The 67,024-nt window shown below is 44.4% G+C and overlaps 2 protein-coding genes across 3 annotated transcripts; one reads left to right on the forward strand and one right to left on the reverse strand.

Annotated features, from left to right (window-relative positions):
- Positions 1-36,519: 36,519 nt before the first annotated feature.
- LOC128345960 (exocyst complex component 8) lies at positions 36,520-48,011 on the reverse strand. 2 transcript variants are annotated; one of them, XR_008316721.1, is made up of 3 exons: positions 46,215-48,011; positions 37,163-39,542; positions 36,520-37,051 (listed from the first exon to the last, which is right to left on the reverse strand). XR_008316721.1 is itself a non-coding variant. In XM_053298705.1 (2 exons), exons 1-2 carry the CDS (start codon positions 47,841-47,843, stop codon positions 38,934-38,936), a joined length of 2,238 nt encoding a protein of 745 aa, XP_053154680.1. In that variant the 5' UTR covers positions 47,844-48,011; the 3' UTR covers positions 36,520-38,933. The 2 variants fall into 2 exon arrangements, 1 of the variants encoding a protein (XP_053154680.1); XM_053298705.1 differs by having other exon boundaries at positions 36,520-39,542.
- On the forward strand, positions 48,010-59,681 carry SPRTN (SprT-like N-terminal domain). The gene is made up of 6 exons (XM_053298719.1): positions 48,010-48,148; positions 48,427-48,676; positions 52,110-52,209; positions 52,363-52,491; positions 56,309-56,567; positions 57,578-59,681. Exons 1-6 carry the CDS (start codon positions 48,115-48,117, stop codon positions 58,318-58,320), a joined length of 1,515 nt encoding a protein of 504 aa, XP_053154694.1. The 5' UTR covers positions 48,010-48,114; the 3' UTR covers positions 58,321-59,681.
- Positions 59,682-67,024: the final 7,343 nt, after the last annotated feature.

A 67,024-nucleotide genomic window follows, 5' to 3' on the forward strand; every position in this document is an offset into this window, starting at 1 on the left:
ACCTTGTATCCCTGGGTCACTGTTTGAACAACCCAGTGGTCTGTTGTGCTCTTTCTCCACACAGGAGCAAACCCTTGTAGTCTGCCCCCCACCGGGACCGAGTCACTGCTTACAGTTTCGGCCATCCGGTGGTCCTGTAAATGTTTCAGATCTGTTTCTGAGGTTCCCCTTGTTCTTGTTACCCCACGATTGACGCCAAGGCTGTCTGAAGGAGGTTCCGCGCTGGTCTCTATCCCGGAAGGTATCTCTGATTCTGACACTGGGGAACCGGTTGAAGCTCCTAAAGGGACAAAAGGAGCTCTGGTTAAAGCTGTTCCCTCGAAATGGTCATCTCAGCTCCCCACAGCCCCCTGGCATGGCCTTCTTTTTATCTCGGGTGTCTATCAGGATTTGTTCCAAAGACTCCCCAAATAGCTTCCCCCCTCTGAAAGGGGTTGCTGCCAGTGCTGATTTTGACTTGGAATCCACCCTCCAATGTTTCAGCCACAATCCCTTCAAACTGCTACCCCGGCAGCCATGGCTCTTGACACGTGTTATATACAATCAACACTCGAATCAGCCATTAGAGCACAGGCTCTGGCAATTTTGTTTAATCCTTGGTGCAACTTGACTTGCTCCGGTGGTACTAACTTAGCTAATTCCTTAGTCCATAATATGGACACTCTAGCAAATACCGAATTAGTTGTTGCTGCCCTAATGACAGTAGTGGAGGCCTCGTGTGCCTTTCGCAGGAGGTGATCAGCCTTTTTCTCCTCTGGAGCCTTCAGGAATTCATCACCTTCTTTGCTCTTCAGGGCACCCGTTACCAATTGAGCCACGGGTGCATCGACCATGGGCACAGCTAGCAGAGACATCATATCAGGCGGCAGTGAGTAAAGCTTTCTAAGGAAGGACAGTGCAGGTTTGGTTGCAACTGGAACGCCCCACTCCGCTAACATAACCTCTTTGAACAGGGAGGGGAAAGGGACAGTAGCCACTGATACTGGTGTAGATGGAAAAACCTCCTGGTCCAGCCCCGAAACCTGAGTTGAATCGACAGTGGGTGTCACATCCTTAATAGCTCTCTTAACCTTAGTTAAGAGAAGTTCAAACTCAGAGTTAGAAAATAACCTAACTGTACTGGGCTTCTCAGGTAACTCCTGTTCATCTAAAAGTTCACCTTCTTTTTTTTCCTCGTCTGAGGAGGAAGATTGAATAGAGGCATGCCTAGGACCAGCATGTCTGAGACCAGACGGTTGGGGTTCTGATATTGGTGCTGTTACAGGGGCAGTCCCTACTGGAATGTCCAAAACCAAACGGGGTGGACGCTTTCGGGGTTGCACAGCCTCATCTGAGGAATAATGGGCTAAATTCCCCCTTTTTAGTGATCACCTTGTATACCTTCTTTTAAATAAAGCCCTTTTCCCCTAGGGAATGGCCCGCCTAACCGGGCTGGAATCCGGGGACGATGAGAAGGAGGGGCATCTGTGTTTATGCTCCGGCTACTATTACATTAATAGGCGACTATTACATTAATACCAAAACCTGGTCAAGATCCAACTCTGATTAAAAATTAAAATTAAAAATTATAGACCAATTAAAAATTATAGACCAATCTCCTTGCTTAATAATGATTATAAATTATTTGCTTCTATACTTGCTAAAAGAATGGAGGGGGTCTTGGTAGAGTTAATTCATGAAGACCAGGCTGGATTCTTACCAAAAAGGCAAATAAGGGATAATGTGCGAACTGTCCTAAATGTATTAGAATACTATGAAAAACATAATGATAAACAACTGGCTATGTTATTTTTAGATGCAGAGAAAGCTTTCGATAACATTTAGATGCAGAGAAAGCTTTCGATAACATCTCCTGGCAATTTATGTTGAAAACCCTGGAAATTGTAGAGTCCATATATTGGGTCCATATATTCTCAACAAAAAGCAAATATTAAGGTTAATGGAGAACTTACAGACTGTTTTAGTATTCAAAAAGGTACTAGACAAGGTTGCCCCCTGTCTCCATTACTATTTATATTGGTCTTGGAAATTATGTGTAGGATGATAAGGGAAGAGACCAAAATACAAGGACTGTCAATAGGGACACAAAGATATAAATCAAGAGCCTTTGAAGATGATATAGTGTTGTTTTTACAAGATTCTTTAGAGTCAATTGAGACATTATTGGAAATATTAGATTCATATGGGAATTTGGCAGGGTTCTATATAAATAAGGATAAGACAAAGGTACTAACTAAAAATATGAACACAGAAGATACTGAAAGATTTGTTCTGAGATCTAGTTTTAATGTGGAAAAAAAGGTAAAATACCTAGGAGTGACACTTACAACAAACAATGCCTTTTTGTTTCAAAATAACTACATTAAAACTTGGAAGGAAATAAAGATGGACTTATGTAGATGGAATAGATTGAATTTATCGTTAAGTGGAAGAATGTCTGTTATCAAAATGAATGTTCTTCCTAAAATGTTATATCTCTTCCAGACAATACCAATAATAAACACAATGTCAATTTTTGTTCAATGGCATAAAGATGTAAAAAACTTTGTCTGGCAAGGTAAAAAGCCAAGAATAAACTTTAAAAATCTAACAGACGACAGGAAGAGAGGAGGGTTTGCGTTACCAAATTTTAAGTTATATTTTGAAGCAATATGTTTAAGCTGGATGAAAGAATGGATTACATTAAAAAATCCAAGACTGTTGGATTTGGAAGGATTTGATTTAAGATATGGCTGGCATGCGTATCTATTTTATGATAAGGTAAAAGTAAATAAAGACTTCTTAAATCATTATGTTAGAAAAAGTCTGTGTATGGTATGGATGAAAAACAAACTTATATTAGAACCAAAAATTCCACTTTGGGTATCTCCATTGGAAGTTATATCTAGAAAACAGAAAAATATGCAACATACATGGCCCACGTATCAACAACTGCTCGTCCCTCAAGGTACAAAATATGAACTCAAAAAGCTAGATCTTATGCGGGACTGGAATATTTCTTGGTTTCAGTACCATCAGATCAACGCCTTATTTAAGCAAGATCATAAAAAGGGTTTTAACCAATCAAAGTCAGAATTTGAACAACAGTTGTGTGATAAGGAAGGAAAATTAGTTTCTAGGATGTACGGTCTGTTATTATTGGAAAATACAAGAATGGAAGTAGTGAAAACTTCAATGGTAAAATGGGCCTAGGACTTCGGTTATAATATAGACTTGGAGAAATGGGAAAAGCTATGGATAAAAGACATGAAATATACTGCCTGTTCCAGTTTAAAGGGAAATAATCTCAAAATGATGTACAGATGGCATTTAACTCCCAAGAAGCTGGCCTTAATCTACAATAATATGTCAAATAAATGTTGGAAGTGTAAAAAAGAGGAGGGTTCCTATATACATTTATGGTGGACTTGTAAAAAGTCTAAAGGCTATTGGGATTTAATTTATAATGAACTTTTAAAAGTGTCTAAAATGACTTTCCTCAAGAGCCCAGAAACAATATTATTAGGTATAGACAACAATGCCTTGCCAAGGAAATACTGGATCCTCTTTATGTATCTGACAGCAGCAGCAAGACTGACATTTGCACGCAAATGGAAAGACAGTCACTGTGCGAGTAAAGAGGATTGGATATTTAAAGTATTAGAATTGGCAGAAATGGCAAAATTAACAGCATTATTAAGAAATAAACTTGAAGTATTCAAAAGGGATTGGGACCCTCTTCATCTAAAAACATGCTATACTATAAAATGGATTTTTGTCAGGCCTTCGAGGGGTAACGGCAAATGCTTTAAACATGTTCCAGAGTTGATTTCTGTATGGTTTATCGGGGGGGGGAGGGGGGAGGATCAAACTACAGGCAAGACCTGGGTATTGTTACTGACACTTGTTCCAATGATGAGATGGAAGTCCTCATGTGTTTTTTCTTACTTTTTTTCTTTCCTGTCTGTCTGTCTGTTTGTTTGTTTTGTTTGTGCTTTTCTTTTTGTGTTGTGGAAAAATTGAATAAAAATATTTTTTAAAAAACAAACTGCCAACCCAATACAGATATGTAGGGGAGCAATTTGGCTGCTATTTGCTGAGTAAAAAAGCAGCACACCAGCCTCGAATATGTGCTTCAAGTGGCACCCACTTTGACTCTTGAGTCTCCTTCATCTCAGGCGATGATGCTAACTTTTTTGTCTGGCATCTGGTTCCAGCAGGCAATAGCTGATACTGTGCTCTTTATAGACACAGGGCACTTCCAAAGATAAAGATTAGTCTGGGATTGCCACACTTTGTTCCCTCACTCTTTACAGGGGGGCTCATCATCCACCCAGTGCCCACTAATATTTCCCCCACACTTAAATCATTGCATGCATTAACAAAGAAAAACTAGCGTTTAAAAATAGGAAATAGCACTACAGCAATCAATCAATCAATCTTTACTGATATGGTCACAGACCAGCAAACATTACAGACGGAACAAAAGAAAACAGGCGAGTAAACATAATACAGTAGCACAGTTGGAACAATACCTGTACTATACAGAGTAAATTCATACAGCACTACCGCAGCGCAAGAACCACATGTGTGGGCTGTTGCTAGTGCTACTGTTCCATCTTTTTTGAGAGATGTGTGCACAGACACAGCAGCAGGCCACAACTGAAACAGGTGGGGTAAAAAGTGGGGAGAGTAAGCGTTCTGTGTTCCCCAAACATGTTGTATCTACTGCAGCGTAGAAGCAACACTGCAATTCCACGTGACTACTGCAAGTGGAAAGGCAGCACCTGGATGACACTACAAGGAACACTTCTGGAAATACCCAGACATTATTCTCTCTAAGGCGTGTGTATGTGTGCACGCTCACAAGTTTTTGGATGTCCGCTCAGTTAATTTTAGATCCCGCTCAGGCTGAATCAGGAATGCCCTATTCTGGATGCATGTGTGCACACACTGTCTTGATACTGCTGCCCAGAACTAAACTCATTCTGCACACAGATGAAAAAAAAATTAGAGTGAACACTGTGCCCAGATGCTAGAATGACCCCTAATGCTGATGCTGGGAAAGTGATGGGACATTCACATACCCAGTAATGTTCAGCAGCACATGACAATTATGTCCCTCATTAATACCATTATGAGATATTATCATCAAGGGAAAATAGCAAACCAAAACAGAGAAACATCATTAATATAGAAAAGAAGATATGATACCCATCCTGGGGGCAAAGAGATGATGACAGCAGTACTTTTGTATGGAATGGAACAATAATTGGAGGTAACATAACTTGATGAAAATTGTGCAGGCTCTAGACAAAATGCCTTATGTACAGCGGGGGGAAGCACCTGCAGTACTGTATTCTGCTTGGCTTCAGCTGAAGAAGCAGAAATGCTTGATTTGTTCCTGCATTTCAGAGCTCGAGATGTGCATTCACCCCCTCCATGGCTGTATTATATTGTGATGTATCCTACGGAACACACTAGCCTTTTGTTGAACAGGCCAGTTGTTGTGCAGCAACAGTGGTCGGGTTAAACAATGTGTACTATGATGGCAAAATCAAAGGGAGTTGGTTGGTGACAAGTCTTTCTGTACCGCTCAAGGCCTATTTGTGTGGCGGATCTGTAGCATTTATTTGTGAGGTCCTGAATACTTAAGCTTCTGGTTGAGCTGACCGAGTGACAAATGTCTCATGAAGAGATAAGACTGATTCAAAGGCACAGGCTAGGATCCAAAGAATCAGTCAACTAGTTTTTTACACTCAAGGCAGCTTTGGATGTGAGTTTCTTGAACAGCAACTTCCAAAGCAGTTAGTGATGTGGCATGGAATTCTACAGTTCTAATAATAATAAAATAATAATAATAAATACATATACTGTACATACATACTAAACAAAACAGGCCTCGGATACCAAACATCTAAAACATCAAGTAAAATAAACCATCAGCTCTACATGGATGATTTGAAGTTGTATGGAAAGTCCCAGTCAGAAATCGAATCACTGCTAAACACTGTCCGTATATTCAGTAGCGATATAGCAATGGAGTTTGGACTAGACAAGTGTGCTGCATTAATAATGAACAGAGGGAAAATAACAAAAACAGAAGGAATAGAATTGCCCAATGGAAGCAACATCAAGAACCTGGAAGAGAAAGAACCTTACAAATACTTGGGCATTCTCCAGGCTGATAACATCACACACGCTGAAGTTAAAAGAAAAATTGGAAGTGAATACATCAGGAGACTTAGAAAAATTCTAAAGTCCAAACTCAATGCCGGGGACACCATACAAGCCATAAAGACATGAGCTATACCTATTATTAGATACACTGCAGGAATAATGGACTGGACCCAGGCAGAGCTAGAGACACTAGATCATAAGACCAGGAAAATCATGACCATCAATCATGCTCTGCACCCCTGCAGTGATGTAGATAGGCTATACCTCCCTCGCAGCTCAGGTGGAAGAGGAATGCTGCAAGTCCATCAAACAGTAGAGGAGGAGAAAAGAGGCCTTGAAGAATATACCAAGGACAGTGAAGAAGATGCACTTCAAATGGTCAATAATGCGAAACTATTCAACACCAATGAAACAAAGCAGGCCTACACGAAAGAACAAGTCAAGAACCGAGCAGAAAAATGGAAAAATAAGACACTGCATGGTCAATATTTGCACAATATAAGTGGAAAATCAAACATCACCAAGACCTGGCAATGGCTTAAGAATAGCAACTTGAAGAAAGAAACAGAGGGTTTAATACTGGCTGCACAAGAACAGGCATTAAGAACAAATGCAATAAGAGCAAAAGTAGAAAAATCAACAACAAACAGCAAGTACCACATTTGTAAAGAAGCAGATGAAACAGTGGACCACCTAATCAGCTGTTGTAAAAAGATCACACAGACTGACTACAAACAAAGGCATGACAAGGTAGCAGGGATGATACACTGGAACATCTGCAAAAATTACAAGCTACCTGTAGCCAAACATTGGTGGGACCATAAAATGGAAAAGGTTGTAGGAAATGAAGATGCAAAAATATTATGGAACTTTCGACTACAAACAGACAAACGTCTACCACAACAGATATAACTGTAGTTGAGAAGAAAGAAAAACAAGTTAAAATAATCGACATAGCAATACCAAGCGATAGCAGAATAGAAGAAAAAGAAATAGACAAAATAACAAAATACAAAGATCTACAAACTGAAATTGAAAGGCTGTAGCAGAAGAAGACCAAAATAATCCCAGTAGTAATTGGCACCCTAGGTACAATTCCAAAACAACTTACAAAAAGCAACTTTACTGGGAACAGCCTATATTTTGTGATGATATCTATAATAATAACAACAATATTGATAATAAAATTCAGCCATCCCAGGTCCTTGGGAAGGACTCAATGTCTGGATAAAACAAACCAGTCAATAACATCTGTCTGACTGTGTAAACAAGAAATAATAATAAAATTCTACTGAGCATGCCAAAGTCATTGGGAGCACCAAAGGTGGCTCTTTGGGATCCTGATCACAGGTTAGGAATATTGACTTTCATTCTGCTCCGCACCTCATCAATCCAAGAGTGGGGTATGTGCACTGGTTCTCTGCCACTCCAAAGCCCCTCCATGCCGCTGGCAAAGCCAGAGGGGCTCTGTGGCTACTAAGGATTGTGTCCTTGCCATAGTGATGTGTCTCTCATCATTCCCAATAGGAGAAATTTTGCTACAGCAACACCACCATCTGGAGCCTCTTCACCTTCACTAGCAGCATGGATGGACTTTGAAGTTGCACAGAACCAGCACATGCCCCACTCTTTGATCAGTGGGGTGCTGCGACACTTATGGTGTCTTATAGTGGCACTTATAGTTGCAGACAACTGATAGAGATGGTTACAAGTCTCATTAAGGTCGTTCAGACGACCGCTAGGGCTGGGGTTGGCTGGGAGGAAGACAGGAGCCTACCTACCTTCCCCCACATGACCTCTTCCACCGCACTGCATGGCCACACAATCTATGCTGCGGTGAGCAGCGTGCCATTCTGAAGGTTGGGGGGAGGGGAGGATGCCCAGCCACCAGGAATCCCACAATGCACAACATGAGCAGCACAATGCATTGGCAAACTTCCTGCTGTCTGGTTGCTCCTTCCCCTCGGTTCTATTATCTTGATGGCTGCCGGCAGATCAAGCACCCGCTCAGCCCAGGCAGTGAGGTAGAAGGTGTGCACGTGTCCTCACTTTTAGCCTGGGTACAGGAGCAGGACTATCTGGTGTAGGAGTGCAAGGATCAGAAGCAAGTTCCCGGCAGTTCTCATGACACAAGACCTACCTGGGCTAACATTACCCTACCCAGGTAGGGTGGTCGTGAGAACAACCTCATTGATTTCAGTGGGATTTATACGTTTAAGAGTGAGATCAGCAGTGCACCAATTGGTCCAGGTCCAACAGAATGTTCTTTTCCTTCATGTAAATTGATGTCATGAGCAGAGTGTGATATTAACTTTATGTAATTCACATAATTGGCACTAAAGTTATAATGAAATTTGTGGCTTCTTTCAAATTTATCCAGTTCTATGAATGTATAATATTTGCAGTCACTGCACACTAGGACGAGAGTCTAATTCAGTTTGCAAAATTTGTGCCTTTCGTTGGCATTTCTTAATCTGTAGTGAAGCCAAGGTTTCTTGCAATTTCTAGAACTCATGTACCATACTGTGAAAGTGAGTTGGGGCAGAGAGGGGGTACAATGTTCTTGGTTTGATTCAGGTTGTACTTCTCTAATTTGTTCTTTGAATCCTCATAATTTAGTTCTTATTGGGCTCAAACATTATATTCCATTCAGTGTTTAGTTAGTTGGCCCAATGTGGGATCCAACACAATATTCATTGGGCAGCATCCAGTCATGACTAAACACCATCAAAATCAACCACACAAGTTAGTCATTAGTAGCTTAATTTCAGTGAGACTTAGTCTGGATGGCTAACTTATTTTCAGTGGCTGACTTATCTGGATGCTGTCCATTGTGTATACTCACTGGGCTTATGTAAGCTTGGACATGTATGGCTGTCTGGACCATAATTCTTCCAGGCCTATTCTTGACCACACAGAAACAAGAATCTAGACTGCATGCTTTGCACTTACAAATGTCACTCTGTTTTTATTACTGCTTCTCATGAAGTTATCTAGTTCCTCCTTCGTTCGTCGCTCTTCTCTGTATTTCTAGTGTACTTAGGGTTGCCAGGAACAGAAGGTGAAAAAAGCAGAAATCAATCACTAAAAAGTGGAAATAGTTGGCATTATTCACCAAAAAAGACTCCACTTTGCATAAAAATTTGCATCAAATCCGCATGTATTAATTGGTATAGTATGTGCATACTTTGCTAAGAGGATAATTTGAGAATAAATACAGCTCACCACAGTGGAGAAGCCAGTGACCAGGAGTGCTGTGTGTCTGCTCACTCTGCAGTCTAGGTGCCAAGTTCTCAAGGCCTCTGCTTCTTAATCTTAGGTTTACACCCAGTGGTTCAGTAAGCTAGCCTCCATAATTAGCTTGTCTGCATCAAAGCACAACTTTGTGAGGTGAGAGGATATATATTTAAATAATCAGCACAGGAAGCATGTAATGTGTCATGAGAGCTCAGAGGAATGCAGCCATTATATAGGCTAAGACTACTTTATTGTGTAACAGGAAGAGACCAGTTCAACAAAAGTACAGACAGGAAGAAGGAAGGGACTCTGCCCCGAGTTAAGATTCCACTAGCAAATGCTACTGCCACCTGCTGGCTGGACATATTACAACAATCTTTCCACACATAATGAACACAGTACTTTGTTTTGTGATCTTATATTTTAACTCAGTATTTGACTTTTGGGGGTATGACAAACAAAATGTGGCTCAGTGCCTTTAAAAAAATGTTTTTAAAGAGATGTGTAAAACAAAGCAGGTCAGCCCTACCACAAATATGGAGGACAGCAGGGGCGTAGCAAGGTTGGAGTGGGCCCAGAGACAAGATCTTAAAATGCCCCCCCCTTACTGACACTCAGCTCATGAAGTGAAGAAATCTTAAATGAGGCTGAATAGTGGTAACAAAAAGCATAGTAAAATTTACACACACACACACACACACATGTGCCACAATAGAACATAATCCTTAATTATTTTTTAAAAGGTTTTGTAAATTGTGGAGGATGCAAGTCATGTAATGGTACTAGAGAAAGACATGCTGTTCTGGTAGCTCCAGGTCTTAACACTCACATCAATTTCGGAGGATGAATGCAACTGAAGGAAGCCCGGGCGGATGTGTGGCTGGAGGAGTCAGTCATGTGACTTGCCTCTGGGGCCCCCCCCAAGGCAGTGGGCCCCCAGACAACTGTCTCCCCTTGCCCTATTATAGTTACGCCCCTGGAGGACAGGTAGAAAAAGGGAAGCCAACTACTCACCTGCTAAAATTCCTTCTTCTATGTAGCTAATGGATGTACTAGCTATGTAGAGGGAGGGTAGCTTCCACTTAGAACAGGATAGGCAACCTTGGCACTCGAGCGGTTGTTGAACTACAACTCCCATCACCCCCAGCCACAGTTTATTGCTAGTGAACCTGTCATGTGGTGCTGCTATTGAGGAGATGGTCATGTGCATGCCTATAAAGCATGTTTTTTTCATACTGGAGTGAGCAAATCCAGATGAGATCACAGCTCTCTCTAACACAGTAGTCTTCCAGGAAAACAACCCTCAGTTCAATGGGTGGATAAAACATTGGGTGGCTCTTTTAAAAGGTGCCTCTTTGCTCAGTTAGCAGCGGTTACATTCCCCACATTTCCCCACTCTTTCTCTCCTCCATTTCCCCCCAAATAATTTTTCTTCTCTAATAGGTTTTCGCCTAGCCTACTCCACTCCACCCCACCCCCTCCATCCCGCAAACTGGTGCATGCACGTGTGTGCACACACACTCACACAGAGTCCGTCTCCACTAGGGTTCTTTATCCACACCTTCCTTTTACTCACCCCACACCCCACCTCATCGCTTCCCACTTCACCCCTCAGACCACCAGTAAGGCATTCCCTTACTTCCATGACTCTAATTATTTGTTTTTGAAGGGAGCGGGGCTTGCATATCACTGAAGCTAAACTAACAGGTTGGTTACCTAAGCCAGTTACATATACTCTCTTGATTATTAGTATGTGAGCTATTCTTCAGGAATCATGAAGATTTCCACATCCACTTAATTTATCAGACATCCACTTAATTTATCAGAAATCTTTGCTGTTGGACCTGCTATTTCATGTGCCACTTTTTTTTTAATATTCTAAAATGGAGATTATCCTGCACAGCAGATTTCAGTGTGTTAAGAGGCTTAAGCTTTCCCTCCGTCTCTAATGCAGCAGTTTTTAATTCTTTCACATTCATTTACATCAACCCTCCTTTGTTGCTGGCATTGCTCAACAGTATATTAGTTTCTAGAAACGTAGGCAAGCTGTTTATTTAGTGTAACGTATTCAAAGCACACATTACACTAGAACTAGCACCTGAATCTGTCCTGTTAACTGCTATTATGTGGAGAGCAAGTCAACTTTTTCTCATGTATTAGTCAAACATGATGCCTAGGGATAAATGACAGAGAAGTAAATTTATTTTATCTAGTCATGAAATGGGCCATTGTTGCTTCCGTATCTCTGTGACTTTCAATAAGTCTTTGAATCCCATGCCTGGGATCTCCACATCAGTTTTTGAACCAAAAGCAGCCACGGGGAGCTGGATCAGGACCGCAAGGCAAGGAAAGTGATTTAACCCTCATCCTGTCCTCTAAGGTAAAAGTAAAGTGTGCCATCAAGTTGATTTCGACTCCTGTCGCCCACAGAGCCCTGTGGTTTTCTTTTGGTAGAATACAGGAGGGGTTTACCATTGCCTCCTCCCGCGCAGTATGAGATGATGCCTTTCAGCATCTTCCTATATCACTGCTGCCCGATATAGTACCAGCGAGGATTCGAACTGGCAACCTTCTGCTTCTTAGTCAAGCATTTCCTCACTGCACCATTAGGTGGCTTTTATCATATCCAGAATCGCTCTCCAATGCCAGTTGCAGCCCAGACAGAATGTGGAAATGGTTCAATGTAAAAAGTATTGTCTTAGTTTAAAATCATTTATGCCACAGGACTTCGCTTTCTTTTTCTCCCATTTTAGGAACATAGGAAGCTTCCATATACTGAGTCAGACCATTGGTCCATCTCGCTCAATATTGTCTACAAAGACTGGCAGCGGCTTCTCTAAGCTTGCAGGCAGGAATCTCTCTCAGCCCTGTCCTGGAGATGCCAGGGAAGGGACTTGGAGCCTTGCTGCTCTTCCCAGAGTGGCTCTATCCCCTGAGGGGAATATCTTACAGTGCTCACACTTGCAGTCTCCCTTTCGTATGCAACCAGGGTGGACCCTGCTTAGCTTAGCTTAAGGGAACAAGTCATGCTTGCTGCCAGAAGACCAGCTCTTCTGGATTTAACTTGCTGCCACAAGACCAGCTCTTGCTGCCACAAGACCAGCTCTTGTGGATTTAACTTAAAACAAACAAACAAAAAATTGTTTGCTTTGCTTTTCTCTTTCTCTCCGTTCTATTTTCTTCTTCATTTTAATTGTTTTGCTTAAAGTTATATAATTGTGAAGTGTGTTACTATGCATTGGGATTATACATTTGTAGCGTTTCTGTTTTTGTATTTATAAATAAAAAGGGATCTTTTTTAAAACAGTGGAAATGGTCCTGCTGACATCATCTAACAATGGTGCCAGCAATGTCACTCTCCACCTGTCTGGATGTGTATTTAAAACCCTGCAATAGGATACAATTGTGCATTAAAAAACAAAAAAACAGTATTTCCATGTCTTCTCCTGAATCTCTCAGCCTAAATTTAAACCAGGGCTTTAAAAAGAATAGAATTCTGCTTTAATCTTGTGTCACATGTAATTTTCTTTTTGTAGAGTTCAGCATCACTATAAAGAGGCGGCTGAACTTTGAGATAATGTGGTTAAAGCAAATGTGGTTAAAAAGATAAATTTTATTGGAGGAATTGGAAATGGATTTTGGTTTTATGTAGCATATGCTGATGAAAATGGCAGGCCCATTTGAGACACTTATTACAGATTGATGGATGCAGATCCCCAGAGAACTAGGGTCATAGCAAATAATGAGAAAAACAGATATGCTATATCAGTTACCTATGACGTAACTCATACCAGCCTGATGAACTCCTCATATATGAATTCCAACTCAGGTTCCTGTTAAACTGTCGTAATCCTGCTATTATTTTCTATAAGAATCCTCTCCTGTAAAAAGTATGACCACCCTATTCCCAGCTGTTAACTTTCTAATGCAGAAGCCTAGTTTCTTTCAGCTGGCATAAGGGGATGAAAGGAGGATGAGGGTTCTAAAACCCTTCCTTCCTAATTAGATTAATGACCTTTCACACATGACAAATGTCCTACACATAAGTCACTTCCATGCAGAAATTTGCATGAATCCCAGATGCAAAATGTCACATGGAGTGATCCTATGTGTGTCTGACAGACATAAACACGTGCAAAATCCATTGCTAAATTTCTTTGCACACAGGACTTTGTTCGAGTAGGAGAGTAAATTGATTTTGTAGTGGCAAAGCATAAGTGCCACCTAATGGCGCAGCGGGGAGGCAACCTGCCTAGCAGGAGGCTTTTGGTTCGAATTCCCGCTGGTGTGTTTCCCAGAATATGGGAAACTCCTATATCGGGCAGCAGAAAGGCATAATCTCATACCGTGTGGGAGAAGGCAATGGTAAACCACTCCTGTATTCTACCAAGAAAACCACATGGCTCTGTGGTCACCAGGAATCGACACAGACTCGACAGCACAGCCTTTCGTAAAGGCAAAGCATAGCAATCTAATGGCACAGTGGGGAAATAACTTGCCCAGTGAGCAAGAGATTGCCAGTTCGAATCCCCGCTGGTATGTTTCCCAGACTATTAAGGAAACACCTATATGTGTTCCTATACCTATATAGGAAACACCTGTATAGGGAAACACCTATTTTGGGCAGCAGCGATATAGGAAGATGCTGAAAGGCATCATCTCATACTGCGCAGGAGGAGGCAATGGCAAACCCCTCCTGTATTCCAGGAGTTGACACCAACTCAATGGCGCAACTTTACCTTTAGGCAAAGCATATTTTCCCCACTGCAGTGAAACAGATTGGGACTCAGATAGTTAAAAGACCATCTTCTCCCATGTCAGCATGCCCATCCTTTAAGATTATCTGGGAAGCCCTGCGTGTTCTTCCTCCATCTGAAGTGTGGTTGGTGGGTAAACGTGAGAAGGCTTGCTCTGTTGTGGTACTTGGGCTATGGAACTCCTTATGCCAGGAGATCTGTTTGACCTCATCTCTGTTGCAATTCAGAAGTTACTTAAAGGCCATTTTATTTCATAAGGCATTTGATCTTGCTACTTTATCTTCTTGACTGGCTGCCCCAGGATTTTTGATTGTTTTCACTGCCCTCTGTGTATGCACTGGCTGACATCCAAACTAATAAAGCGCTGCTGCTGCTAATCCTGTGAGCGCACAGCAGGGGAGGGGCAATTTTCATCAATCTCCTCTTCGCTCTGAAGCTGACTGTGACTCCTGAAAATATGTTCCTGAGGGCTGCATGACCCTCAGGGTCATATTTGGCGTGGTGGGGGGGGTCACAGTTGGGTTCAGAGAGAAGCAGAGAGTAACAAAAACTGCTCCTCCAGCGTGGTGTAGTGGTTAGAGCACTGGACTAGGACCAGGGAGACCCGAGTTCAAATCCCCATTCAGCCATGAGACTTGCTGGGTGACTCTGGGCCAGTCACTTCTCTCTCAGCCTAACCTACTTCTCAGGGTTGTTGTGAGGAGAAACTCAAGTATGCAGTACACTGCTCTGGGCTCCTTGGAGGAAGAGTGGGATATAAATGTAATAATAATAATAATTAATAATGCACACATGGCATTCAAGCACTAGAACTTTATTAGTCTGGATGTCAGCCTTTATTTTTGTTGGTGTTGGTTTGCCTCCTGGCCTAGTTAACAGGGGTCATTGGGCCTCTTTTTAGCTCCCAAACCATTGATTATCAGCCCTTTGGGGACAGAAATTGTCGCAATCAGACAAACTGCTTCAAGCCACTCTGAGCCCATGGGATAGGTTAAGAAATACAGAGTAAGATCAATATTTTAATAAGTAAATGAATATTCATCTCCTCAGCACTCCATCCACTCAAGCAACAGTTAACCAAAGAAATGGTCTTCAAAATACTTCTACCTCTAGAATCTGTTTAATATGAAAAATGCCATTAGAATGCACTGCAGATGCTTTACAGGTTTCCCCACCACCCCACCACACATACACACAGAAGTCATCCAAACCACGCCATTATTAAGCCTTTGCCTGTGTGAGCTTGATATGCCAAGGAAATATTCAAATACTTCCAGGCAAGAGCAGATTGAGACATCTGCAGGGATGCACTTCTGATCACTACAGCAGCCTCCAAGAAAAGACAGCTAAATGGCTAGGAAGAAAAGTCTTATCACAGGCTTCTGTAAATAGCATCTTCATTGCAGATAGCCTAATGGCATATTCTGTAGAAAACCAAGAATTAAATTCAAAGAGAACTGTGTGGAGGGGGTTGCATGTGTGTATGTTCAGGGCATCAATATTTTCACATAAGCTGGCTACTTGAAGCGCAGGAGAAATGGGCTTCAAAAAGTCAGAATCGCTGTTTATTTTCTTTTGCTCAGTTGTGCTGTGCTCGCATGAATAAACCCTGGTTTATTGCATTCCACTACCAGCACAGAAAATATGGGCTATTAAAGTGGTTCAGAGTGCAGCTGTGATAATTACCCCAGTCTGATTTTCTAGGCAATGGGACTCAAGGGAAACAAGAAACTCAAGGTTTTCAAGATTGCGGGGGAGCCTTTGTGATTTCTCAGTCTCTCCAAAGCCCTGGCCTGAAAACGCAGCTTGCCCAGTTACATCCATGATCATCATTTACTTTGCTTATGTGTATACACTGTCCACATTCTTGCTAAGTAATAGGCTGAGAGGAGATGGATCCTGAGCTCCTTTTATATTTTAGATAAATAAGCAGTCAGTAGCTCACATACCTCGCAACACTCTGTCAGCCTTGTAACAGAGCATTCGCACAATCGCATAAAATTGTGCAAATTCACCTGCTTGATAGAGGGTCACTGTTTCCAAGGGTCCTCTATTGCGCAACTGTGTTTGCACAATTCTACATTCTTGCACCCCTGCATAAGCCTTCCATTACAAGACTGATGGGGTATTGTGCAGTATATGAGCCAGTTTAGATTGTGGGGTGGCTTCAGCTGTTTTCCACCAAGAACAATCGCCTATGGTTCTCTACAGCTGATTGGGAAAGTCTAATGTATGTATTCAGCACCCTGCAAATCAATACATTTTTATTATACAGGCACAACAGTGGCTGTATAGTTAGGGTGAAGTGTAAAAACAACATGCTGTTATTATAAGCCCCAAATATCCTGCTGCTCATAATATACAAACCAGTCATCCAAAATGCCTGAAGTTTCTCAGAGAGTAGCAAGATGTCTAATGCCACCTTTGCTCCAAATTTCAGGCAGATCCACTGAAAAATGAGCAAGGTACAGCAATTTGAATATTGACTTCTCAGACACTGTTTCCAAAATGTAAGCAACCTATTTTCTTCCAAGGGTAGCATCTTTTCCCCCCCTTACCCTTTAAATATGTTACAAAATTAGAGTCAGGGGTTGTATTCTTTTATTATTTTTCTTTGGTGGGGGCGGGAGGAGTCCAGTATTGCTTATTAGCCTTTTAAGTTCCCATTAGCACCAGGTAATCAAGTCCTGGAACATGTCACAGCACATGGCCTGCTTGACTCCCCCCAGCAGCAATCTTTTCCACCTCTAAAGATGGCGGCCATATCCCTTATGCTGAGTGAACTGTGTGGCTCAGTTGAGCCACTATAGCAAGCTAAGCTGTGTGGCTAACTTGATCCTCATTCAGAGCAGAGACTGCTGGCTTGTGGAGCCTTTTGTGTGTGTGCAGCAACTTCCTAACAATATAGTTATATATTATAGAGGCTCGGTTTTTGTGCACGCGGGACAGGGCCTTCTCTGTTGCTGCCCCCAGACTCTGGAATGTTCTCCTGGTGGCTGTTCGCTCCTCAGTCTCCATCACAGCTTTTAGAAAGCATGTTAAATTGTGGCTTTTTACCCAGGCTTTTATTTGATTGTCTCTGCTGCTGCTCTTTGTACTCTGTATTGCTAATATGCTTTTGTTTTACATTTTTAATCAGATTTGTTTTATATTTTTAGCTTAATATTTTAATTGTGTCTTTTTTACAATCTTGTTTTTAAATTTTGCTGTTAACTGCATTGGAATTGTTTTAATGAAAGGCGGTATATAAATTTAACAATAAATTAAAAAATAAATAGTCCTTAGTATATTTACCCCAGAATAAGCCCTCCTATAGCCTGCACAACGGGCAGGCTATACAGTGACTCAGAAACAGTGCACGTGCCCCTTGCTTGGAGCTACAGATTTCTCTGAGGTTTGTGGGCCACTGGCTATATATATATATATATATATATATATATATATATATATATATGAGAGCAGGGCCTTGAACGTATTTTGTGCCTCTCGCCAAACTCTCTCACACTCCCACAGAAACCTATACTAGCAGTCTTGGTCAGTCCTGTTTCTTTGCAGATTGGAGAGGCATCTGTCAATCCCCAAGGCCTCAGGAAATCCTGCCAGTACCCATAGGCGTCCCATGGCATCGAGCAAGGATGCAGCCCTTCCTGCCCTGCTCCATTCCTCCACCAGAGTCTTCTTCATCTGCCCTCCTCTCCTTCCGGCTGGAGCAAGCAGAAATGGTGGGGGATGATATGATAAACCCAGACAGCAGCCCTAGAAGCAGTAGAGCTGCATCAGAGCTTGGGTTGAAGTAAAGGACACATGCAAATTTGAGAGTGGAATTGTAAGAGCAGGAGACAGAAGAAGAAAAACTCCGCCTCCCTCCCCATCCCCAGTTGTGCCTATGCTCATAAATGAACTCCTGATGTATTTGCACAGAGATAAGAACATACCAGAGAGAAGGGTCCCATTACAGTGCGTGTAGGCCATTCCCTGGTTCAGCGTGGAGCAGCCATTTCTAAATGTCTGGCAGGGTAGAAGTGGAATCTTCCCATAGAAATCAAAGGAGAAATTCAGGATTTTGATGTCACTATAGCTGAGCAGCAGAATATCCCCTTAAAACAAGGTAGCAGTAAAGAGAGGAGTTCCCGAAATGAGACTCTAGACATATTTAATGTAGGGGGAAAGTATTTTTAATTACATCTGGGCCACCCATAGAGAATTATAACGAGGAGGGGCAGCTTTCTGTTTTTACCAGAAGTTCAGCCTGTGTCTCACCTCCATCTCTATGGTATTGAAATAAGAGCCTCCCCATCTCTGGCAACTTTTTAAAAGGCGCTGAAGACACATTTATTCACCCAGGCTTTTAATTAGATGTATTAGTTTTAAAAAATTTAATACTGGGTTTTAAATGTTTTTCATGTTTTAAATGATTTTAATTGTTAATTGATTTGAGGTTTTAAATGATTTTAATTGTAAACCACCCAGAGATGCAGGTTTTGGGTGATACAGAAATATCTTAAATAAATAAATAAATTTTACAGCCTGCCTAACTCTATGATGTCATTTTAATGGAAGAACCTTAGCAGCGACTGGCTAAATACGTTGGTTATGCCTGGAATTTGCATCCACCTGTGCACTTGACCCACATCTGGGGAACTTCTGTAAAAGCAAAGGACAAGGTTGTGTTGGCATCCAGTGAGGCTGAATGAATACAGGGTTGGAGGCGGCGGCTGCTGCTGCTCCCTGCCCTGCCCTTTGTGCTTTTCTGCAGTGTGGTCCAGGAACAGGATCCACTCCCAAGACCTGTGAAACTGAGCTGGCAGGCAGGAAAGACTGGCACCCAGTCCCAGGCACTTAATTGCAATTTATCGGTCACCTCAACTAACACAAAACTGCAGTAATGTGAAACCAGCTTAAGATAAAAGCGTTATTAAATAAAGTGGATTCTGTGCACCAAAGTCCACTCAAAGATAAGGCTTTTGTGACGCTTGTTGCCAATGTCAACAGTGATCGAATAAAATGGCACTGGCAACAGTGTTTTGGTTTTTTTAAAAAAACCAATATAACAATATTCCCCTTGGCTTACAGTTCTTCCCCCGTTATTTTAACTTTAATCACCCTTCCCTTCATTGTTGCCTATCGCTGCTCACACATCCTTAGCAAAAACTGAATGCAATGAATGACTGATTCTTAATTGATGGCTATTTAATGTTGTCTAATGTCTGCCCAAATGGCTTCAATTTCTACCACCACCACCCATGCACTTATTGAATCCCATTTAAGAGTCAGAGATCAAACAGGGAGATACTTGCCCGTTATCTCCTATTAACATACTGCTCAGAGGTGATAAACTGGCTGTAGCTGCATCCTGCATTCCAATTTGAATCATAAATCCTGCTTTTAAAAAACTGACCATCAATGAAGGCTCCAGGCCAGGATTCCCTGCCCTCTTATCCTACTCTGGCGTTTTAGATGTCAGTGGAACAAACAAATACATGCTTCAACTATAACCATAAGCATATTTGCCAGGAAGTAGGTCCCAGTGACCTCAGTGTGACTTATTTCTGAGTAAACAGCTGCCTTGAGTGCCCAGTTTTGGGGAGGAAAGCTGCATTATAAATTGAGGCTGACATATTGTACATACGTCCGTGCTGACATACATCCATGCGCATTGTATTGCACATCGTAACCCAGCATGCCTGCAGTTGTGCAAGTGCACTCTTGTACCCATGCAAAAATTGCAAAACTGCAGTTGCGCAACAGTGCACGCCCATTATTTGCAATGGCTGCACCTATTGCACAATCGTGCTTGCGCCATGTTTGCACTTGTGCAGCTGCATACATGCTGTGTTACAGTGTGCATGGGAGTTTGCACAATATGTCAGCTGGCATAAACAAACTTATTTTGGAACAACCTCCAAGCGAAGCAAAAGCAGAACATCCTTTTCCAATCAAAATCAAATGAAAGTTGTCATTCAGTCTTGCTCACACGTCACCCATGTTCCTTCCAAAGTCTTTGGTCATGTAGAAACTACTGTATATATCTAGGAAATGGCTGTGCAGAGAAGCCAAGAAAGCCCCTAAGTACCTGCCTATGACTTCTCTTCACCGCCCATTAGGAGGGCATGCCAGTCTCTACAAAGGAAGGATGAGGGAGCAAAGGTGCTGCTCAGGCAGCATAGATTCACAAGAGGCCTGAGTCTCAGCACCTCACATTTTATATATTAAACAACTAAGTCACTGTTTGGAGCAGATCCCAGTACAAAGGGTGCATCAGCTTAAGCCAGAACATTCCAGATGTTTATCTAGCTGACAGGGAGGGAGGGAGTGGATCAGAATGAAGTCACAGGCTTCAGGAGTCCAGATATATTTTTGTTATTTATTGGCGACTATGATTTATATCCTGCCTTTCTATGATACAATCGCACTCAAAGTAGTTAACAGTACATAAAACAAACTAACATCCAGAATTGAAGAATTGAAAGCATTAAAAAAGGCACCATCATCATAAAACATAATCATAAAAAGTCATCAAAACAGACATGGCCATTTAAAACAGTCTGTGCTGGAGTAACAGTCTTCACTGCCCATCAAAATGGTGATGGGGTGATGGTGATGGGGCCAGGCATTCCTCTTAGGAACATAGGAACACAGGAAGCTGCCATCTACCAAGTCAGACCATTGGTCTATCTAGCTCAGTATTGTCTTCACAGACTGGCAGCGGCTTCTCCAAGGTTGCAGGCAGGAATCTCTCTCAGCCCTATCTTGGCGGTAGTCTATCCTCCCCCGCTCGATCTCCTTCGGAGAGTTGAAAGCCAGATCTTCCGTCTAGTATGGCACACAGCGTCCTTCCCTTTGGCCCGTGCGGTAGCATTTAAGGAGGTTGAGCAGAGAGGCCTAGCCCTACCTGCCCTGCAACCCTATTTTGTAACTGAATTCATGTCCTACAATTTTGGAAACTGGATTTTCGTGAATGTCCATAATATGTCTAACCTCCTGCAAAAAACCTGGGTCTCGCTTTTCGCTCTGCGTTGGCGCAAGTCAGCATGGGGCATAGCATGGTGGGGGAAAGGATCTTTCAATGGTAATATCACACAAGTATTAAAAAGAGAACACCTGGACTACTTGAGAGATTTGTTATTCACACTTAAAAAATGGAAGGTTGAACCGGATCTATTTAAAGGATCCTCCTCAATTAAGCAGCTAAGGAGAACAATTTATGGAGAGATTCTAGAAGTGGGTTTCTTAAAACCTGATTTAGAACGTAAATGCTACAAACACCGCACTTCACAGTACTTGTTGCAACCCGATCACCCTATCGCTCTCTTTAAAGAGAAAAATGTCCCTTTCCATTTATGGGAAACAAGGTGGCGCTTATACCATCAAGTACTACCACTTAATGCGGCTAAGCCATGGCTCCCAGAGGACCAGCAAGAGTGCCCTAAAATCACCTGCAAACAGAAAGCTAGTGAGCTAGGCAAAACATTCAGGGAAACCCACTCACATTTCTTAAAAGAGTGTGTGGTAGCCAAAAGAGTGTGGCAGGGAGTAAGCAAGCTGTTAGAGTGGCCTGATTTGGAAAAACAGACTTGGGAAGAACTAACCTCGGGTTTGAGCGATAGAACCTCCTTTCGAGGTCCCAGAAAGAAACCTTCAAGGAAACGGGATGGAACGGGTGCCCTCATACTAGGGAACTGGAACGTCCCCCTTCTCGTAATCAAGTTAGTAAACCTGTATGTCATTTATGCAATGAATAGGAATAGGGAGAGAAGACGCGACCAAGAGGTTCACACAGATGAGACAGTAAATCTCTTCTGGAAAAGTTTGTATGGTTATGTGCAAAAAGACAAGAGTATCTCTTCTAAACAGCAATGGGACAAATTGTGGAAATGGACGTCAGACGTAACCCTCCCGATTACCTGATGTGCCTTGAAATCCCCCACCCCTGAGTTACAGTACTACCTGCATATACTTCATAACTTGTGTGTTTCCAAATCCTTGTGTGTAAATCTTTGTAGATATATCATGTACAAACAACCACTTTGTATATAATTGTGCTTTGGCAATGTACTGTATGCTTTGGTAGTTTGTTGGTTCAATAAAAAAATCTTGTCCTATTTTTTTAATTTTTTTTTAATCTTGTCCTATCTTGGAGATGCAAGGGAGGGAACTTGGAACCTAGATGCTCTTCCCAGAGTGGCTCCATCCCCTAAGGGGAATATCTTACAGTGCTCACACTTCTAGTCTCCCTTTCATATGCAACCAGGGCAGACTCATTCAGTTTTATTCAGATAGGTTTAACAACAATTCAAGGCTCTTCTTTGTCACCAAATCATGACAAGTTATCTCTGGGAAAATTAGTACCTAAGGCAGTCTTGCACACAGTTTACTTAATGGATTCCTAAGCTAGGAATACTTGAAACCATTTGTTGTGCTTATGTCTCATTGAATTGGGACTTACATGTAACTCCATGTTGGAATGCAACCACTCCTAGTCTCCCATTCATAAGCAACCAGGTCAGACCCTGCTTAGCTTAGGGGACAAGTCATGCATGCTACCACAAGATCAGCTCTCCCTCTTGAGGGAAGGAGGGAGGTCCACTTTCTGGGTGCCACTGCTGAAAAGGCCTTCTTGTTCTTTCTCTGCTGTCCCTCAGACAGGGCCTCCGAAGTGGATCCGAATTCTCAGTCAGTGCTGTATAGGAGGTGGTTCCAGCACTCTGGGCCCAGGATGCTTAGTGTTTGGGAGCTGCATCAGGCGGGTCCTTTGAGTGAATCAGGTGGGCTCTTTAATGTGGTAAGAAGTAGGGCTACGCTTCAAAGCATCTGAAACCGAATAATATGCTGCAGCCCTTCCCTTTGGAAACACATGGAGGTAAAGTACTGCATGCCTGCTTCTGGAGAGGGGATAGTGGTGTATGTTCCCTTACAGAAAGGCACATGGGGCGTGCCACGAGCTGTGCCCAGGGAACCCTGGGCAATGTAGTCTTTTCAGGCACTCTCCCATCGAACTCTATGCCTGCCAGTGCTCCCATGCACATACCCCAGCACTTCCCCACATGCCTTCTCGCCATTGTTATGGGGAGCCATGTGGCTCGCCAGCGTGGTTTAGTGGTTAGAGTGCTGGACTAGGACCAGGGAGACCCGAGTTCAAATCCCCATTCAGCCATAAAACTAGCTGGGTGACTCTGGGCCAGTCACTTCTCTCTCAGCCTAATCTACTTCACAGGGTTGTTGTGAGGAGAAACCTAAGTATGTAGTACACCGCTCTGGACTCCTTGGAGGAAGAGCGGGATATAAATGTAATAATAATAATTATTATTGTTGTTGTTGTTGTTGTTGTTGTTGTTGGGGCCGTACTGGACTCTGTTTCCCATAAAGGAGCCCCTCCCCTGGAAAAACCAGTCTTGTGTGCTAACAGCTAGGCTGGGAGAGGCTGCCACGCAGTTCTAAAGGGCTGGGGCATATTATTTCATTTTAGGCACTCCAAAGTACATCCCTCGTGTGCAAGACAACTGCTGTATGGTTAGGCCCCTCACCCAGGACTGCACTGTAGAGCAAGGCAAAATTTCAGCCAATATAAAATGCATTATTCAGAATTCTCTTCTATTTGTGCAAGCCTTCACAGTCAACCGAAACAAACAACAAATGTTATTTTCAGAGAGATCCACACGGAGGTCCTAATTTAATTGTCCAGCACAACAATTAAATTGTTATGATCAAATAATGTCCTGGCCATGGGGAAATAATACTGCTGAGCCCTTTTAGCACTCTTCGTTGCTATTTTGGATGTAGGTGCTACATGGCTGCCACTGGGGTCACAGAAAGACAATGGCGGCAACAAATATGTATATACCGCTCTTCAACAAAATTCTCAAAGCAGTTTACACAGAGAAATAATAAATAAATCATATGGATCCCTGTCCCCAAAGGGCTCACAATCTAAAAAGAAGCGTAAGAGAGACACCAGCAACAGCCACTGGAGCAATGCTGTGCTGGGGTTGGATAGGGCCAGTTGCTCTCCCCCTGCTCAATATAAGAGAATCACCACTGTAAAAAAGTGTCTCTGCACAGTTAGCAGCGGGAAAGAGCTGGCTAAGACTGTCCTCAGAGTCCCAAAACAGCTAAAGACTCCCCCCTCTGGCAGACAGCTGCCACTGCATGCACTTCACTTGATTCTAAGCCTGCGTAACTTGGAACTCATCAAGTTCAATGCAGCCCTTTCATCATATATTGCGATTAGCAGGGGCCTGATAAAGTTCCTGGGGCATCTGCAAGATCAGGGGTTTTTTTTGGGGGGGGGAGGGGGGCAAAGCCAACAATCCAAACATGCCCCATTGAATTCAACAGGAACTGGCTCAATCCAAGGGGACTGCCCCCTCTTGCCCCTCTGCCTCCAGGGCAGAGGCACAAGAAATGCAATGCTGACAGTGTCAGGGCAGAGGCACAAGAAGTGCAATGCTGACAGTGTCAGGTGGGGAAGGGAGTTCTGAGAAGGCAGAGACAGGGTCCCAGCCCAGATTCAATGATGGGGCAGCATGGTGTCCCTGAGCAGAGAGGCCTCAAAGCATCTGGCGAGGGAGGGAGCACTTCACACGGGCCCTTCCCAGCTGCTTTGCCTCACAACACAGATACTGTCAAAAGGGAAAGGAGGAAACGGGATTGCAGGTCGTATGCTCGCCACACTAGCTGAGCCAGCCTCTCTTAGAGATGGTGGGACACACACATTGGAAGAGGGTGTTCAGGCTTCAGTACAAAGGGGCATTTATTTACTTCTTATGTATTCAATTTCTACACCGCCCTCCCAAAAATGGCTCAGGGTGGTTTACACATAGAAATAATAAATGAATAAGATGGATCCCTGTCCCCAAAGGGCTCACAATCTAAAAAGAAACATAAGGCAGATACCAGCAACAGCCACTGGAGGGATGCTGTGCTGGGGTTGGATAGGGCCAGTTGCTCTCCCTCTGCTGAATAGAAAAGAATCACCACTTTGAAAGGTGTCTCTTTGCTCAGTTAGCAGGGATATGTGTAAGTCATGTCTCTGTGTGAATCATCAGCAGATTGTTGGGACCTCTAAATAACTCAGCGCTTGTCAGATCCCTGCAAGTCTTCTGTGAAGTGGAGCTCCCTTAGGAATAGCAGCATTCTACTGGATTTCTATTAATGTTCTCCTCTCATTTATATATTTATATTTATATTTATATTTATATTTCACCTTTCTTCCACCATGGAGCTCAAGGTAGCAGAGATAATGTTCTCAGGTGATCGCCCACCCAGGCAGCAACCAGATCTATCCTGGCTTAAGCCTAGCAAGATGGCTGTATCATGTGCCTCCAGACCGTGCCCTTCCTTGTCCCCTCCCCCCACAGTGCTATTAGGAATACAGGAAGCTGGCTAACACCTATCATTGGTCCGTCTTGCTCAGTACTGGCCGCATTGTCTGGCATCTGGAGTTCTCCAACGTTGCAAGCAGAAGTCTTCCCCAACTCAACCTGGAGATGCCAGGAACTGAACCTGGAATCTTCTGCAATCAAAGAGATGCTCTACCACTGAACTATGACCCCATCCCCTAAGGGAAAGCTCTTGCAGTGCTCATATGTAATCAAGCCATCCAAATGCAAACCAAGGGAACCCTGCTTAGCAAAGGGGACAATTTGTGCTTGCTACCACCAAATGGCGCAGCGGGGAAATGACTTGACTAGCAAGCCAAAGGCTGCCAGTTCGAATCCCTGCTGGTATTTCCCAGACTATGGGAAACACCTATATCGGGCAGCAGCGATATAGGAAGGTGTTGAAAGGCATCATCTCATACTGGGTGGCAGATGGCAATGGGAAACCCCTCCTGTATTCTACCAAAGACAACCACAGGGCTCTGTGGTCACCAGGAGTCGGCATCGACTCCATGGCGCATTTTACCACACGACCAGCTCTCCTCCTCAGACAAAGATCTGCAGGGACTGGAAAGAGACTGGCAAATTTTACAAGGAACAAGACACACCACGCACAAACAGATATACAGTACACAACCCCACCCCAACCCCAATCTTGGTGACATTTCAGAGGCTGCCGTTCATTTAAAAGAATTGTATGACTAAAGAAATAATATTCCCTATGGAGACAGACTAGGAAATCCCACATGGCAACTTTGTACTTGTTGCTACTGAAATTGTACCAGTAATTTGCTTTCCAAGCTTACAGTCCTTTCCTTCTCTTATATATGAGATCATATCATATGATTGAAAACCCACCTCTTCACCCAAGCCTTTTCAGCTTTTTAAATTTTTAAGTTTTAATCTGTTTTTTAATTTTTAGATTTAAGATTTTTGTGTGTTTTAAATTGTTTTATGTTGTTGTTAACCACCCAGAGACGAAAGTTTGGGGTGGTGAACAAATGTGATTGATAGATAGATAGATAGATAGATAGATAGATAGATAGATAGATAGATAGATAATGAGCCAAGAGCTCTCTTGGCTGCAGATTTGTAATTCCCGAAGGCCTGAGGAGAGGCCAGGAGGTGTGCTGTGCTTAAAGTCTTGTGCTTGAAGCTCAATGTATCATTTCAAATGGACAATGCTGCCCCCTGCTGTGCACAGACTGAACCACAGCTTCAATGTCCGTCAGTCCAGATGCCCCTCAAAACAGAACTGTTGGAGGGGGAGGAAAAGTTGGGGACACTCTGTAGAGGTATGTACTGTCTAAAAAAAGGGACACGCACGATACTCTGTGAAGGAGTTGTGATCTGCGATAAGGGACAGCCCTTCAAAACAAGCCTTCTGTAAAACAAAACCTCGAGCAGTTCTGCCTCATCTCCATGTTCTTGGATTCTGTGTGGTAAGTGGCGCAGTGGGGAAATGCTTGACTGAGAAGCAGAAGGTTGCCAGTTTGAATCCTCACTGGCACTATATCGGGAAGCAGCGATATAGGAAGATGCTGAAAGGCATCATCTCATACTGCGCAGGAGGAGGCAATGGCAAACCCCTCCTGTATTCTACCAAAAGAAAACCACAGGGCTCTGTGGGCATCATAAGTCGAAATTGACTCGATGGCACACTTTGCCTTTAGAAATGTATCCTTACAAATTGTAATGTATTTCCCTCTACCTCTTCATTGTGTATTCTTAGTACCTCATGCAGTCTTCATCTATGCTGCTCTTGGATTTTCTTACAGATAAATTAGTAATTCACAAGAAGAGGTACAGACCATTTTACATCTTTAGGAAAGGTATTTTAAGCCCAAACTCCATTTGCAGTTAGGGTTGCCAACCCTGAAGGCTCTCTGTCCTTAGAAAGCCCTGGTGAAGGGGCGGGGCCCAGGGCAAATCAGCCAGCGTGGGGCCCCCTTCCAATTAATCCTAATGGGGGTTAAAAGAATGGTTAAAAGAGTCACCCTGCTTGCCATGCCCTAAGGACAGCCCTGATGAAGGGCTGGAGTCTCGATGGACACCTGGAGTCTCGATGAATTGGTGTCAACCTCTAGATTACTACTTAAAGGGACCCTGGAGTATTTAATGGTTTGCTAATGTGAAAAAGATTGTGGTTGGGTGGGCAGGGGGAGAGAATCTCCCGGAACAGCTGAAGCCAAAGTTAGCATCTCTCTTCAGTGTAGTGGAGTGTGTGCAATAAATTATTTTATGTCTGTCTTTGTTCTCCATTTGTCTTATTTACTTTTAATACTTATTGTGTTTTACAGCTTTATGGTAGTCAACTTGCTGCCTATATTCTCACTAATAATCACGTTTTCCACATGTTGTGCATGAAACTCCAGCAATCGAGACCTTTCCTAACATTTTTCTGCTTTGCATCTTCTGCTTGAAATACTTGCTTGTGTCGTGATCACTCTCCGCTGACCCCTCTTCATCTCTTTTCATTTTTCAGTAGCCCCTCCTATTGAGCAATGTGTACAGGGTGCATAAATATGGTGGTGCATAAAGCTTTGCAAAATTAAAAGCACCAAAGCTATGCTCAAGCAGGAAAAGCAGCCTGGTTCCTGCAGGAGCTGCCACTACAGGGCAATCTGTGGGCTCACTGTTCAGGGCCGTAAGCAGGTCTGATCTGGAAGCTTTTGATAGGGGTCAGGGCATGTCACCTGGCACTGTCTAGCCCAGCGGTCCTGAAATTGGGATCCCCAGATGTTCTTGAACTATAACTCCCATTATCCCTTCACAAAGGCTGATAGATAGATAGATAGATAGATAGATAGATAGATAGATAGATAGATAGATAGATAGATCTAGCCTAACCTAGCCAAGGGGTTTTCTTAATTGTCTGGTTGGTTGGAAACTCTCTCTAGTTTCTTTCTGTGGCCATATATGGATCTGTCCCAGATTCAGTTTCCCTCTATGCATACATTCTCTCTCTCTCTCCCTTGGAACCATGCTACACTTATGGGAGTCTTTTTCTTTACTCTGCTCAACCACCTGCTTGCACAGATTGGTGTATCAGAAGATGACACCACCACACAGGAAAGAAGATTGCCTGGATCCTATTTTTATTGAAAAATGTCAAGAAACAATTTTTTTAAGAATACAAGAAGATGGGAAGCCCATTTTGGTGGTGCCCTTCTATGTTACACTCCTAGCATAGTACTTTATCCACTCTTGTCACTAATATGCACTCATTTATAGGCAGGACTCACTGCAAACTATCTGTTCACACATTAAAGGCCAATATGGAGGCAAGATCCTGAAGTGCAACATGTGAGTAGGACAAATGTAATCATTAAACCATGCTCGGGCTTTATGTCAGCATTTTTAACATAAGGACAAGATTACAAAAAGGTGCTTCCAATAAAAAGTGTTTGGCTCTCCAGTTGTTTTTGGACTACAACTCCCATCATCCCTAGTGGCCAATAGTCTGGAATGGTGGCCACTGTAGTCCAACAGCTGGAGGGGTTGAAATTGTGCAGCCCTGATTTAGCCCATCACAATTTGATGATGGAACTGAATATAAATAAATAAAAATAATCACTAGTATCTGATATTTTTGACAATGTGGTCCAAACACGTATGGGTTTTGCATATTGAACGCTGAGTACTAGATAAATTCACATTTTGTTGGAAGGCAAAAGGCTACAAAACAAGTCAGTAAGCTTCCCTTTCAATTGACAGTTCCAAGGCTAAAAGTCCTTGCCTTTTTAGAGCTGTCAAGAAATATTAAAATTAGAAGTCCTGCCCTGCGGCATAACACTCTCTATGCCTCCCCTTGTAAGAGAAGGCAAGTACATGTCGCTTTCCAATTAGCTGTTCCTCTAGGCAATTATGCTGATCAAATAAATGAATAAGTGATGGGCATGTAAATGATAGGCACAGCTAATTTCATTCATCTGGAGTTTCCAGTGCTACTAGAAGCACTTAATGTGTCATTTCAAGCTTCAATGAGAATTATAAACACAATTAATATAGTCAAACAAGGACATAAAGTGTTTATAAGTTGTGGGTATACAATGTCTCGGTTATATGCTGAAACACTAATAATGAAGGTCTTTTGCTTCCAGCTTAAATATGTTGGCCACACTGGATTTTTCCGGTCTTAGTTCAGCACACTTGGTCCCCCAAATCTCACATTCACATTCATAAGAGCATTGTTCCCATGCTGAATCAGACCAAGGTCACCAATAGTGGTTGCTTGTGAAAGCTTATAAACAGAGCATAATAGTGTTGGCCATTGCATTGTTTATCCCTGCATCTGGCATTCAGATATACTATCTCTGAACTTGGAGGCTCCACATGGCTAACAATTGGCAGCTTTCATTTCTATGATGTGTTTTCACCATTTTGTAGCACATTCTAGGTAAGTCATCAACCTTGTACAGATCCCCTGCCTCTCCACTGCAGATGTGAGTGAGGAGTGTGTGCCCACTGGGCTGTGTAGTCCACATAGAAAGGAGGAAGGAGGAAAGGAGGAAGCCTGCTGGAGAAGAGAAGAGGATACCATCTCCCCCAGGGTGTGAGACTGGGGTGCCTGCCTCTTCTCTTCTGCTCTCCCTGGTTGCCATCTGCCTCCCCCCGGACTAATTGTGGAGAGGCTTTGCAGGACTGGGGCTGTAAGGGTGCCTGGGCAGTTTTCCTGGTTCCACCTGCTGAGCTTACTGCTCAGCCTATATAGGAAGACTGCCAGTGGCGGCGGGACCGCCATTGGCGGGGTCGCCACTGAAGGGGTGACACCAAAGGGGGTTGCCCCTTTGGGGGAGAAACGAGGGTGAGGGTGAGGGCTGGACACTTTGTCCAACCATTTGTCTAGAGGGAGGCATTCAATAGTGGGGCTTCTGTTTAATCAGTTTTAAGTTGTGCTGAGGTTGGGTTGGAGTTGTTATGTGTGTGGGTTTGTCTGGAGATGGGGAGCCAGGGAGTGCCTTCGTTGAAGGTAGGGCAGCTATTCCGGTGGTGTTGGGTAACAGAAGAAGAAACACTGGCAGGTCAGTGGGCTGTTCCAGGGGAAGGGTGATCAGAAATCTAATAGCTGTCCCCCTTTCCGGCTGTCCTGCCAGCTCTTTGACCTCGGGGAGCACTACCAACATCCCACGTAACCTTACCTTGCTCCTCTGCAATGCCAGGTCGGTCCAAAATAAATAAGAACTCATCCATGATTTGATCATGGATGAAGGGGCTGACCTGATGTGTATTACTGAGACTTGGTTGGGGGAGGCTAGTGGTCCAGTTTGGTCCCAGCTTCTCCCGCCAGGATATTCTGTAGAGGAGCAGGGGAGGGGTCGTGGGTGGGGGAGGTGGAGTGGCTGTAGTCTATAAGGATAACATCTCCCTTACCAGGGTCCTTGTTAGGGTATATGACCATATCGAATGTGTGTACTTGAGTTTGGGGACCAGGGATAGATTGGGACTTCTGTTGGTGTACTGATCACCCCGCTGCCCAATGCAATCCCTTACTGAGCTCACTGACTTGGTCGCGGAACTCGCATTGGAGTCTCCCAGACTTTTGGTGCTGGGGGACTTCAATGTTCATTTTGGGACCAATTTGTCCAGGGCAGCTCAGGAGTTCATAGCGGCCATGACAAATATGGTCCTATCCCAAGCGGTCTCTGGATTGACGCATATTGCAGGTCACACGCTTGATTTGGTCTTTTATTCTGATCAGGGTGGTGTTCCGTGGGTGGGGACTCCTACGATCTCTCCGTTGTCATGGACGGACCACCATCTGGTTAAGGTTGGACTTACAACCGCTTTCCACTTTCGCAGGGGCGAGGGGCCTATTAGAATGGTCCGCCCAAAGAGGTTCCTGGATCCGGTAGGATTCCAAGAAGCCTTGGAAGGATTTAATGTTGGCTCTGCTGGTGATCTTGTTGATGCCTTGGTTGAGAACTGGAACAAATTGCTCACCAGGGCAGTAGACGCGATTGCTCCTAAGCGTCCCCTCCGACCTGCTTCAAAATTGGCCCCTTGGTATACGGAAGATCTACGGGGGCTGAAGCGGCAAGGTAGGCGACTGGAGCGCAAGTGGAGAAAAACACGACTCAAATCCAACAGATTACGACATGGAGCACATTTAAAGATCTATGCTCAGGCGATACGTGCAGCAAAGAAGCAGTTCTTTTCTGCCCGTATTGCCTCTGCAAGTTCACGTCCGGCGGAGTTGTTCAGGGTTGTGAGGGGACTAGTATCTGCTCCCTCTCCCTTGAACCAGAATTTGGAGGCATCAGTTACCTGCTGTGGTGTGTTTAATGAATTTTTCACAGACAAAATCTCTTAGATTCAGGCCGACCAAGATAGAGACACTACAATTAATTTGATGTCTGAACTGGAGGTGTCCGACAACTCCTCTTATACAATTCAACTGGATCAATTTCAGTTTGTGACTCCTCATGATGTGGACAAGCTGCTTGGAGCGGTGAGGCCTACCACTTGTCCTCTTGATCCTTGTCCAGCATGGCTTGTTCTATCTAGCAGGGAGGCTGTTGTAGGCGGCCTGGTAGAAATCATAAATGCTTCTCTGAGGGAGGGCAGGATGCCTCCTTGTCTTAAGGAGGCAATCATTAGACCTCTTCTAAAGAAGCCTGCGTTAGATCCCTCAGAGTTGAACAATTATAGGCCAGTTTCCAATCTCCCATGGCTGGGCAAGGTAATTGAGAGGGTGGTGGCCTCTCAGCTCCAGGAGGTCTTGGAGGAAACTGATTATCTAGACCCATTTCAAACTGGTTTTTGGGCGGACTATGGGTTGGAGACTGCCTTGGTCAGCCTGATGGATGATCTCCAATTGGCAATTGACAGAAGAAGTGTGACTCTGTTGGTCCTCTTGGATCTCTCAGCGGCTTTCGATACTATCGACCATAGTATCCTTCTGGAACGTCTGAGGGGGTTGGGGGTGGAAGGCACTGTTTTACAGTGGTGCCGCTCCTACCTCTCGGACAGATTCCAGGTGGTGTCGATTGGAGATTGTTTCTATTCAAAATCTGAGCTTAAGTATGGTGTCCCTCAAGGCTCCATACTCTCTCCAATGCTTTTTAACTTCTACATGAAACCGCTGGGAGAGATCATCAGGGGATTTGGAGCTGGGTGTTACCAGTATGCTGATGACACCCAGATCTACTTCTCCATGTCAACTTCTTCAGGAGCTGGCATATCCTCCCTAAATGCCTGCCTGGTAGCAGTAACGGGCTGGATGAGGGAGAATAAACTGAAGCTGAATCCAGATAAGACAGAGGTACTTATTGTGTGGGGTCAGAACTCTAGAGACGATTTTGATCTGCCTGTTCTAGACGGGGTCACACTTCCCCAAAAGGAACAAGTTCGCAACCTGGGAGTACTTCTGGATCAACGTCTCTCCTTGGTTTCTCAGGTTGAGGCGGCAGCCAGGGGAGCTTTCTATCGGCTCTGGCTGATACGCCTGCTGCACCCGTTTCTCGATCAATGACCTCAAAACAATGGTACATTTGTTGGTAACCTTCAGACTGGACTTCTGTAATGCGCTCTACGTGGGGCTTCCTTTGTACGTAGTCCAGAAACTTCAGTTGGTTCAGAATGCGGCAACCAGGTTGGTCTCTGGGTCATCTCGGAGAGACCACATTACTCCTTTGTTGATGGAGTTACACTGGCTGCCAATAGGTTTCCGGGCAAAATACAAAGTGCTAGTTATAACTTATAAAGCCCTAAACAGCTTAGGCCCTGGGTATTTAAGAGAGCATCTTCTTCACTATGAGCCCCACCGGCCGCTGAGGTCACTTGAGGAGGTCCGTCTCCAGTTGCCACCAACTCGTTTGGTGGCAACACAGAGACGGACCTTCTTGGCTGCTGCCCCGATATTGTGGAATGCGCTCCCTGCTGAGATACGATCCTCCTCATCTCTGGCAATTTTCAGAAAACACCTGAAAACACATCTCTTCAACCAGGCTTTCTCAGCTTTTTAAAATTTGTTTTTAAATTGTTCTGATTATTTAATTGTTGTTTCTATGATGTTTTTAATTGTTAATCATTGTTTTATGCTTTATAATTTTTGTTTTAATTATTAACTGATTTTAATGGTGTTTTAATGTAAACCGCCCTGAGACTTTTGGAAGGGCGGTATAAAAGTTTTAATAATAAATAAATAATAAACTAAAGTCAGTACAGATGGCCCTTGTCATCTGGGGGGGCAGGGGTAGAGTTTCAGTTCTTGCCTACAACCACAGATAATAAAACCAAAGATAACGAGTCTTTAAGTGAATGGGAATTGGGGGGTTAGGTTCATGGAGGGGGGAAAAAGGCAGAAATAAGAGCAAATAAGTAACACACCAAGCTCTCCAGCTGTCCAGCAATGCCCCCACCATTCTCCACTTCTACAGACTGTCCATGAAAAATCACAGGAGGGAGAGATAGTTTTTTAAAGAGAGTCACAAAATGGCTCCCTTCAGCAAAATTGTGGCTGGAAATGACCCTAGAGGTCATTTCCACCAGCTAGGAACCGCAGATAGGCAAACTTCAACTATTTTTAGACCTGCGGATAACGAAGCCAAGCATACTTGGCCCAACCATGGATACTCGAAACCACAGGTGCCGGGACCGCGGATGAGGGCCACTTGCATGTACGTAGGAAGCTGCCATATACTGAGTCAAACCATTGGTCAGTCTAGCTCAGTATTGTCTTCACAGACTGGCAGCAGCTTCTCCAAGGTTGCAGGCAGGAATCTCTCTCAGCCCTATCTTGGAGAAGCCAGGGAGGGAACTTGAAACCTTGTGCTCTTCCCAGAGTGGCTTCATCCCCTGAGGGGAATATGTTGCCGTGCTCACACTTTTAATCTCCCATTCATATGCAACCAGGGTGGACCCTGCTTAGCTAAGGGGACAAATCATAAGAACAGCCCTGCTGGATCAAGTCATAAGAACATAAGAACAGCCCTGCTGGATCAGGCCTAAGGCCCATCTAGTCCAGCATCCTGTTTCGCACAGTGGCCCACCAGATGCCGCTGGAAGCCACAGACAGGAGTTGAGGGCATGCCCTCTCTCCTGCCATTACTCCCCTGCAACTGGTACTCAGAGGCACCCTGCCCTTGAGGCTGGAGGTGGCCCACAGCCCTCCGACTAGTAGCCATTGATAGACCTCTCCTCCATGAAGTCATCCAAACCCCTCTTAAAGCCATCCAGGTTGTTGGCTGTCACCACATCCTGTGGCAGAGAGTTCCACAAGTGGATCACGCATTGTGTGAAAAAGTACTTCCGTTTGTTGGTCCTAGACCTCCTAGCAATCAATTTCATGGAGCGACCCCTGGTTCTAGTGTTGTGTGAGAGGGAAAAGAATCTCTCTCTCTCCACTTTCTCCACACCATGCATGATTTTATAGACCTCTATCATGTCTCCCCTCAGTCATCTTTTTTCTAAACTAAAAAGCCCCAGGTGTTGTAGTCTTGCTTCATAAGAAAGGTGCTCTAGGCCCCTGATCATCTTGGTTGCCCTCTTCTGTACCTTCTCCAGTTCAACAATGTCCTTTTTAAGATGTGGTAACCAGAATCGTACGCAGTACTCCAGTTGTGGTCGCACCATAGTTTTGTATAAGGGCATTATAATATTAGCCGTTTTATTTTCAATCCCCTTCCTAATGATCCCTAGCATGGAATTTGCCTTTTTCACAGCTGCCGCACATTGAGTCGACACTTTCAACGAGCTGTCCACCACAACCCCAAGATCCCTCTCCTGGTCTGTCACCGACAGCTCGGATCCCATCAGCATATACTTGAAGTTGGGGTTTTTCGTCCCAATGTGCATCACTTGTTACAAGTGTAACAATGTTACACTTGCTAACATTGAACCACATTTGCCATTTTGTCGCCCACTCCCCCAGTTTGGAGAGATCCTTTTGGAGCTGCTCACAATCCATTTGGGATTTCACTACACGGAAGAGTTTGGTATCATCTGCAAATCTGGCCACATCGCTGCTTACCCCTGCTTCTAGATCATTTATGAATAAATTAAAAAGCACCGGTCCCAATACAGATCCCTGGGGGACCCCACTTCTTACTTCCCTCCATTGTGAAAACTCTCCATTTATACCTACCCTCTGTTTCCTGTCTTTCAATGTTAGCAATCCACACATGTACTTGTCCCTTTATCCCATGACAGCTAAGTTTCCTCAGGAGTCTTTGATGAGGAACTTTGTCAACAGCTTTTTGGAAGTCCAGGTAGACTATGTCAACTGGATCGCCTTGATCCACACACTCGTTGATACTCTCAAAGAAGTCCAAAAGGTTGGTGAGGCAAGATTTACCTTTGCGGAAGCCATGCTGGCTCACTCCCAGCAGGGCCTGTCCTTCTAGGTGCTTTACAGTTTTATCCTTGAGGATGCTTTCCATCAATTTGCCTGGAACGGACGTTAGGCTAACTAGCCTGTAATTTCCCGGATCGCCCCTGTAATGCTTGCTACCACATGCTTGCTACCACAAGACTAGCTCTCCTCTGCCTAGTAGCTGAGACAAAAGATGGCTCTGCCTTCTTACCACATACGCTTATGTTGCACCATCTGCTATGAATGTCCCTGCAGAAACAAACACACACTGTGTGTGTGTGCGCGCGCGCTTCAAGTCAAGGCTTACTTGCTACACACGCCTTATTCCAAGCCATATCATTGTTCCATTGAACCCAGCATCGCCTGCTCTAGCAGTAGCTAAGGTCTCAGGCAGGGGGCTTTCCCCAGCCCTGCTACCTAAAAGCCTTTTAAGGAGTGCCAGGGATTTAACCTGAGAGCTTATGCATGCAAAGATTGTGGGCTGTCACAGAGCTGTTTCCTCCCCACCAAACAACACTGGAATATAGCTGATTATGACTATGATTATTGTGTGGCCTAAAGGCACAATACTGTTACGAAGTAAATCCCACTATCCAATGGGGCTTACTCAGTTGTGGGTTTAGAACTGCAGCCTTAGTAGCAGAGTTAAGTGCTCAAACTGCCAAAAAATGCATCTGATTTAAAAATCAGGTTTAATGAAAAAAGCTACATCACTGCACCTGATTAAATAAAAATAATAATAAAAACTTTTAAGGCTCATTCTCACATGCACAGACTTAGACAAACAAAAGCATCATTTAAAAATATTTTCAGGACACACTTATTTTAATCCATAGTTATTTGAGCAAACATACAAAGGCTGTCTGCAAGTTTAAGCATATATCATTGTTCTCATTCATAAAGAATTTGGCCTCCATACATTCTCAGGCATGACCTAAATAAAACCATGAATTACAAAACACACAAACTATTTAGTGTTGTTCAGCTATACAAAGCCACCCACTAAACATAATTTTCTAGGCCCATCTCAAGCAGCCTCCCGATGAGACACTTGTCCATGACTTAAATGGTAGGACCACTTAGGCCGTTGAAGGGCCATTCCTGCTTCCACCCAATCTCCTTTAGTGCAAACGTACATATTCCATCAGTGCACATGCGAGTGATGTGGTTCCCATCCCTAAAGCAGGGGTTCCCAGACTGGGAGCCTCCAGATGTTGCTGAACTATAACTCCCATCAGCCCAGGCTACAATGTATTGTGGCTGGGGATGATGGGAGCTGTAGTTCATCAACATCTGGAGGCTCCCAGTTTGGGAACCACTGCCCTAAAGCATTTTCCTTTGGAGGGCAAAGATGGACAAACTCAGCTACTTTGGGGAGCATGGTTGCTTTTGAGCCACGGCCAGCAAGGGAGAAAATCTTCCGACTTCTAGGAAGATGCAATTCGCCCCACAAACAGCTGTTTCGACCAAACATTTGTGGAATTTGGGACAAGAGAGGGAGAGAGAGAGACAGAGAGATTTCCCATCTCTTTGTTCTGGGGCAACTTGTTTGTACTCTGTTCAGAGTTAATTCTATCTGCAGCCGTTTTGAAGGTGAAGCTAATTCTCACGAGCAGGGGTAAAATATTTCCACAGTTTCTAAAGACCACAGTTGTGAATTAAGGCTGTTAACACTTCCAGCCAATAAGCCACACATTTCATTTTACAGTTTGTTGAAGAACACTGGCCAGAAGGCTCTTTTTATAACCAACTGGAAGATGCCCCTCGGTGTCATTAATTCTGGTACAATGACAACATATCGGGTACAATGCAATAGTACTGCAGCATGGTAGGAATTTCATCCTCTAGTAGGCAGGATGAGGCTTGCAGACAGCCCAACTTACTTTTAAAAGAAAAGAACACCCTCTACCAACATTGCACCTTTATGCAGAGCTAAAGGTAGGGGTGCTGTGGTTAGGCCTTGACATAGCGTAGTTCTTTTCATGTTTACTCCTTCACCCCACGTGTGCCTCTATTCCCCAAAGCCTAGTTCCCATTTGTAGTAAGCCCAAAGCTGCTAGTTAGTTATAAAAGATCCCTGGAGTTCCTCTATTAGGCTGATTAGGCAGTATGTAAAACTACCCTCACAGATGTTTTCAAGCTATCATTCCTTGATGCTTACGTAAGCAAACAATTTTGCAGTTATATACTCTTCCTTCAATTAGTACCACTGGTTGTAGTCCAAAGATGTGTGCAACAGAACTGTGAAGGCAGTCATGTCTTCTGTACTTTCTAACACAGCACCTCCCACAGCTCAATGCTGCTTTTAGGATATAATAGCAAATTTTTGGATCTTTGATTACAGAGACTGCTGTGGCAAAGCTGCAATGAAATATCCAAGTGGCTACATCACTTTCTTGTGTACACAAACACACCCTCAGCCCCTTTTCACTTGCATTCATTCAATGTAATTCTCATCTACCTCAAATCAGGCAGAAAACATATTTGATTCATGTGCCTTACAATTCTAACAGTATTTGTCCTTGATAAGAAGTGGTAATACATGCTAGAATTGCTATTAGTAGAACAGGGTATTCCATGTTCGTGTCAGGTTTTAACTTGCAAAATAATGTTTAAGCCAGATCTTTCTGACACTTGCAGTTTACAGTCTTTTTTCAAGACTGTCTTTTATTTTCCCTACAACTGCTGCATGTTCTAACTTTTCAGTAAACAGAACCACCGGAGATATCCTGTCATTTATTTTTCTGAAAAGCCAGCTAACTCTTGTTAAAAGTATTCTTTATCATATTAATGAGATTTGTGAATATTTCATTAGCAGCCCCAGGTAATCTCCTTAACCTAGAATGCCACAACCAGACCTTCACAGAGACTCTGCTGTATGTGGCTTCCCAACTACAGTACTTGCTTTTATTTTTATCCCTTTTTCTTTGCCCTCCAATTTACTTGCAAGTCATAATTAGCTAAAGTGAGTATTAATGGACTCTGTTGGTATCAGAGATTTGGAAAACAGACATATATGCATACATACATATATTAGGTATACAGTATACACAACATTTTCTATGAAAAGAACCAAGGCATTGCATTTCACACCACGGAGGTGGTACTTTCAGGATTAACACGCATGAGTCTTGAAGCATTCCTCAGCTCTTGCAGTTGCTTTGCTGGCTTTCCAACGCCTTCCTCAAACCTCTTCTCCACGACAGGAAGGACAGTTTCATACAGGAAAGATGCATTCTGCCGGATAAATGCTTTCTTCTCAGGGTCCTGTTCGCACCGTAAGCTGTAATCAACATGCTGGACAGCCACAAGGATGATCTCTACTAGGCTTTCCAGCAGGACCATATGGAGCTCTGGGAAGTACAGTTTGAGAGCTTCCTCCAAAAAGGCCATCGTCTGTTTGGTGAAGGCCACCACAGTGTAGCTGAGATTCACCCAACAGTCATCGCCCGTGTACTGCTCAAAAGTGGTCACACCACAGCTCCTCATCTCCTCTCTAAGTCTGCCTAGAGCTTCTGGGGTCATCAGGTTCATTCTCCTCCACATCTCCTCAGAGTTGCGATGCTTCGTGGCCTCAATGATGATATCCTTGTAGCTTTGCAAAGCACCTTTGATATCCTTCACTAGCAGGGCATGAATGATGAAGGTCAGGTCCAGACCAATCTCGCTGAGCTGCTTGCAGTGTTCCTTTGCCACCTTCAAGAACAAGTTGCATTATTAATCACACTACATTGTTAGGCTCTTGCACAACAGAGAGGCATCGTAACACCCAAAAGGTGGATAATTGCATACCAGTATGAACAGCAGGAAAAATTAAACAAGTTAAACAAGACAAACACAAAACACTGACTTCAATAATTTTGAATTCAATATTGAAGCGAGGCTTCAATAATTTTGGAAATGTCTCATTCTATCTGCAGTTTAAATCCACTCCTCACTGCCATTTTCTCCTTACTTAATAAAGATATGAAATCTATTTTTTTGGCTTAAAAAAAAACCAAACTTTTACGCAACTTGCAATTTGCCACTTGTCTTCTTGTGGGGCATGAATAGCAACTATCCCCAGGAAAACACCCAGGCAGCAACTTTCTCTGATCTGCGGATAGAGTTAAAAAAGAGTGATGAGAAGAGTAGGAAGTATTGTACCTACTACTGTATTAAAAGTAGGTAGTATTGTTCAAGCTGGTTTCAGAAATGGCTGAGGAACAAGAGACATCATTGCTGATGCACACTGGATAATTGAGAAAGCCAAAGAATACCAGAAAGAAGTCAATTATGTGCTTTATTGACTACAGAAAAGCCTTTGATTGCATCGACCATGTCAAGTTGTGGAATATCCTTAGGAAAATGGGTGTCCCAGAACATCTTGTTGTTCTCATTAAAAACCTATATGCAGGGCAGGAAGCCACAGTCCAGACAGAACATGGTGAAACAGACTAGTTCCAGATCAACAAAGGAGTAAGACAAGGCTGTATACTTTTTCCTTCTTTATTCAATTTATATGCTGAACATATACTGAGAGAAGCTGGACTGAAAGAAGATGTGCGTGGTTTTAAAGTTGGAGGAAGAAACATCAATAATCTGTGCTATGCTGATGACACCACTCTGATAGCTGAGAATGTGGATGATCTGCAAGCTCTAATAATGAAAGTCAAGGAGGAGCACAGTGAGAAAATTAGACTACGACTAAATGTTAAGAAGACTGAGCTAATGACAACAGGTACAGCAACCAGCCTCAGAATTGACAATGAAGACACTGAAGTGGTGGATAGCTTCTGCCTTTTAGGATTGCCCATCAACAGTCAAGGATCTAGCAGTCAAGAAATACACTGCAGACTAGCACTTGGTAGGGTTGCAAAGAAGGCCTTGGAAAGGATATTTAGATGCCATGAGGTGTCTACACCTACAAAGATTAGAATCGTTTGGACAATGGTTTTCCCCGTGACACTCTATGGATGCAAAAGCTGGACTTTGAAGAAGCAAGATAGAAAAAGCATTGACGCTTCTGAACTTTGGTGCTGGAGAAGACTTTTCAGGATACCATGGACAGCCAGGAAAACAAACAAATGGATCATAGAACAAATCAATCCAGAATTCTCACTCGAGGCACAAATGACTAGGCCCGAACTATCATACTTCGGACACATTATGCAAAGACCCAGCTCCCTTGAGAAGTCTATACTGCTGGGGAAAGTTGAAGGAAAGAGAAGAAGAGGATGACCAGCAGCCAGATGGATGGACTAGATTACGACAGCAATGAATGCACCACTGAGAGACCTTAAAGGCCAAGTTGAAGACAGATCATCCTGTAGAGCAGGCATCCCCAAACTGTGGCCCTCCAGATGTTGCTGAACTACAATTCCCATCACCCCCAGCTACAATGTATTGTGGCTGGGATGATGGGAATTGTAGTTCAGCAACATCTGGAGGGCCGCAGTTTGGGGATGCCTGCTGTAAATAATCTATCTAAGAGGTCACTAAGAGTTGACACCGACTTGACGGCACTTAATCAATCAATCGTAACTACATATGTAGTAAGGTGATGCCAATATAGGATCCAGTCATAATCAGCTTTAGTTGTGACTAGGACTTGTTTGATTAATAAAAATGTGCTGTGTGCTTAATAAAATGTGCTAGTTAGACCCCACTTGGAATACTGTGTCCAATTCTGGCCCCCACATTTTAAGAGATATGTTGATAAACTCGAATAGGTTCAGAGGAGGGCAACAAAGATGTGGTAAGGGGTATGGATGAAAACCAAGTCCTAGGAGGAACTGTTGAAGGAACTGACTATGTTTAGGAACATAAGAAGCTACCTTATACCAAGTCAGACCACTGTCCATCTAGCTCATTATTGTCTACACAGAGTGGCAGCAGCTTCTCCAAAGTTGCAGACAGCAATCTCTCTCAGCCCTGTCTTAGAGATGCCAGGGAGGGAACTTGGATGGGGGGGACGGGACACGGGGCATCTTCGTTGACTATGGGGCAGCTATCCCAGTGCTGGTGGGGAATAGAAGTAGTAACGTTGGCAGGTCATCAGGCTGTTCCAGGGGAAGGGTAGTCAGAAATTTAATAGCTGTCTCCCCTTCCGGCTGTCGTGCCAGCTCTTTGACCTTTGGGAGCACTGCCAACAACCCTCATAGCCTTTCCCTGCTCCTCTGTAATGACAGGTCAGTCCAAAATAAATCTGAACTCATCGGGCCAACCTGGTATGTATTACCGAGACTTGGTTTGGTCCCAGCTTCTCCCGCCAGGATATTCTGTAGAGGAGCAGGTGAGGGGACGTGGGCGGGGAGGTGGAGTGGCTGTGGTCTATAAGAATAACATCTCCCTTACCAGCGTCCCTGTTAGGGTATTGGACCATACTGAATGTGTGTACTTGAGTTTGGGGACCAGGGATAGATTGGGACTTCTGTTGGTGTACTGCGCCCCGCTGCCCAATAGAATCCCTTACCGAGATCACGGACTTGGTCATGGAACACGCGTTGGAGTCTCCCAGAATCTTGGTGCTGGGGGACTTCAATGTTCATTTCGAGACCAATCTGTCCAAGGTAGCTCAGGAGTTCATAGCGGCCATGACAACTATAGGCCTATCCCAAGTGGTCTCTGGACGACACATATTGCATGTCACACGCTTGATTTGGTCTTTTACTCTGATCAGGGTGGTGTTCTGTGGGTAGGGACTCCTCTGACCTCCCCATTGTCATGGGTGGACCACCATCTGGTTAATGTTGGACTTACAACCACTTCCCACCTACGCAGGGGCAAGAGGCTCATTAGAATAGTCCACCTGAAGAGGTTACTGGATCCAGTAAGATTCCAAGAAGCCTTGGAGGGATTCAGTGTTGGCTTTGCTGGTGATCCTGTTGATGCCCTGGTTGAGAATTTGGAACAACTTGCTTACCAGGGCAGTAGACACGATTGCTCCCAAGTGTCCCATCCAACCCATTTCAAATTTGGCCCCTTGGTATACGGAAGATCTACGGGGGCTGAAGTGGCTAGGTAGGCGACTGGAATGCAAGTGGAGAAAGACTTGACTAGAATCTGACAGATTGCGACATAGAGCACATTTAAAGATCTATGCTCAGGCAATACGTGCGGCAAAGAGGCGGTTCTTTTCTGCCCATATTGCCTCTGCGAGTTCACGTCCAGCAAAGTTGTTTAGGGTTGTGAGGGGACTAGTATCTGCTCGCCATCCCTTTAACCAGAATTTGGAGTCATCAGTTACCTGCTGTGATGTGTTTAAAGAGTTTTTCACAGATAAAATCTCTCGGATTTGGGCCAACCTAGATGGAGACTCCACAATCAATTTGGTGTCTGAGCGAGAGGTGCCCAAGAACTCCTCTTATGTGATTTGACTGGATCGGTTTCAGTTTGTGACTCCTGAGGATGTGGAGAAGCTGCTTGGATCAGTGAGGCCTACCACTTGTTCTCTTGACCCTTGTCCAACATGGCTTGATCAATCTAGAAGTAGGGGTGTGCACGGAACCGCCAAACTGTGGTCCGGCACTGGGGTGGGGGTAGCTTTAAGAGCAGGGGGAGGGTTTATTTACCACTCCCGCCGCTTTCCTGCTCTGGCGCTGTAATCGTAGGAGTAATTTGGGCGGCAGGATACCTCCCTGCCGCCCCTTCCCCGCTGTCGCTGTAAAAGACTCCCAGGAGTCCTTTGCACGCGCTTCATGTCTCTGTGACGTGCACAAAGGACTCCTGGGAGTTTTTTTACAGTGACAGCGGGAAAGGGGCGGCAGGGAGGTATCCTGCTGACCCAATTACTCCTACAATTACAGCGCCAGAGCGGGAAAGCGGCGGGAGGGGTAAGTAAACCCTCCCCCCGCTCTTAAAGCTACCCCCCCAAACCCGAACCGGACCGCCCAGGACCGGACCGGTCCGGAGGCCTTTACAATGGCCTCCGGACCAGTCCAGGCCCATCCCTATCTAGAAGGGAGGTTGTTGTAGGCAGCCTGGTGGAAATAATAAATGCTTCTCTGAAGGAGGGCAGGATGCCTCTTTGTCTTAAGGAGGCAATCATTAGACCTCTTCTAAAGAAGCCTGCTTTAGATCCCTCAGAGTTGAGCAATTATAGGCCTGTTTCCAACCTTCCATGGCTGGGCAAGGTAATTGAGAGGGTGGTGGCCTCTCAGCTCCAGGCAGTCTTGGAGGAAACTGATTATCTAGACCAATTTCAAACTGGTTTTTGGGTGGGCTATGGGGTGCAGACTGCCAGACGGCCTGATGGATGATCTCCAATGGGGAATTGACAGATGAAGTGTGACTCTGTTGGTCCTTTTGGATCTCTCGACGGCTTTTGATACTATCAACCATAGTATCCATCTGGAACGTCTTTGTGGTGGGAGGCACTGTTTTACTGTGGTTCCACTCCTACCTCTCAGTTAGATTCCTAATGGTATTGATTGGAGACTGTTGCTCTTCAAAATCTGAGCTTAAGTATGGTGTCCCTAAAGGCTCCATACTTTCTCCAGTGCTTTTTAACATCTACATGAAACCGCTGGGAGAGATCATCAGGGGATTTGGAGCTGGGTGTTACCAGTCTGCTGATGACACCCAGATCTACTTCTCCATGTCAACTTCTTCAGGAGCTGGCATATCCTCCCTAAATGCCTGCCTGGAAACAGTAATGGGCTGGGTGAGGGAGAATAAACTGAAGCTGAATCCAGATAAGACGGAGGTACTTATTGTGCGGGGTCGGAACTCCAGAGCCGATTTTGATCTGCCTGTTCTAGACGGGGTCACACTTCCCAAAAGGAACAGGTTCGCAATTCAACAATAATTCAACAATTATTTGAACACACACAATGAGAACAGCATAATGGTATCTGTGTTTGTAGCAAGGATAGGAAGCTTGTTGTGTCCTGATCTATCGAAACAAGTGGAACAAGTTCATTATTTATTTTAAAATTCTATTTATGCCTCCCAGTTTAAAAAAAGATGTTTACCAGTCATGACAAACAAGTCCCACTGGAAGCAAATTGACTAAGAGATGGTACCTTAGGGCCAAACTTTTTAATGCCAGAAGGCTTGGCAATAAATCCTGCTAGGAAAGACAGAAATGGGGTATGATTATCAATCAGAAGTTTTCTCCAGCATTGCTGACATTCTGGCCAGCAGGAAAAGGCCACCTGGATCTCACCATGCTGTGCAGACAATGCAAGGGTATCTTAGGCCGACCTTTCCCCACTGCCTAGGATCTTCTGCTAGAAGTAGTGACAGTGTCAGATCCCAGAACAAGCAGCAGCAAAGGAAACACTTTAGCAGCCACTCCTCACTCCCTCATGATCAGACCCTCATCACTTCCTAGCTTTGCTACATAGAGCACAGATACCATGATGCTGTTCCCATTAATGTGTGTTCCAAGCCTAGACAGCAGCTGCCAAGGGTCAGAGTATTCAATGACTTTAACAGTCTGACTCATCAGCTTCCAGCAATCGCTCGGTTGAGTGGGGTAAGTAGAAGACAGGATGGACAAAAGCCCCTACAAGTCACAATTTACATGGCTTCCACATACAGAGAGAGAGAGAGAGAGCGCGCAAGCATGCTTGCAAGCAGAAGGTTCCAATTTCCCTCCCTGGCTTCTCCAAGTTAGGGTTGAGAGAGATTCCTGCCTGTAACATTGGAGGAGCCGCTGCCAGTCTGTGAAGACAATACTGAGCTAGATGGACCAATGGTTTGACTTGATAGAAGGTGGCTTCCCAGGGACATAGCTAGAATTGAGCAGATGGGTTCAAAGAACGCAAGCTCCTGAGGGCCCCCCAGCTCCACCCTTCCCTATTTCCTTCATTATCTCCCTCACTCAGAGGGGCCACCGGGGAGAGGGGTGAACATGGGCCCCTCTGCCTCTCCCCTAGCTACGCCCCTGCAGCGTCCTATGTTCCTAGACACACACGTTTATGTATACAAAGACACACTACTTTTCTATGGAAAAGTTCTCAAATTGTTTCCCATAGAAACAAGATGATTTCCTCTCCCCACCCAAAAGACTCATAATCTAAAAAGAAACACAAAGGTAGATACCAACAGCAGCCACTGGAGGGACTCTGGGCTGGGTTTGTATCCAGACACACAGTTGCTCTCCCCAGCTAAATATAAGAGAATAGCCAGTTTGCCCATTTAGGAAGGGAAACCTAGAGAACATCCTGTTTCAGAACAGGAACTTGGACTGGATGGCTCAGGTGTCCTTCCAATTCATTATTTTATTATGTTCTATGGAAAACTGAATAAGTGATAACACATCTTCAGTGGTATTATATGACAGAGTGGAAAGACAGAGCAGTGATAGAATGAAGCATGTTTGACTGAACACGACTTTGAACCGCCCCCTTCCCCTCCTTTGAAGTCCGGGCTTCCTCTCACCTTTACACACTCGGCAGCAGTAGACAAGCTCTCCTTGCTGTCAAAGACCTGCTTGCTGAAGGCATCGACGAACATCTGCAGCGCCGTCCGGGCCCAGACCACGAAGGCGGAGTAGCAGCCACTGTGGCCCGCGAAGTCCGTCTCAAACTCGCGGGCCGTCTCCAGCAGGCTGGTGAAGAAGACGTGGCAGAGCTTGTGGATGTACAGCAGAGTGGCGCCCTCGATGCGCAGCTGGCGGGTGGCTGTGCGCACGGCGGCTTCCCGGTTGCGCAGGAACAGCTCGCACGCCTTGGTCGACTGGCCCAGGCGAATGAGCTGAGACACCGCCCGGCGGGTGGCTCTGGGCCCGCCGCGAAGGGACCGATCGGGGCTCAGCTCGAACACCAGCACCTCGGTGAGCTGCCGGACGCGGCCCTCCACCTTGGCGCGCAGCTCCTTGACGGGCGCAGTCGCCGGCTGCTCGGCCAGATACTCGTTCAGCTTCGCCAGCAAGTCCACGGCCCCTTCGAAGTCCCTCTGAGCGATGCAGACGTCCAGGTCTTCGGGGAGCTCCTGGATCCACTCGAGGGAGAGGTCCACCTCCACCCCGCCAGCCGCCTCCGGGCCGGCGGGCTCCTCCTCGTCCTCCTCCTCGAAAGGATTGCGGGCCGCCGCCTCCGCCCGAGGAAGAGGGGGCGCGGCGGGGGGCGCCTGCTCCTGCTCCCGCAGCCGCCGCTTCTCGCTGAGCAGGCGGCTGCCGCGCTTGGTCTCCTCCAGCACTTCCAGCCACTCCTTCTTGATCTTGGCGTTCTCGGCCTGGAAGATGCGGCTCTCGGGGAACATGAGCAGCTTGAACATGTCCTTCATGGGCGGGTTGTCCTTCACGTTGACCACGGCCAGCCCGTCGAGCGGGTAGAGGGCGTCGTAGCGGTAGGCGCCCCGCCGGTTGGGCAGCCAGGCGGCCACCAGCAGGCAGTCGTTCAGCAGGAAGGCGTGCACCCGCTGCACCTGCCCCATGTGGTCGGCGTCGTACTCCACCAGGTCCCCGTTGTAGACCAGGTACTTGCCAGGGCTCTCGGGCAGCAGGTCGCGGCAGCCCTCCACCTTCTCCAGCAGCGTGGTGAGGCTCCGCTGGCCGCCCTCCTCCTGGGCGGCGGCGGCGGCGGCGTCCCTGGCCGAGAGGGGCAGCAGGAAGGGGTCGGCGGTGGCGGCGGCAGCCCGGCCGCGGGCGCCCCCCAGCAGGGCCGGCTCATCGGCGGCGGCGGCGGCGCCGGCCTGGTGCTGCTGCTGCAGCTGGAGGGCCTGGGTGACGGTCTCCAGGATGCCCTTCTGCTCGGTGAGGATGTGGCTCAGCTGGTACATCTCGCTCTCCAGGTAGCTGATCTCGCGGGCCGTCTCGATGAACTGCCGGTAGTTCTGGTAGACGTTGCGCTTGAGGCTCTGCGCCGTCTCCTCGCTCAGCGCCTGGATGCGCTGCCGGTGCTCCTGCAGGTCCCGGTCGCCGTCCGACTGCTGCGACAGCACCTTCACGTACTCCTCGGCCGCGTAGCTGCTCGACTCCAGCTGCCGCCTCAAGCGGCTCCCCCCGCCGCCGCCGCCGCCGGCAGGAGCCGCAGCCGCCGCCACCATCTCGCCCAGCAGCAGCGCCATGATGACTACCGCGGAGCAGCAGCGAGAGCCCGAGCGGCAGGCAGGGAGGAAGAAGACCCACGCAGAGGCTGCGCCTGCGCCTGCGCAAGAATGCGACTTCCAAAGACGCCCTCTGCAGCCGCCGAGCTCATCGACAGTGCGACAGAAGAGTGGCTGCGATTGGACAAAAGGGGCCGCCAAGGAAATAGGTTATATTCCTGCGCTAAGCCGAGCATAGTAATAGAAGAAGAGAAGAATGACACCATCCAAGCTTCTGATAAAATAGCTTCTCATGCAAACCCGTAATTTTCTACCAAGACAATGGAGTAGGTCACTCTTGTATTTTCTTATCTCTGCGGGGCGCAGCCGAGGCTATGTCATAGATCGCTATCCCGGGAGCCCCAGAATTCGGAGCGATGCGCAAGCGGAAGCAGCCGAAAGGCTGCGGCAGGAAACGGACGGGAGGGGTGTCTGTGTGTTCCCAATACAATCCTGTTCAGAGCATGCGCTAGAGTTGGAGCGGTTTTTTGGTGAATGCCGGCTGGCTGGCTGGCAGGCCGATCTCAAACCAGCGGCTCCGCTTGAGCTGCTCTTTTCCTTCCAGGCGTGATGGACGGAGACTTCCTGCTGGCACTCCGGATGCAGGAGGAGTGGGAGGCGGAGGAGGCTGCGGCGTCCTCCTCCTCCTCCTCGTCCCCTTCTTCTGTCCCGCGGCCGCTCTCGGTGGTGGACGAAGCCTGGGAGCTGCTGGACCCCAGCCCCGACGTGCGAGGCCTCTTCCTGCAGTTCAACGAGACCCTTTTCTGGGGGCGTTTGGCGGCCGTGGAAGTGAAGTGGAGCCCGCGCATGACGCTGTAAGGGCAGGGGGGCGGGGGCGGGGCGGGGCGGGGGCGCTCCCTCCGTGGCCCTTGGAGGCAGCGGCTTCTTGGTTCCTTGGCCGGGCTTGTCCAGGGGAAATGACTGACTCTGGGCTTTTCCTTTCTTTCTAGGCTAGTGCTCTTCACTGTTTTTCAAGCGGGACCACTTTGGCAAAACGCCTCCAGTGTGAGATCCATTTCCAGTGGGGCGCACTGCCCAGTGCTGAGGGGCGGGACGGGGGAGGCCTTGAGGGAAGCCGAGTCCTCTCGAGCTGCAGTACTGCCTTGGAAAGGCATGTGGAGTCTAGTTCCCCTGTGCCTTTCAAGACGGCTCTGGGACTTGAGAGGGCTCTTTCTCTTGAACATGCCTCCTCTCAGCTGACGCCTCCGTGCATTGCTGGAGGAACATGCAGCATACTTTGGCCAAACTTTTGCACAGATCTAATAAACGATTGCTGTCACCTACAAACATGGTGCAGCAGGGAAGTAACCTGCCTAGGGAGCAAGAGGTTGCTGGTTCGAATCCCCACTGGTATGTTTCCCAGACAATGGGAAACACCTATATTGGTCAGCTGAAAGGCATCATCTCATACTGTGTGGGAGATTGCAATGGTAACCCCCTCCTGTATTCTACCAAAGAAAACCAGGCACCGACTCAATGATGCAACCTTACTTTAATAAACAGTTAGTTATGGAGCCGCATTTATGATCACCGGTAGCCACCACTGACTCCCAAGCGTCGCAGTTCAGAACACTGGTCTAGGCTGCCAGTCCTTTCTCTCAAGGCGCTGTATGTGTGAAGTGTCTCACAAGTCTTTTCTCATATATCTTCACATTGATCCGTATCAATGGGAAATGGTCCCTTAAAGAGGGACCATAAACTAAGGTTGCAATCCTGTCCACACTTGAAAGAAAATCAAATTATACTTGTTGGGACTTATTTCTGATTAAGCATGGTTAAGATGGTACTGTATGTCAACAAAAGGTTTCTAGTCCCTCGCCTTTTGTTTCTAACCATACCCATGTTAGTCATATGAAGAGGTAGGGAAGACCTTTTTATTACTTTGCTCTTCCTGAAGCAGTTCTTTCTTGCAAGAGGCTGTTAAGAATTTTACAGCTGCATTGTGATCCAATTGCAGCATCCCCTTGATAACACTGACTCTCTAAGTGTTAATCTGTTTCAGAAGTCAACATTCCCATTTTGTAGATGGGGATGCTGAGGCGGAGCAAACAGTTATTTGCTCAAAACCATTTACGTAACTGGGTCGTAGTCTTAAGTTCGTCATCTCGGTGGAGTCTCAGTAGTAGCAAGTTTGCTGTTCTGTCCAAGTGGCAGAGAATTGCAAAGTTGCACTTGTATTTCTCCCTGTACAGGCAGTATGATGTCTTTTGCAATGCTATATTAGCAAAGGAGCCTGTGTGCCCTGTGGCATCATCTATAGCAGAATAAAGTGACAGAGTGGAGTGTACCACTACAAATGGGGGGGAGGGGCGGCTTTGCTGTTCTTGAATATTCTCCCACATTTAAAAAAAAACAAAAAACTTTAAGTACAAAACATGTGCATTGTGGATGGAGGATCTTTCAGCCTGATCGCTGCTCTGCGTTTTTTCTTGATTTCTGCCTGCATTCTGGCATAGTCCAATCTACCACCTCATTCTGCTGCATGTGTAGATCAGAACTGCAGGGCTAATTTCCAAGCGCAGAAGGTCCTAAATTTCATCCAGACCAGGACTGCACAACTTCAGTCCTCCTGCAGATATTGGATTACAACTCGCATCTTCCCTCATTAATGGCCCATTGTGGCTGTGGATTATGGGAGTTGTAGTCCAACTCCCTGAAGTCTCAACAGCTGAAGGGTCAAAGTCTTGCAGCCCTGATGTAGATAGAAGATATTAGAGCACATTCTTAGCTGCTGCCACAATCACTGCAAACTGTCCTGTGGCTGCTGCAGGCACAGTGCACAAACAAATCCAACTTTTTGCCTTGCTGCAGCTTCTGATAAGCACATGAATATTAGTACCTGAAAACATATGTCCCCAATCTTAAGGATTGTTTTACCTCAGAAAAAGTTCAGGTAATGGAGACGTAAAGGTAAAGTGTGCCATCAAGTCGATTTTGACTCCTGGTGCCCACAGAGCCCTGTGGTTTTCTTTGGTAGAATACAGGAGGGGTTTGCCATTGCCTCCTCCTGCAGAGTATGAGATGATGCCTTTCAGCATCTTCCTATATTGCTTCTGCCTGATATAGTACCAGCAGGGATTTGAACTGGCAACCTTCTGCTTGTTAGTCAAGCATTTCCCTGCTGCACCACTTAAGGTGGTGCAGCATGAGATGATGCCTTTTAGCACCTTCCTATATCGCTACTGCTTGATATAGGAGTTTCCCATATTCTGGGAAACACACTATGGGAGACTTGAACCAACAGCCTCCTGTTCTCTAGGCAGGTTGTTTTTCTCCACTGTGCCATTAGGTGGCCCCATACTGCATGTACTCACATACAAATAATGGTGATTCAGAAAATAGATACCGCAAGCTATAACTGAATAGGTATTGCTGGAAATTTCAAATAAACACTTTAACTGGAAGTGAAAAGTTCTTGTGTCCATAGTCCACTGTGTGAACATAGCTGTTAAGTTCATTCCAGCTGTGATGACAAAATTAGCCACTGATCCAGTCTGCTGTTTGTTCTGCATGAGAAACAGGAATTCCAGGTCTAGTTTCAGCTGGGGTGTGAACTCTATGTTGAAAAATGCATCAAGTCATAAACCAGGTCTTCCATTTTTATATGCTGATGTGGCCTCTTGGTTCTTGTTTACAATTTGGGTGGAACATTATATCCCATCATTTACTAGAGCAGTACAAAGGGTGTGGCCACCATATATGCGGTCTCTTGTTCAATTGTCTCTTGCTTAATTGTTCAAGGGCATAATACCACAACAGCTGCTATAAGTAAACCTACTGATGTTTGGTAGCACTAATTATAAACAAAATATTCTGCACACATTGGAACAGGAAAGCTAGTTTCTAGGAAAAGTCTAAATTAGCCATGAGTTGAGTAGGGGGAGCAGCTAACAAATATTGAGGTCATCCACACAATCAAAAAATGTGTTTTTGGGTTTGGGAGCTGTGTGTTCTCCCAATTTTCGGTTGTGTGAAAGCAAGTTAGGAGGGAAATCCCGTAGAAGTGATTGTGTGGAAGCAAGATAGGAGGAAAAGCTATCCAGGTTGTCCTCCTCCCTTGCTTCCACACAATCACTTCTATCCAGGTTTTTCTCTTTCTTTGCTTCCAAACAACCAAAAATCGGGAGCACACACAGTTCCCAAACCTGGGTAGAACACAGTTTTTGACTGTGTGAATGACCTCATTGTGTGTGCCTAATAGGCTGCAGTAGTAATCAAGCTTGTGTGTGTGTGTGCTGTATTTTCTAGGTGTGCTGGAGTTTGCTGCTATGAAGGACGGGGTGGTATGTGCTCCATCCGACTCAGTGAGCCACTTTTAAAGTTACGGCCAAGGAAAGATCTCGTAGAGGTATTGTAAGATAGGACTCCTTCTGTTGATGGACATAAACCAGTTTTTAAAAAACTGACTGCACACATTCCTAAAATGGCCAACCTAATAAAAAATAATCACATTCCCCTCAAAAGATAATCTTTAATAATCCAATAATTATTTTAATTTCAGACTCTGTTACATGAAATGATCCATGCCCTGTTGTTTGTGGACAACAGCGTCAAAGATCGTGAGTCCCATGGCCCAGAGTTCTGCAAACACATGCATCGGATAAATCGCTTAACTGGGGCCAATATTACGGTAAGCATTCTCTTGTAACGCTCAGTAGCTTCCAGACTTCTGAACACTTCAAGCATAGCATAAGAGACTATGTGACACATCAGCAAGGCATAGCTAGTAGTGACTAGGTTCCATGCACTCTTGGGAGGTCAGGGGGTTACTTTAAGGGACAGAGTAGGTGCCTCTTACCTGCCCATCCCGGCCCCACTGCTTCCTCCCCACCAGCACGCTCCCAAAAAGCGTGAGCTTGGGGCTGCAGCATTCCTCCTTGCAGCCCTGTTCAGGGTCGCCACGCAAATGCCCACTGCGCACAGATGTCAGCCGTTTGTGTAGTGATGCAGAATGGGGCTGAAAGGAGGAATGCTACAGCCTTGCACCCACACTTCTTGGGAGAGTGCCGGTGGGGAGGAAGCAGCGGGGCAGGGATGGACAGGCAAGGGGCACCCTCCTTGCCCCTTTAAGTAAGTAAGCCACCCACACCCAGCCTCCAAACTGGCTCAAACGCCGGCATTTTGAGCCAGTTTGGCACTCAAGAAAAGAAGCGCCTAACCTGTTCTGTGCACATCTCTAGTAATGACAGGTCAGTGACTTTGCTTTTTGCAGAGTGGTATAAGGAGAATGTAAGTAAAAATTTAACTTTAAAAGAAGTAATCGGATAATTAAAATAACCCAATACTATTCCTCCTAAAGAGTCCCCAGCTCTAAATGTCTCTTCCACATGCAGACTGCATCTTGGAAGAAATTTAAAGCTGTTTTCTGGAAATAGATTTCATACGAGAAAGGTGTACAGATATGACAAACGAAGTCCTTCTGATATGTTAAGATTCAAATGAAAGCAAATGTTAAATTAAGTCATCATTAACTATAATGAAAATGGAAAATATGAATGTTTGTTTACTTCAGACTATAAATAGTGCTGCAATTAATGAGAACAAATAGGTTTGCTTACTGGTAACTGATGATCTGGGAATGATCCGTTGACACTCCCTTAAGCCTGAGTTCTGTGCCTGTGCAGGATCATCCAGATGGAATTTGTTAGCTCCTCATGGCTCCAAGATCCACCCCATATGCATGCAGCATGTCCACTATTTTTGGCGGTTAGGCACCATTTCCTCAGTTTCTTTCCAGCCATTAAAGTGTTTGCACCTCTGTGGCAGTTGCTCCTCAGATAAGTTCTTTGCTATGTTAAAGAGATAGAAAAAAGTATTATTATTCACTGCTTTGGCTTCCTATCCTCACTCCTGCACATTGTTACTCTTACTATGTGCAATGATGCACATAGTTAGTGTAAAGAGATGCATATTAGGGCAAAAAACCCCACAACTTCACATATACACAGATGGGATCTGAGGTGTCGGTGACTGGAAGTGTCAACTCAGTGTGCGGCAGCTGTGAAAAAGGCAAATTCCACACTAGGGATCATTAGGATCATAAGGGGATTTACTATTGACTTGATCATAAGGGGATTAAATGCTAATGTTATAATGCCCTTATACAAATGTATGGTGTGGACACATTTAAAGTACTGTGTACAGTTCTGGTCACCCTGTCTCAAGAAGGACATTGTAGAACTGGGGAAGGTGCAGAAGAGGGCAACCAAGCTGATCAGGGGTCTGGAGCACCTTCTTTATGAGGCTAGGCTACAGCATCTGGGACTCTTCAGTTTGGAAAAGAGGCGACTATGAGGAGACATGATAGAGGTGTATAAAATTATGCATGGAGCACAGGGAGGAATTTTTCTCCCTCTTTCACAACACTAGGCCAGGGGTCATCCCATGAAATTGAAGGCTGGGAAATTTAGGACCAACAAAAGGAAGTACTTCTTCACACAGCACATAATTAACTTATGGAATTATCTGCCACTGGATGTGGTGATTGCCACTAGCTTGGATGGCTTTAAAAGGGGCTTAGACAAATTCATGGAGGACAGGTCTATCAGTGGCTACTAGTCTCGTGGCTATTGGCCATCTCCGGCCTCAGAGGCTAGATGCCACTAAATACCAGTTGCAGGGGAGCAACGGCAGGACAGGGGGTAAACCCTCATCCCTTGCCTGTGGGCTTCTCAGAAGCATCTAGTGGGCCACTGTGTGAAACAGGATGCTGGACTAGATGAGCCTTGAACCTGATCCAGCAGGGCTGTTTTTATTATTTATTTGTTTGTTTGATTGATTTTTAGACCGCCCTTACGAAATAGCTTATGCACTTAAACCTCTGGGATTTGGATACATGTTGCTGGTTATAGGACTGCAGCCTTTAACATTATTCCCCAAAGAGTCAAACTACATACACCCAGGGCTGGCATTGTGGACCACTTTTCCTCTCAAGCAGTTTCTTGAATCTGCCCATTTGTTGCATGGTTGGTCATTATGGCTTTGACACAGGTCGCTATGCAAGAACAGTAGTACAAGAAAACTGCTGGCAGAAGCTAGTGCTCTTCAAAATGCAATTCTAGAGCTTGTTTTAGAGAGGCACCAGTTATTCACTGCTCTGTAATAGCTGGAAAGTGCCATCTATGGCCTACTTCTCACTGAGATGACAGACGTAGGACTGTACAACCTCAGACTGTAGTTGGGGCTCGCATGTTTGAATGTTCACCCATAGAAAACATTCTGTCCACATAGAAAAGTGAAGGAGAAAGCAAGGCAATAGTATTCAGTCATGTGTCTGCAATCTGAAATGGTACAGCATGGACATGTTTACCTCCTCAAATATCACCTAGTCACCTTGATAGCAGTTGCTCTTCATAAATCTGTAGTCCTTAACTCACTCACTTGCAAAAGAACTCAGTGGGTAACTGCTTACAGTTGCCCTTTTGATGTCTTGTTTCTTTTGGCTTACTGGTGACAGAGAAATTGGTTCAACAATATAAAAGTATGAGAGGAAATACTAATTTTTGTAAATATAAGTTTGAGTGGATGGTTATTTTGTCCTTTAACATTTGCTAGGTAAAAGCGGTATTTGTGATCTAGATCTCTTAAATTAGTTTCCACTGATTTTAATGGGGTATGAATAGCACCAAATGGCCCTAATCCAGAGGTCTCACTTGGTTACGATGGAGCTCTGTTGTGTGTGCTCTGGTGTGGTCCAGATGTTAGAGGCCAGCCGTGTTGTAGCCATTGAGAACATGAAACAAGCTCACATGAGGTGCTACTCCCCCGTGCCTACCAATTCCCTCTTTCACTTCCTGGTTTGTGCTAGCTGTAATTTGCTGTGATGTCTAAATAAGGGGAATGATGGTTATGACTAATAGTCATCTGCCTCCAAACAAGAATCAGTAACCACCGTTTGAAGAGTGTTTCTGATTCTGGTTTAGAGGCTGTTTGTGATTGTTGATAACATACTTTGCCTGGTTCTGACATTATAGCCAGCTATAGTTATTGCAAACCAAGAAGTGGAAGCAGAGAAAGTAATCTGCACGTGCCTGAGAAAGAGTGAGCACATGGATCCTCAACATTTCCCAGTGGTTAAGCTGTGCCTTGGCTGTAATGTAGTTCTGTCCTTAGCAGATGTCCTCTCATTTACATTTGAGTTGGGGACAGCTCTATGAATTTGGGTTGGTCAAATTATTTAACTGTTTAATTTTATGGGTGTATTTTAAATTGGGTATGAACAGTCTTGAGACACTAGTTGTAGGTGGTATATAAATATGCACAATTAAATTAATGAGAATGCCCATGTGGAACTCTCAGCTTTGGTGACCAGGGAAGTCTTTGCTGGCAAGGGATCTCTGTGTACATGTCATTTAGAGCCTATGGATCAGTTAAGTGTGTCCTTAGTTAATACAAAATAGAGATGAATATTCTGCATCATCAAGGGTGTTTATTTTGTTTAATCTTAGATCTATCATGAGTTTCATGATGAAGTAGATTCCTATCGCCAGCACTGGTGGAGATGTAATGGTCCATGTCAAAGTAGAAAGCCATATTTTGGTTATGTGAAGCGTGCAATGAATAGAGCACCATCTGCAAAGGATTTCTGGTGGGCTGAGCACCAACAGACTTGTGGGGGGACATTCACTAAGATCAAAGAGCCAGAGAACTACTCCAAGAAAGGCAAAAAAAAGACTGATCAAACAAAATCTCTAGTTGATGACAAAGGTACTTGAACCTTCTTCTAGTTCTTCACCTGCTAATTATGATGTATTTAGCTAAGCATATGTTCTGAAAATGTTATAGGAGACTGGGATCAGGGTTTTTCTCAGCGACCCTTGCTCTTAAATGTTAGTTATGCAGATTTATATCTAACACTGGTTTATATTGGGGGCTCGGGGAGGCTGAATATCAACCTTCTATATATGTCTGATCTATACATTAATGTAACTAATGGTGTGTTTGAACTGGAATATTACTTGACTGCTGTATAGAACTATTTGGTATGACCCCAAAATGCTGTGCCAGTCCAGTCCTCAATAAAAAAATTATCTCTGTCTTGTTGGCAGAACACTTGGTCAGATTGATTTAGTTATTTAAGCTACAATTTTCAATACCCTGTCTTTCCATTGCAGAGTCAGACTCCTCATAAATTAAAGCAACACAGTTAAAATAAATATGGCAAAGCAATGTTTTAGTTGTGGTGTTTATGCAGAATGAGCCATAATGAATTGGAGACGGCCTGTCTTGGCGTTGCAAAACACCAGGTAGAAAAATGTGTTGTTTGCTCATCAAACCAATCAATGGCTGACATCCAGACTAAATTATTCAGTAGTACTCACGAGTTACTCTAAAGGCTTACTTAGTTTCAATAACTTAATCTAGTTATGAAGTCAGCCACTATCGTTGAAACCTGCCAGTCTTGCTTTGTTCCATCTCCCACATTCAGCCTATTGGGTGCATTGTCTTTTGAATAAATCTTCCACACTTTGAAATATTTAACCTAGTTAATACCTGTTTCAAAATCTGTTTGTTCTTATCTGCTTGTATCAATTGCCTATGCATCGTGTCCCATGGTGGAGAGGCATGCACTGTTTCACCTTAGTGTCTGAACCTAGTTGCTTATCATTGCCTCATCAATGTTGCTTAAGGTTTTTTTTTTGTTTGTTTGTTTGTTTTAAATCTGTAACCACTGAATATTACTTGGGCTGAAAGTAATTTTTTTGATGTATTTGCAGGAAGAGCTCATGGAGGCAACGTACAAAGCATAATTCCTTTTAGTGGAAAAGGATATGTGCTTGGAGGAAAAAGCAGTGTGTTGTCCTTAGGAAGATTCACAAGTCCAAGCAACAGTAAGAGCAGAGAGCTGCTTGGTTCACAGCATCATTCACCAGTTGGCTCATCAAGACCAAATCCTAAAAGTGAAACAGACTTGGAACATAATGTTCCCTGTACAAACACTTCCCCTCCATTTTCTTGCAGCGGTGGTGACAAAAATAGCTATGTTTCCAGCATCACACTTCCTAAAATATCTGTTGCTAATACAAAAGCTTACACTAATGTTAATGGCTCACCAATTAGAAACAGTTTTCTTAATGGAAGAAGATCAGATTGGAACTCTACAAATGCTAAATGGGATTTATCACCAAAGGGAACATTAAAAAGAAGCATTCCTGAACCTGCACCAACTCTATCCACTCCAGGACCTCAGACTGCATCTCAAGGAAATGGAAGCATGAATACATCTAGTGTGCCACCAAAACGAGCCAAAATGGAAGATACAGCTGCCTTTGAAAATTACTTCATAAAGAAAGCAGAGCCAGGGTGGGCTAGCCCTTCTGTGAGGAGCAAGGCTGAACCAACATCCTTGGGAAAATCTGTTACTTCTATGAGTGATCAAAGTAGAAAGGTTAGCTGCCCTGTCTGTCACTCTGAGGTTTTGGAAGCTAAAATCAATGAACACCTAGACTCCTGTCTCTGAGGTCCATTAAAATTATCCTAACCTTAAAGGTTCTTCTTTTCTCAGGGGTTGTCCACCTGAACATTGCATGTGTTCAGTGCAGTCTTCCAGATTTCTTCTAGATGAGGAATTCACTTTGGGCATGGCACTTTGTATATGAAGTAGGCTGTAAGGCTTTTTCAGCTTAAGGAAATCATTCTAATTTGGGCACTCTTGCTAGTAATGCAACCAATTTTGAACACATCTTACAGCCATAAGAGAATTTTTAAAGGAGTTTTGAAGAAACAAATACACATTTTTGTATGTTTAACAAAATATATATTCTAAAAATAAAACACTAAGCTTGTTTGCTAGCATTGTCAATACTTGTGCATATGCTCTTGAGAATCCTTTACTGAACATGTGTTAAATACTACATTTTAAGAAAGTTTCTCAGTTACTAGTTTCAGATCTAATTTGGAAACGAGTGGGTTATGCTGTTTATCACTCATAAGCAGCACATTTCAGTATAACCAATACTACTCCCAGTTCAAAAATTATATCTCATGAGAATTCCCTCCTCAAACCTTTCAAATATGGGTGTGGGGTTCTTGATTATCGTATTGATTTCAGTATTATACATGCTGCTGTTGTATCTCAGGACTAAGGGAAATGTTATGGAAATGGGAGAGCCAAGATGAATAAAGTAGGCCAAGTATTCTGCTATATGTGCAACTGAGAGCCATTTGTGACATAATTGCTTGTATCCTAAAGCTGGTTCTTGGAAAGATAGCATGCATGTGAACATGTGTTAAGGATAACTTCTGTATCTTGTGTAAAGAAAATCCCATTTTCTGAACATATGGAGTCTAGATCATGACATTGACTGTGGGCAAATTGTGTGGATTATTCTAGTTAAACATCTTGCTCTGTGCACTATATAGCAGACTATTACAACCATTCTCCTAAGGCCTCTGTAATTGTCTAATCTGTTTATTTAAATTTAGGGTTTGTGTAAGATAGAAAACTACAGGGATTGTGACATAACATATATACATTTGTATATCGGAATCGGTTCTAGATCTCTTCGGGCTTCTCGGGTGATGTGCAGTTTGCTAGTGATCTAAAAGGTCAATTTTTTCCTAGCCTTGTTCTGTTCTATCAGTTTAAATATTCAATGGGAGAAGAAGTCCAGATTTAATGTTGAGAGTTGCAAAGCCTTCCCACCCACACCCACCCCTTCAAGGTAGTATTCAAATATGTAAAGTTCATATATACTGACAGGTGATTTTTGACTGACGGTGATTTGCATAAATTAGGGTGCCTTCAAATTTGCAGTTTCACAAAACTAAATTGGAAATCCCCAAAATTGCCTGCTCTAAATAAAGTTTACTACAACTGAATTTGCTATTTCTTGTTTATCTTTGATTGTGTCCTGTCCAAAAATGTTAATCTTCTTTGTTGTGGGGATTCACAAGGCAATATGTTTAACCAGGACCTGTAGGTGTAGAACCATTTTCCAGCCACGCTATACTGTAGTCAAGCATTTGCTGGCACCCACATACCTACAGAAAGCCTCAACATCAAGGACTGTTGCTTCTTCAGTAAAGAGGGAGAAGGTGAGTGGAGTGAGCAATGAGAAACAGCAGTGGGCCAATAGGGTGATAAAAGAGCTGCTGGATAGGCAGCAGAAGGTTGGCAGCTGATGTGAGGAGATATGAACCAATACAGCTCCCAAACAGTGTTCTCTCTAACGGATTCCCAGATGTTGTTCACTGGAACTCCGAGAATCCCCAGCTGCAATGGCCTTTGCTTGGGGATGGGAGCTGTAGTCAACAACATCTGGGAATCCCTGTTAGAGGGAATGCTGCTCCCAAATCAGTTTAGCATCTCTTTCATTGTTGGCTGTGATCTCTTGGGAAGGAGATCTCTTTCACAGATAAGGAATAAGCACAATAGTGAGGCCTTTTCTCTTCTCCAAAGGCATGCATATTAAACCACATACAAAAATGTGATCTACATACATGGACACCTTTATGTATTGGGGCAAGCAATCAGATGATTGCATTGTTACATGTTTGAGGGAAGCTTTTTTAAAAATGCAGCTTATATCTGTCACATCATGCATAAGTGTTCTTCTGTTACAGGCACATTTTAACAGCTGCAAAACACAGCAAAGCCTTTGCCTTATCAAAGAATAAGAGGCACAACAGGAAAGTTATGAGTCTCCCAATATAATTTAAATTAAATGGATGATTCAGAAAGCATCTTCATAAATTCCCATAAACATTTCCATATCAAATTGTCTTTATAAATTGCAAATGGTTAAGATCACTGGAGTAGTTCATCTTTGGTTCTTTCATATGACTTATAAAACATATTTTGAAAAATAGATTGTGCTAGAGAGACTTGAGGCTTTGCCAGAAGAGCTGACTTTGATGTGCAAATTTATATATCCTGCAGTGGTGGCTACTGCCTCTTGGGGCTGGGGGAGCTAGGGATAACCATGGGCAGGTCCAACCTTGAGACAAGTTAAGAAGAAGAGGAAGGGCAATTGTGAGCTCATGTTTTCTCCAATCTGTGAAGTTTACTTGTCTCAGCCAAAATCTCCATCATTCATACCAGCACTTGGCAGCAGGGGTGTAACTATAATAGGGTAATGGGAAACAGTTGTCTGGGGGCCCACTGCCTGGGCGGGGGGACGGGGGACAGAAGCAAGTCACATGATTGACTCCCTCAGCCATGCACCCCCCCGGGCTTCCTTCAGTTGTATTCATCCTCCAAAACTGATATGAGTGTTAAGACCTGGAGCTACCAGAACAGCATGTCTTTCTCTAGTCTAGTACCATGACATGACTTGCATCGTCCACAATTTATAAAACCTTAAAAAAAATAATTTAGAATGATGTTCTATTGCGGCACATATATATAACTATGCTTTTTGTTACCACTATTCAGCCTCATTTAAGATTTCTTTACTTCATGAGCTGAGCTTCAGTGAGGGGGGGGGGGCATTTTAAAACCTGATCTCTGGGCCCGCTCCAACCTTGGTATGCCCCTGCTTGGCAGTTAGTGATTGAGTGCTAAATTTGCCCCTTGATTGGCTGCAAGGAAATGAATCATGGGCTTAGACTGGTGAACTGTAGGTGTCAGTGTGGAAAACAGTATTACCCCCTCTTTCTAAAGTCCCCATGCCACTTCTTCCCCATCCCTTCTATCAACATTATCTCCTTTCTCCCCCTCTTTGCAATGTTGGCCCTCTCCTCACCCCATGCAGAACTAGGCTAACAAGACACCTGAAGGGTTGGATTCTTGAACACCTACTTGCAGTTTCACATTGCTTGAAAATACTGCAAGGTATTTGCCCCCATTGGCACACACAGAGCCAACTAGTTTCCTTTCTTCTCTCAAATAAGCACAGGCATACTTCTTAATTAAAAAAAAAATGCAAACCCTTTTTCTCCTTCTCTCACAATATAAACATTTCTGGAATATGTCCTTAGGTTGCAATCCTATGCACACAACAGTTACTTAAGAGTAACTGCCCCCATGGGTTCATTAAGGCTTTACTTGGAAACTGTATAGAATTGGCTGCAATTCTATGTAGCATTGACTTTTTTGATTTGTACATTAAGTCATACAGATCACAGACTCCAAGAAAGGGCGATTGCGATGGAACCAGAGAGGTCTAGTTGAGAATGGGAGCTTGAGATGGAACAATAAGTGATATGCTCAAGCAGAATCAATAAAGGGATTCATTCCCCCTAAAAGGTTGTCACTGGCAGCCAGAGAAGATAAAATGCCAGAACCTACAGATTGGCACAAAATAGAAGGTATGCCAGATTCAGAAACAGATAAATTGATGCAATCAGGAAAAGAAAAGATTGCATCACACCATAAAATAAAATGTGGGACTCTGAATTCAAGAATGAAACAATGAGAAGGGGAATGTTGGAATTTGGCCATTAGACATTGTCTCTGTTCTGGTTCAGGGCATGCCTTTGTGTGTGTGTATTGGGATATATCTGTGTTTGGGGTGGAGCACTGGTGCTCTTTGGACCAGACTTCAGGGTGGAGGTCTGGTCCCTCATGCCTCCTGGGGTCTCCCAATTGTCATTTTCTTACTGCCTGCCCGATCGATCAGGGGCCTGATCACAACTGCCAGGGGGCAAGGGCGGTTGCAGCCTGATCTCCTCTCAGCAGCAGCCTTCCTGGGCTCCCCCGCCCCACCTGATTATCAGCTATTTGGCATTGCTTCCACTGAGGCCTCCTGAAGCTCTCCAGACAGACTGGCTGCAGGCAGCAGGCAGCAGAGAAGAAAGGAGGCAGAGTGGTGGCCTGTGCACAACACATGCCCTGGCCTGGCCTGCCTTCCTGTGCTGAGCCTGTACCTGCCTGGGGCTCCTCCTCAGACCTAGTAATGGAGGTGCTGTATGTGGTTTTCTTTTTGTGGCTATTCCCTCCCCCTTTGAATACTGATGGCATGGCTTGCCATAGGGCTTTGATATTGGGCACGGATGTAGGGAAGGTTGGGAGGGCTCTGAATACGGAATTTGAAATGGATTGGGCAAAGTGTTGATTTTTCATTTTAAAAATTGGATTTTCTAAAAAGTCCTATAAGTGGCTTGTTTCATGGCAGAAAACTACAAAAATGTGTGGAACTGAAGACCCCCCTTAGACCATCATTCCACCCCCATATGGAGGACTCTGCCCTTTGCCTTCATAAGAAAGGGTAAAGCATCATCCCTTTTGTCCCACCCTTTAGCTTTCCTGGAATGGCTCAGCATAGGATTTTGATATCAGGCACAGATGTAGGGTAGGCTGGGAGGGCTCTGAATATGTAATTTGAAGTAGATGGACCAATCCATTGGTTTTTAATCAATTTCCCCCTACTGCAGTAAAGCTGGCAGAAAGAGTTATCTCTATCCTCAGAGCACTTCACACCTAGTGAAAGTGGAGCCGTTAACACCTAAATAAACAATATTTTAAAAAATAAATGCCCTATGCTCATAAGACAATCCGGAAGATCTGAGTGAGGACTGTGAAGCAAGAGGTATGTTTTGTGGTTTTAACTCCCCCCCCCCATACAAATGCACTATATGTCCAAGCTGATTTGTGATCCAGATGTGTGCTTGAACTGTGGAGCAAGTGTTGTGCAGGGTTCTCTCTAAGACATGCATGTGTGCTCATGCTCACACTTCTTTTAATGTCCGCTCAGTTAATTTTAGATCTCGCTCAGGTTTAAGCAGGAAGAGTCCACTCTGTATGCATCTGTGCACACACTGCCTTGTTACTGCTGCCCAGAACAAAACTCATTTTACACCCAGATGAAAAACAGTAGAGAGCTCACTGGTGTTGTGTCCCATTTGATTTGTGAATGGTTAAGAATCCATTGGGGGTTGTGCAGGCCTTTTCTTCTTTTTTTTAACAGATGCATTCTGGCCCACGCCTTTGGGTTTGTGCTGAATGAGCAAAAAGGAGTGTAAATCAGTCAGGATTGAAGTGATAGGATTCACAAAGCAAAATAGGGCAAATGCAGGTCAGTGAGAAATATCTTCAGAATTTTTTCTTTTAAAAAACAAAAAAGTTTTCAGCTTTCCCTGAGCATGCTTTGGTGTTAAAAATAGCGCATTACAGCTTATTTTGTGGCAGTGGTGGAGGTGGCAAGAAGGACCTCCAAAGACCTTTAGGTCCATGCTCCAAAATCGCCTAGATGAACCTCTGAGGTGGAGTCTAAGTTTGTTAGTCTTCTTACTTGTGTCCTGAATTCAAACTGAGAGGTTCTCGACCCCCCCCCCCCGCATATTGTTTTCTTAACTTGGGTTTTAGTTAGTAATAAATATCTAACTCTAGTTTATTAGTTAAAGTTGCTTTCTGTACAATTACTTATAAAGGATAAGTAATTTATCTACAACAAAAAAATTAATTTAAAACTTTAAAATGTCATAATTGGGCATCTGAGGATTGAAACGACCTGATTTTGTGTTCAAGGTCATATTCAGTGTGGGAACGTGGCAGTAAGAACCATTCTCCTTGTAAGTAGGCTGACTCTCAAAAGAGTTAATGGAAGAAGTACTAAATGTAGATTGGACCCTTTAAGTGTATAAATTACAGGTTTATTAAGGTAGAGCTTAATGACTAGCATTTTTCCAGCCCTGATGCTTAAGAAGTATTTATTTTTCACTCCTCAGTTGACACTAGATGGTGCTCTATTCAGTCCATAACTTAGGATGCTAAATCAGTTTATATTTCACATCTGGGAAATTCCTATCACTCTTGCATAAGTCTGAGACACTGGTGCACATGTGCAGAATCATAGATTAGAAAATTCAACAAAATAAGACTTGGGAAAAACAAGGCAGTCCATGACTAAGCTGCTGTTTGTACTCTGGTACATTTTTTTTAACATGTTCCCATCTCACTGTTAAGATCTTAACAAATTTGTCTAAGAGCCTGCGATGGCTTTGTTCACCTGATACACATTTTCCAACCATTGCATCAAATGCAGTGGAAAAAAAATGCCTTCCACAACAATAGTTGGTTTACCCTACCTCAAACCCACAGGAGCATACTTTGCATCAACAATTGGGTGAAATGATTATCAAATGGTGTGTGTGTTCCGCTTGTATGGTCAAGGCCAGTCTTGCAATTACAAGGACAGTCTGATCACACTCCACTGTGTTCACAATGAACTTCATTTTTACAATTACAGCCAAAAATATTGAAAAGATGTTGATCTGAAGTCATGTACCAGACCTTCCACTGAAGCAGATTGTCAGTAATTGTTTTTGAACACCATCTCTGCCACATCAACGTTTCTTTAACCTGAAGTGCCAAGAGTTGAAAGTCCCAGAAAGCTTTTGCTTCATTGCATAGTTCCATGGCAGCAATCAAAAACAGTGCACTTCCGTTATTTCCTTCTGTCATATAACTGAAGATTTGCTTTACCAATCTGAGGTCTGGGTGTGGGTGTAGAGGGGGTGAGGGTGGACACTCCAGGGAAGACCAAGTACAGGGCTTTGCACCAGGTTTTCCCTCACCCATTGAACCCAGTACTTTTGCTGAAAGCATGTGTCAGTCCTTAATGCTTGCATAATTGGTGATGGGGGAACTGGACCTCTTCCTGAATTATCCAGATGATTAGGTATGGTATAAGCATCCTTCAGTTCTTTCAGTGGCTATATCTGTGGCTATATCAATGGCATCAGAAGCACACTGCCTTCTTTCTCATAAAGAGGAGATAGATGTAGTCAACTGAGTGTCATCTCCACCAATAACCTGCACACCATCTTGATCTGTAGTGATGGCAGTTTCATGTAGTGTGCTGTTGCCCACGATTAACTTGCAGATGAAAATGCCAATTCTGCCTCAAATTCTTCAGCCATGTTGTAGCTGACAAATGACCCAGTCTGTTTAGAACATCAATGACCTTTCTACTCCCATTCATCCTCTTTATATCCATCCTAAGTTGAAGATGTTTTGTAAACTTCACTCTTCCAGTAGTAAGTATATATAACAGAAGAGGAGGGAATGATGCAATCTTCCATTTTGATGGCTTCCTTTCCTCTCCTCGGATCACACCATTCAATGAAAAGTCGGGGGATACTTAAGATCATCCAGAACATCAGCTTCTCCCTCAAGGATGTGCTTCAGGATCAAAGAGATGGGTCCTAAGTACTGAGAGCAGAAGGAAAACAGCTGCTAACACAGTTCTGCAAGAATTTGCACAGTGCTATAACAGGCAGCCATTCCCAACACAGCAGTTCTTGTCATGCTTCCACTAGTGCAAGAGTTGCACAAGCAGAAGAAATGTTTGGATTAAGTTTCACTATCCTCATGCAACACTTCAGCACAAGATGTGAAACAGCTCTTTAGTGAGCAGGAGAAACCTTGTACATGTGAAAGGGCTCCTTTGAATGCAACCCATTGTGGTTGAAAATGGACAGCATTTAATATCTTGTATAGAGCAAACACCACATCATATATGTCTGTAACGCTTTTCCTACAGCCTTATAGAACCTCATGGAACCATGCTTATGGACGGCTTTAAAAGGAGCTTAGACAGATTCATGGTGGACAGGTCTATCGATAGCTACTAGTCTGGTAGGTGTGGGCCATCTCCAGCCTCAAAGGCACAATGCCTCTCAATACCAGTTGCAGGGGAGCAACAGCAGGAGAGAGGGCATGTACATACCTCTTGCTTGTGGGCTCCCCAGAAGCATCTGGTGGGCCACTGTGTGAAACAGGATGCTGGACTAGATGGGCCTTGTGCCTGATCCAGCAGGGCTATTCTTATGTTCTGAATGTCATTATTCTATATGGAGGCTCAATAGTCTTCTGTGTGGCAGTTCCATAGTGTGCATGAAGCTCCAAGTGCTGTGGAGTAAACATTCCTGAACCTGCATATTCCATCCCTTGAGACTGGATATGAATGTCCTTGAGCAGCCTGCCTTCTTGAAGTCGTCTCATTGATTGATTGATTGATTGATTAAGTTCCATCAAGTCAGTGTCGACTCTTAGTGACCACCGTCTCATCTGTAGAAGTACAAATGCCTTCACATGCTGGGGAATGTACCTTTTCATGCCATAATATTTTTTGCTGTTCATTTCTGTTGTGGTTGGGCTGGAGCTTTTCAGTTTCCTTCAGGTAATCAAGGTGACAGGGCTTGTGGTGTTGAATCTCCTTCACAACAACATCAGTATCATGATTCTGGCAATACCAGAGGCACTAGCATGGTAACATCCT

The sequence above is a fragment of the Hemicordylus capensis genome, chromosome 1 (assembly GCF_027244095.1).
Source record: "Hemicordylus capensis ecotype Gifberg chromosome 1, rHemCap1.1.pri, whole genome shotgun sequence".
Taxonomy (NCBI): domain Eukaryota; kingdom Metazoa; phylum Chordata; class Lepidosauria; order Squamata; family Cordylidae; genus Hemicordylus; species Hemicordylus capensis.

Excerpts from the sequence above, each read along its gene's own strand:
- LOC128345960 (XM_053298705.1), bottom strand. The coding sequence starts at position 47,843 with ATGGCGCTGCTGCTGGGCGAGATGGTGGCGGCGGCTGCGGCTCCTGCC. Across the intron at positions 39,543-46,214 it reads CTGCTGCCGAGTGTGTAAAG|GTGGCAAAGGAACACTGCAA; the intron begins GTGAGAGGAAGC and ends TTGTTCTTGAAG.
- SPRTN (XM_053298719.1), top strand. The coding sequence starts at position 48,115 with ATGCAAACCCGTAATTTTCTACCAAGACAATGGA. Across the intron at positions 48,149-48,426 it reads TTTTCTACCAAGACAATGGA|GCGTGATGGACGGAGACTTC; the intron begins GTAGGTCACTCT and ends TTTTCCTTCCAG. Across the intron at positions 52,492-56,308 it reads TAACTGGGGCCAATATTACG|ATCTATCATGAGTTTCATGA; the intron begins GTAAGCATTCTC and ends GTTTAATCTTAG.